This window comes from Rousettus aegyptiacus, unplaced genomic scaffold (assembly GCF_014176215.1).
Source record: "Rousettus aegyptiacus isolate mRouAeg1 unplaced genomic scaffold, mRouAeg1.p scaffold_m13_p_17, whole genome shotgun sequence".
Lineage (NCBI taxonomy): Eukaryota > Metazoa > Chordata > Mammalia > Chiroptera > Pteropodidae > Rousettus > Rousettus aegyptiacus.
The window spans coordinates 1,830,401-1,902,489 of record NW_023416292.1 but is presented as its reverse complement, the minus strand read 5'-3'; the positions used below and the strand labels follow the sequence as shown (position 1 = coordinate 1,902,489).

General features: G+C 36.5%; 4 protein-coding genes and 1 pseudogene across 8 annotated transcripts; 2 read left to right on the top strand and 3 right to left on the bottom strand.

Moving 5' to 3' along the window:
* Positions 1-6,052: 6,052 nt before the first annotated feature.
* Positions 6,053-10,152, bottom strand: SNRPE (small nuclear ribonucleoprotein polypeptide E). The gene is made up of 5 exons (XM_016139845.2): positions 10,017-10,152; positions 9,507-9,533; positions 8,985-9,047; positions 8,087-8,165; positions 6,053-6,278 (listed from the first exon to the last, which is right to left on the bottom strand). Exons 1-5 carry the CDS (start codon positions 10,068-10,070, stop codon positions 6,223-6,225), a joined length of 279 nt encoding a protein of 92 aa, XP_015995331.1. The 5' UTR covers positions 10,071-10,152; the 3' UTR covers positions 6,053-6,222.
* A 6,014-nt stretch (positions 10,153-16,166) lies between these two features.
* Positions 16,167-51,437, bottom strand: ZC3H11A (zinc finger CCCH-type containing 11A). 5 transcript variants are annotated; one of them, XM_016139821.2, is made up of 19 exons: positions 51,274-51,437; positions 45,423-45,476; positions 43,981-44,040; positions 38,905-39,102; positions 37,731-37,850; positions 31,743-31,866; positions 30,459-30,662; positions 30,221-30,337; positions 29,902-29,982; positions 28,965-29,075; positions 28,119-28,181; positions 26,831-26,923; positions 25,857-25,925; positions 21,973-22,476; positions 21,570-21,649; positions 20,431-20,761; positions 19,776-19,942; positions 19,369-19,436; positions 16,167-18,960 (listed from the first exon to the last, which is right to left on the bottom strand). In XM_016139821.2, exons 4-19 carry the CDS (start codon positions 38,956-38,958, stop codon positions 18,702-18,704), a joined length of 2,445 nt encoding a protein of 814 aa, XP_015995307.1. In that variant the 5' UTR covers positions 38,959-39,102; positions 43,981-44,040; positions 45,423-45,476; positions 51,274-51,437; the 3' UTR covers positions 16,167-18,701. The 5 variants fall into 5 exon arrangements, with proteins under 5 accessions (XP_015995307.1, XP_015995316.1, XP_036091213.1 ...); XM_016139830.2 differs by having other exon boundaries at positions 51,293-51,437; XM_036235320.1 differs by lacking the exon at positions 45,423-45,476.
* Positions 46,195-51,123, bottom strand: ZBED6 (zinc finger BED-type containing 6). The gene has a single exon (XM_016139797.2). The coding sequence runs from the start codon at positions 49,549-49,551 to the stop codon at positions 46,609-46,611; it is 2,943 nt and encodes a 980-aa protein (XP_015995283.1). The 5' UTR covers positions 49,552-51,123; the 3' UTR covers positions 46,195-46,608.
* LOC107508914 lies at positions 51,416-60,023 on the top strand (annotated as a pseudogene).
* Positions 60,024-66,969: 6,946 nt separating this feature from the next.
* On the top strand, positions 66,970-67,350 carry LOC107508946 (translationally-controlled tumor protein-like). The gene has a single exon (XM_036235287.1). The coding sequence runs from the start codon at positions 67,042-67,044 to the stop codon at positions 67,348-67,350; it is 309 nt and encodes a 102-aa protein (XP_036091180.1). The 5' UTR covers positions 66,970-67,041.
* Positions 67,351-72,089: the final 4,739 nt, after the last annotated feature.

The window sequence follows — 72,089 nt, the reverse complement described above, 5'->3', positions numbered from 1 at the left end:
TGACAAACTGATTCTAAAATCTACATGGAAAAACAAAGGCTCTAGAATAGACAAACTACTTTGAAAGAAAGAAGCTGGAGGATTCCCACTACCTGATTTCAAAGCTTACTACATAAATTATTGTAATAAAGACAATCTGGTATTGATAAGATAGTCTTATAGAGCAATGGAACAAAATAGTATAGAAAAAATGACCCATATATATGGTCAACTAATTTTCAACAAAGGTGCTAAAGCAAATTAATGGAAAATAAGTTTTTTGAACAAATGGTCCTGAAATAATGGTCATCCATCTACTAAAAATCAAACAAAAACACCCCCCCCCCCCCCGAAAATACCCTCAATCTATACCTTATAAAATTAACTCAAAATGTATCATATGTCTAAATGTAAAACCTAAGAATTCTAAAAGAAAGCATCAGGAAAAAAAAACATGTGACCTCTGGTATATGGAGAAAAGTCTTAGGACACAAACAACATGAACCATAAAAGAAAAATGTTTAATAAATGGAAAACCTGAGAACACAAAAGCTTGTGTTCTCTAAGACACCATAGAGAAATGAAAAGACAAGCCACAGACTGGGAAAAAAATATTCACAAAATCTCTATCTCATAAGGAATTTTTATGCAGAATACATAAAGTCTCCCAACACTACGAGAGGAAAACGGACAACCCAATTATTAAAACAAAAGGTCTAAGGAGACAGTTCACCAAATAACAGAGATGCCAAACAAGCATATGAAGTGATACCAAAATTGTTCAGTATTAGGAAAATCCAAACTAAGACAATATCTATTAGAATGGAGAAAACAATCTGACAGTACCAATTGCTGATGAGGATGCAGAGAAACTGGAGCTCTCATAAACTGATAATAGGAATGAAAAACCACATAGCCACTTCCAAAAACTGAAATTTCAAAACTCAAATGTTTATTAACTATTAATGGATAAACGAATTGTAGTATATCCATACAATGGAATACTACTCAGCTAGATAAAGGAACAAACTATTGATACAAGGAATATGAATCAACCTCAAAAGCGTTATATGAAGGAAGGCAAACACAATAGATTTCATACTGTTTAAGATTCCATTTATATGACATTCTGAAAAAGACAAAACTATATAAGGTCAGAAATCAGATCAAAGTTTGCCAAGAACTAGGGTGAGAGCGGACTGCAAAGCGGCCGGAAGCAACATTTTGGGTCATGGAAATGTTTTGACTGTGATAGTAGTTACATAGATATATGTATTTGACAAATGTCACCAAAGTATACATGCATAAAATGTAAATTTTAGTTACCTATAAATTATGTCTCAATAAACTTGACTAGAAAAACAAAAGATTCCCAAAATTGTAATGTCTTGCCTTATTGTGGAATGAGTTTACCTTCCCTCCTCACATAGTCCTAAACTAATATTTTAAACTACAAATTATCCTTATTTGTAACTAGACAAATTATACTTCTTGACCATTCCTGAGGCCTGATAAGGTACTTTATATGTATCATCTAATTAAATTATTCTACCAACTTTATGAAAATGAGGTGAGAAGTTCAGGTAATTCTAAAATTGGGATTTAAGCCCAGGTATATGTACTCTCAAGGTCATCTTTTCCTCTCTACCTCACTGCTTCCCCCAGTGCCTAAAAACAAGGACTAAACTTTATATTCTTCACTATTTCTAGCATGTAACACCCAATAAAAGCTGACTTTGGTGAAAAACAAGAAACGCCTTCCCAAATTGAGTACCTCATCAGTATAGTATTAAAGTCTGCTTTTCTGGGGAAAATAATCCCTTCCCCACTCTACTCTCACGTCCACCTTATCTCTGGATTAGCAACACTGTCCACAAGGAAAAGGTATTTGTTTATTCCCCCAGTTCCCCTCTGCAATTTCCCAATTTAGCAAAACATCTCTAACTCAGGATGGCCCTGGGGACAAGGTTAATCTGTTAATACTCCAGAGATAGTGGTTTCTATGGACATGGAATGATGATCTAAGATCATCTTTCTCAGGAATTATTTTCTTAACTAGGAAAGGAAGTAAAATTTACTGTTTTAGTGAATAAAATCAGTCACATCATTTCATTTGTATTCCTCTATAAAGTCCAAGATTATTCCTTCAACTGCAAACTTTCTCAACCATGGCATTTAATAATTCACTGAACTAATCCCCTTCCAAGCTTAAGAGGTACTGAAGACAAGCACGCCTGTTCTGACACTGTTCTCAGTTACAATGCTTTAGTTTTAAGTAACAAAAAATCCCTAACAGGAAATGTATTCTCTCGTATAACAAGTTTGGTAGTAGGCATGGTCCAAAGTTGATTAATTTAGTGGTTCAAAAGTCATCAAAGACCAAATATTTTCCATTTTTCTACACTGGCTTCCTTACAATGTTGGTTGTTATTATTTCATAGTAACCTCACAATAAGCCTGTTTCATTACAATTGATACCTGATAGTTGGCTTATATGAGGAAAACAACTTTCTCCTATGTACTTTGGAAGGCAATTCAAAAGTAGCTATAGAATTATTTTTAATGTGCATATCCTTTGATCTAGCAATTCCATTTCTAACAATTCATCTTACACAACATTTAAATGGATAAAAACAGATATGTTACCACAAAACATAACAGCAAAAAAAAAAAAAAAAAAAGCCAGCCTAAAATATCGGGGTTTCTACTTAAGAATAAATCTGAGTTGTTTAGTATGTCCAAGTTTTGCTGATTAAGAGTCAAACTGTAGAGAGTATGTCTACATAAATAAAAATAGCTATGACACCCAAAGCATATGCAACAAAAGTAAAAATATATACTGAATTACATCAAAATTAAAAACTCCTGTGCATTGAAAGACATAATCAACAGAAAAGGTAACCCACGAAATGGGAGAAAGTATCATCTAAGAGGTTTAATATCCAGAATATGTAAAGAACTTCAACTCAACCAAAAAAAAATTTTTTGAAATGTTTAAAAAGACATTTTCCTAAAGGTATACAAATGACCAATAAATATATGAAAAGATCCTCAATATCATTAATTGTTATTGGAAAGCAAATCAAAACTACAATGAGGTAGTACCTCACAACCACTAGGATGGGTGCTATCAAAAATAGAAAATAAGTTTTGCCGAGGATGTGGAGAAACTGGAACCCTTGTGCACTGTTGGTAGAATGTAAAATGTTGTAGCTGCTACATAAAACAGTAAGATAGTTCTTCAAAAACTTCTAGGCATATACTCAAAACAACTGAAAGCAGGGTCTTGAAGAGATATTTGTATATCCATGTTCATAGCAATATTTATTCACAATAGCCAAGAGGTGGAAGCAACCCCAAGTGTCTATCAACAATGTATAAACAAAATGTGATACACATACATACAACAGAATATTATTTAGCCTTAAAAAGAAAGGAAATTGACATTCTACAACATGGATGACCCTTGAGGACATTATGCTAAGTGAAATAAGCCAGACACAAAAAGATTAAGTATTAATCTTTTATGAGGTATCTAGGGCAGTCAAATTCCCAAACAGAAAATAGAATGGTGGTTTCCAGGGACTGAGGAAGGGAGGGATGCGAAGTTATTGTTTAATGGGTACAGTTTCTGTTTTGCAAGATGAAAAAGTCTTAGAGAATAGTTGCACAACAATGTGAATATACTCCCACTGAGCTGTACACTTAAATATAGGTAAGACAGTAACTAGTATGTGTATTCTACTGAAATTATTTTAAAGTAAAAATACCAAAACGAGAAACATGAAATTATACATATTGTGGAGTTTAGAAAGATAAGCATCTAACTTTTACTAGTGGCTATCTATGGAGAATACAATACTGACAGGTAAAGGAGGGACTTTTGTTTTCTAGTGTGTATCTTTCTGAGCTGTTTTGATCATAGCCATGTACTAAGCCAATATTTTTAAATTCAGTTTTTAAAAAGTCCATTAGATATAACTTTATAATTAAAATTAAACTCTAAGTACTAATAGACTTCTTATGCCACTTAAAGTTTTACCTAGCATCTCATCTCCCAAAAAGCACACCGTGAGTAGCTGGTTACGATTAGTTCTAAAAGGAATAATTAATTAAGGAAAAGCTCCTGTGTCACTCACTCAGTTAACATTAGATACTGCCTATTAGGCTTATCCTAGTGCCCATGACACTTCCTGGCCAGTCATGCCTTACCCAAATTAGATATATACTCTCTAATCCTGAAACTGACATATGTGATATAGTTGGTACCTACAAACACAAAATCCTAGGGTTTTCAAACTATTCTTATCTTCATGTCCTATCTACTAGAACATCGAGCCTGCATCAGTACTTTTTTAGAGTCTGATGTTTTCCTCCCCTACACTTTTCAAGAATGTGTAAGAGTGTTAGTGGGTGGTTAGCACAACACCCTCAGAAACCAGTAGCCATTCCATATACCAAGAGCTGCCAATGAGAGCAACTCCCCAGCAGTATGTTTTAATAACCTTAATGAAGCAGAGTGTAATGCCTCCTGTAATACAAATTCTGGTTGATGAAAAAATCTAGATTGTGAAAAAGTACAATTTAAAAGGCAAACACCACAGGCTCTGGTAGAGCACAAAAGCAAGTAAAGATTTCTAAATACAGAACTCAATTGTTAGAGTTCCAACTGTACTTTATTTCTCACTATCATTTGCTCTGTCAAAAATAGAACCTTCCATATCTTGATCCATTCAGAATAAGCCACAGCAGGCAGTTTTGCTTACATAGGGCAGCCAGGTCAGAAAGGCCACACAGGCAAATGGGAGCAGCAGCCAGCAGGTTTTCTCAGGAATTATACTGCTCCAGCTTTTATACTTCTTCCTAGCTATTTTGGAGCCAAGAAAGCTGCAGTCTTTGCTCTGTTCTGAAAAAGCTTTTCACCAAAAAGGCTGAAGCAATCTCAGGGCTGCAACTCCCTCTGCTGCCCACTGTTTTCTTTGCATGCTATAGCAGGTTCAATGAATTTCAAACTCAAATGTTGAGAGCTAAAGCAGCCTTTTATTTCAAAATACTACCAAAAAAAGCACAAGTTCAAATTGGAGTGGAAAAGCTAGAATGCCAAGTTCTAAGTTGAACTGATTTCTACACCACCTACAAATCTCTTTCTCACAAATGGTTTTTTATTCAGTTTAAAGAAGTCTTTTATCTTCCTCATAGGCATTTGGAAAAGCAGGAAATGGACATCTTAGTCCTTCCTCTCCCACACTGAATACTGCCCATTAACATAATTTAAGGTAGGCCTTTCTCATCTTTCAAGATCCAATTTAAATAGCACTTAGCATATGACATTGAAGCTATTTGTATGACAGTCTGTTTCACTGTATTTATTCAACTTTGTGCCTATCTTAACAGTAGATAGATGTTCAGTAACTAAAAGAATTCTAACTAGAACGACCCTGAGATATTGGGGGAGGAGAAATTTGTCCACAAAATTCAATTAGGAAATATAAGCAATTATTGGGGGAGAATGAAAATTCTTAGAGATAAGAATAAAAGATAGGTGTTTCTCCAACTAACATACTATTTTTCCCCTAACTTCCCAGTGAGTGCTACTTGTAGTCTTTTTTTCAGTTTACCAATCTCATAGTCTCCATCTTGTTAACTCTTAACAGAGCTCATTTTTAATGTACATTTAGAGCATTCCATTCTTTGCTATACCTAAATACGTCTCACATTCTGATCTTGGTGATAAAAGAATTCACAAAAACCTCAAGCAGTAACTATGAAAATGCTAAGCAAATACTGAAACTATGTCTCCAACCTACAGTGGTTAGAAACTCTAGTGTTCCAGCATCCAGAATTAGAATTGATGATGAAGACATATATTACTCTAATAGCCTTTATTTCTGTCAACACTACCATTTTCCACCACCCGACATCAGAAGCTTACCTGTCAGACAGAATTCCTGTTCTTTGTCTTAAGAAATCTGTGAAAAGCAAATGCCCAGGGGCCAGCCGCCACCCCTCAGAAAACTTTAAAATACCAACAACTGATGGTGGCACTGTGTAAAAGGCCTCTACCACTGGAAAGAAGGAAACAATGTAAAATTTTTAATAAAAACAATCCCACAGCATTTATTGTTATCTGCTAGTAACATAAGGGAAATCAAAGCAATACGAATAAATGTTCGTGAACAAACCACACCTAAAAAACACAAACTCTATTGCCTTCTCAACAATTTTTCACTTCATCAGTCATTTCTAGTTGGAGACACTTTGGAGCAGAGTAATATTATCTCCTTTTAGCATGATCCGACCTGCAACACAAAATTTTTTTAAAAAGCTATTAATAGCCATTCAGACAACTTTTAAGCCTCAAAATTTCAATCATTCTTGAACAATTTTGAAAATACTTTCTCTTGTATATGAACATTTTCAAATATCCGTATATTTAAAGGCTGTGGATATTAGAGCATATGCACTCTTTTAACAAGAAATTAATGAAGGTTGAGAAGTTATTTTGTGAAAAAGTACAATTTCTGCAGACTAAGTCAACTAAATAGGTCTACCCCATTTCCTGATGCTCTGAGTTTGTAGAAGTTGGGAAATGAGTTGTACATCAAATTTAGGAAATGTAGCATACTAAAACCCCATTCTTAGAACTTAGTATGTTAAAGATTCATCCTTCAATACACAGACCTGTTTAAGTTTTACCCAACATTTCCTAAACTTATTCAAGCAGAGAATACTTTTTGCCTGAAGATATCTATAAATATCTTCAGGAAGACTGGTGTTCAGCAAATAGTTTGAGAAATGATAATCAATCCCAATAGTGATTGCTTATTTTACTTTCCCAGACTTCTACAATAGGCAATATTAATCTTTTCTACAATATCTATAAGACACTACTACAGGAATTCGAAATTTTGCAAATAATTTATATATATGTCAATAAGACTCGTTTGCCCTTTCTGGCAAGACATGTTTATATTTAAAAAATCCAAGCTTTCACAAGAATAGCCTAAGCAGGAAGTTACACAGCAAAACATAATTCTCAGAATATACTTTCCACATCATCTTGTATAGGCTCAAGGCCAAATCATGAAGAATCTTGCAGAATACATTAACGATTTTCTTATCCTATGAGCAGCAGGAAGCCATCGAAGGCTATCAAGCAAAGGGACAAGGTCAGACTTGTGTTTTTAGAAGAGGACTGCAGCCTGCAGAGTAAACTGGAGGGGGATGAGGTACTTGTAGAGAAATCAATTAGTAAACCAAAAGAAATTGGTGCCATTCAGTAAGGGAACACTAAAATAGCTCTAAAAGTGTGAGGGGTGGGAACTGAGTTTGATTTCAGATATGCTAACTTTGCGGAGCAGTGGGACACTCAAGGAGAGATGTTAAACAGGCTTAGAAAAATCTAAAGCTAGACATAAATTTGAGAGTCAATACAGTCATGTACCACTTAACAAGAGGAACATGTTCTGAGATCTGCATCATCAAGCAATTTCATAGTTGTGCAAACACAGTGAGTGCACTTACACAAACCTAGAAGGTATAGCCCACTACACACTTGGCATACCATCATGGTATACACGGTCCATTGTTAAATGAAATGTCGTTATGAGGCACATGACTGTATCTAGATGGTAACTGAAAGTGTGGTCTTGAGTGCCTAAGAAAATAATATTGAGTGACAGGAGGGCCTACAACCAAGCCTTGAGCAATTCAAACACTTAATGTTTGGGTCCCGAAGATTTTATGAAAATCTGAAATGGAATAACTACATATGGAAAATGAAAACCTCGGTATAGTATTACAGAGCCAAGGGAACAAAGTTTTTTAAGGGAGTGGCCAATAGTGCCAAATAATGTTAAGAGTTTAGTAAAATGAGGACTAATACTGACCATTACATTTAATATCATTAGTTTTTGGTGACCTCGGTGGGAACTGTCTGAGTGAAGAGACAAAAGTAGAAATGGAGTAGGGTAAGGAATAAGTGACAGAGGATAATTTCAAAAGTGTACTCCCCCAAAAACAATAACTTCTCAAGTGCAAACTAAACATAAAGTGAGTAAAACTTCCTAAATTTCTAAAATTCTGTTAAGACCATCTATATTCTTACCCAACTGTTTTCTTGACTTTGTTTTAGAATGAATCTCTTCTGCATCATCTAATACGAGGTTCATATACTCATCAAAACCCTAGAAAAACAAGCCATTCACTGTCATCTTCAAGTAAGATCACATTCTAAATATACCTGTCTACAGAAATGCCAATTAACTTCAGAAATTCACCCCTCCACTGATCTTTCTGCTGAAAACACCATCACCCACTCAGACTCTTTTTAAATAACGAAGCAAGCCAGAATGCATTCCAAATTACTTCTGGAATCTTTTGGACTTAAGGTTTCATTAGCTATGCCAAAGAGCCACTCTCCCTATCCTTTATAACCTGCCCAATATAGTGTGTGTTTACATATGAATTAACTTTTTCTGCCACTGTTTTTCCCATGTTCCTCACAAAACACTATCTCTACTAGCCACCATTCATTTTCCTCCAGTAACCAGGGAAGGTGCGATTACTAAGGAAATCGATGATGTCCAAAGGCATACCAAAGTATCCTAACATAATACTTTCAGTCGTATTTCATCTTCCTTGAAAACATTTAGGGTATCCTCCCATCCTGGAAGGCTTACTTAACTAACCCCTCCCAGCTCTTATCAGGTATCACCTGGTCCAAAACTAATAATCCGTTAATCCTCATCCCTCCCTAATTTTATTTTTTGTCCCCTCTTTCAAATACTAACATTGTTGTTTAGTTTTCGAAAACCAATTTTCCTTCTATTTTATGAAATACCCAATCCCTATCAAACAGAACAATGAGACAAAGGACAATGGGCCCTAAAAAACTTTCCTTGGGTTGGGTCTTTTAACTTTTGTACACTGTTCTGGCAGGCCACTTTTTGTGAGATCTTTTTCTAAAGCAAACTGCTCTGAGATCAAATGTCCTGGGTACTCACAATGATACATCCTTCTATCCGCATATTCACTTGTTCATAAAGCCACACCTGAATCCGAGATCTCTGAAATAATCATAAAAATAGATATGTTAAAAAATAGGTACACAAAAGCCACTTTGACAAAACAGCAGAGAAATAAGGCTCCTAAAAAAACTTAAAAAAAAAAAAAGATCCAAGAGTTTTAATCATTTGACTCATACCTTGGAATTGGTAACCAAAAGTAGTACTTGCCAAGAAACATTCTCACTTAATAAATGCTATATTAGGACTAAGTTAATATTCTTGTGATCTTGAGCCTCAATCATATTTCGCCTGAATTCTTTCCTGCCCAGTCAAGGGCCCGCTCCTGTAGGACTTGAGTCCCCACTCGGGCGACAGTCCACCAGGCCGGCATCACTTCCAAAACCTACAATTTCATCTATTTTTAACTCTAGAAACAATGATCAGACAGGATAACGAAAGAGCCAAATAAATTCACCTTTTACTTAAAAATTACGAAAAAACAACAAACAACTTACGTACATTTTGCAAATATCTGAAGATGAGGTTCTGCACCAATGGTTAAGGAAAAAAGTACACGCATAAACTGTGCTCCCTGAAACTAGCCAATCCTACCCACATCGCACCTTCGTTTTCGGAACGCAAGGTCTAGTGCCTACGCTACGAAAAGGGCCCAACTAGGCACCCATTAGGGGTTCCTTAAAAACTCCTGAGGCATCTCTTCTCTGATTCTCTTGGAGTTTTCTCGGCATCGCCATCTTCCTCCCGCCTGACATCCAAACTCCCTGCTTGCATTCAGTACCTAATGAAGGGTGTTCCCTCCCGCTCCCTCCCGCATTTCCTCGGCAGGGGTCTGCTCAAGCCCGCCTCCCCCCTTCCCCGCTTGCTCAATGTCCCGCGCTTTCTCCCGGTCTTTGGCGCCCCGGGGGCTCACGGGACGTAGATCCACACTCCGCTCCCTTGGGCCTGTTTGCGCCTTAGCTCCCCTTTTCTGGCCCGAACCTAGAGGTCCTGACATCTTGCGTAGGATACGATGGGCTGCACCATCACCTTCTGCACTTTTTGGCCCTGGCCACGGTACGCCATTGTGGAAGCTGACAAAGACCACACTATACTGCACGCTACCTCAGAGAGCTACTTCCGGAACAAAACCGGAAGCGGAAGTGAACCGTGCTCGCGAGGCCGCCCGAGCGGCTTCTGGGAAATGCTTCTCTAGCCACGGGTGTAAAATTTTTCTCAGTGCTCTGTAGCCTCCTGGGGAGGTCAAGTTGCGGCGACTGCACTTTGGAACGAGAGTCAGTCCTACAGCGACACCTGGAGGAAGCGTCGGAGAAGCCGGTGCTTTTGCGTCTCCATTTTCTGAGCCGGCTTTAAAGAGCCGAGGCATCCCATTGCGTCCCTTTGTATGTGAAATGCATTGTTTTAGTGCTTTTTCTAAGGCCTATTTCCCTGGAATTTAGACTTAAGGGCACGTTGTGGTGAAGAGGGTAGAGCAGTAAGAAGCCTAGACGGAGGGCTCTCACACCTAACACTGTCAACCACAGATTGTCAGAATGCAAAAACCAGCTGCTGTGGTTTACTTCATTATCAACCGGCCCGATTCAACTCTCTGTGGGAGTTATTGTGAAGTGGGTACAGAGCACTGCTGTTAAGCGTGAAAGCCCCAAAATCTGATTGCTGGGCTCAAATCCAGCTTGCTTGTAGTGTATGACCAAAGATAAGTTCCTAAGACTTGTCACGTCTCTGCTTAATTGTTACCAAAATGCACATAAAAACATTCCTTCCTCATGGGGCTGACGTTTCAGTGAAGTAGTATGTGTGTGTACACACAGTAAGATCTCAGTTATCTAACACAACTGGAAGGGGAAGAGCTGGAATTTGTTAGGTTATGTAATGGGCTTATGGCCTAGCAGAAATTTCATTTAATTGGAATACCCACTTTATATATGAGGAAACTGAAGCTCAGAGTTGTGGCAAGTGACAGAAACATAACTTGCTTAACTGAGGTCTTCTGTTAAGGAGGATATTACTAGAGCGGGCCTCATAAAGGGTTTGAAATTGAAGGATATGAAAGTGATTTTTAAATCATAGAGAGCTGGAAAATCCATGGGATAATTACTTCTTTTAAGAAATTTCCCTGCCTCAAAGCCAACAGAGAGTCGTGCTGTACATAGAGGAAACTAGTTATATTTGCTGAATTCAAAGACAGCATGGATAGAACACACTGTATACCTATCCCATCTCAGATGCAGAGATGCTTAGCTACTTGTTTTTGCATTTTCCTGTTTTAGAAGTCATGATTCCTAAACTTTTGAGGATTGAGCCCTACAACCAATCATGTGACTGAATATACAACTCATCAGAAGTGATTTGCTTTTTTAAAAATGATTTTGCTTTTTAAAATTTAAATATTCGAATGAGATTTAGTCTAAAATTTATTCCCATGTGTCCTAGAACTGATACGGCTTTATAAAATTTCTGGATGGCTGCTTGGCTTTCCATCATCATTACAAAAAAATAACCCATTGTTTCTCATTCAATGTAAAAAGCTACATTTATAAATATACCAAGTGTATGTGTCTATCTATATAGTGTATAGTTTGTTCAATTGATCTTCGTATCTATCTATGGACCAGTATTACTCTTACAAGTATTGTAGCTTTATAATGTTTTGTCATTTGGTAGGACTAGAAGTAAGTAGAATTTTCCTAGTTATTCTTGGTTATTTTTCTTATGAACTTTAGAATTAGCTTATCTAAATGTAAAAATCTGGTATTTTTACTGTGATTACCTTAAAATCTAAGAACAACAGAATTTTAAAAAATCTAAGTACATGATGTCTTTTCATTTGTTCAAATTTTCCTTTTTGTCTTTGAGATGTTTTTGTTTTCTTTAGTTTCTTTTTTCTAATTTATCTAGTTTAATTATGGATATTTCATTTTTTGTTCTTAAAAATTATCTTTTTTTCTCAATTGTATCTTCTAGCTGGTTTTTAGAAGAAAAAGTGATTAATTCAATTACGTAACAATTTTAAAGCCCCATAATAAGTGAAGTCAAATGATGTAGGAAAAATATATTTCCACTATATCAAACAAATGACTAATTCTACTATTATATAAAGAACTCAAAAAAAAATGCCATTCTGGTTCTCTATTGCTATGTAAGAAATATTCCAAAACTTAGTTTACAACAATTGTTTTGTTATAATTGATTATTTCGTGAGTGAGGAATTTGGGCAGATCTCAGCCAGTTAATTTTTTTTCTGCTCCAGATGTAGCTAAGGCCTTGGTGTGTGTATTTGGAAGGCTTCAAGTGGGTTCCTGTCTATGTCTGTGCCTCACCACAGGGTCCTTCTGGCATAGCGGTATGCCTTCTCATGTGGGGGCCCAGAGCTCTAAGAAACCAAGGCTGAAGTTACCCTTAAAGTTCAGGCCTAGAATATATAGTGTTCATACCCCAAGCCAAATTCAAGGGTTCGGAAAAATAGAGCCCACCTCTTAACAGGAGGTACATTAAAGAATTTGCAGCCACTTTTAATCTGACACAAAGACTCCAAATAAAAATTGGCAGTGGATGTGAAAAATGATTATAGCAAAAGAAATACAAATGGTCTTCAAACATGTGAAAAGTTGCCCAAGTTCACTCATTATATGACAATGCGAACTACACTGAGAAAGCCTTTCCCCCCATTTGATTGGCAAAGATCAAAAAGTAGTTCAGTTATTAAACTCCATTTGTAGGTATTTAATTCTACAGATAAACTTACATGTGCAATATAATGTAAACATTGCAGCATTGATAAAAATAGCAAGACAGGAAACAACCTAAATGTCCATCAACAGGGACTTGTTCAATTATTGCATATTCATAGTGTAATACTGTTTGAGTATAACCAAGATTGAAGAAGCTCTTTTATATTCTGATATAAAATGACATTCAATATACAGTAATAATTCAGTATGAGTCAGCAGGGCTGGATCTCAAATGCGACAAGCCTAAGGAGCAAAATTTAAGAAGTCACACTCATGTGTGAGTACGACCCTAAGAATGAGCACCTCCTTAAATTGTGCACACGCACCTTGCTTACCTCACCCTAGTCTAAGCTCTTGGGGCCAGAATAAGAGATAAATGGTAAGGGTATAGATGAAACAGGATTTGTTATGAATTTGTAATTCATAATTTAAAACTATTCATAGTAAACATTCGTAATAAAAAATGTAAGGTGCAGAATGTGCGTTTTATACATGATATTGTATAGAAGTATAATTTGCTTACATAGCAGGTCCTCAGATAACATCATTTTGTTCGTCATTTTGTTATAATGTTGATACCATAGGATCTTAACTCGATTAGCCTATGGTAAAATTGGTTTTGTTATCCATTGTTTTGCTTGAAGTTGCAGAACCTTGTTGACAACATTAAGTAAAGACTGTATATGCCTGAAATATCTCTGGAAGAATACCTGAGAACCTGTAACGTGGTTTTCGGCTAGCTGAGGCAGGAGGAGGGAGGATTTTTACTGACATACCCTTATACATATACTGAACCTTGAAACTTCTGAATATATCACTAATTCAATGAATTCATTGCAAAATTAGCTTGAGAATTGCTGGTCCAAAGAGACCTACCCCAAGAAGAGGCAGCTCCAGGCCTCCCAAATATTGAACATTTATCCCCTCAGCTTGCAGTTTCTTCCATCTCAACCAGCAGCCTCATAACTTGCTGAATGGCTGTGATTAATTAGAAGCATGCTGAAGAGTGGGTTAAGAAAGACAAGGGCAGTCTAGCAAAGATCAACAGCCACAGAAATGGGTCAAGAATTTTTTTGTTCATTTAGCAAATATTTATTGAATGCCTTCTGTTATGGGTGAAGTGTGCCCCTCCTCTAAAAAAAAAAAAAAAAACAACTCATAGGGTAAAGTCCTTAACCCCAGTACCTCTGACCTCTGAATGTTATTGCATTTGAAAATAGGCCCTTAAAGAGGTAATTAAGATTAAATGAGATCACGTAGGTAGGCCCTAATTCAAGGTGACTGGTGTCTGTAAAAAAGATTAAAACATACGTACATGCAGGTGAAAGGCCATGCAAGAATGTAGTAAGAAGGTGGCCATCTGCAAACCAGAAATCGAACTTGCCAACACTTTGATCTTGGACTTCCAGCCTTCCAAACTGTGAAAAAACGTCTGTTATGTAAGCCACCCAGTCTGTGGTGTTTTGTTATAGCAGCCCTATAAAACTAATACACCTTCTATGTGCCAGGTCTGTACTAGGTACTGAGATTACATAGGTTAATAAGAATATGTGCCTCAACAAGTTTATATTCGGCTGAGGAAGATATACACAGGTAATGATTTTAAAACAATGGGGGTAAACAAGAGTATGTGCCTAGTGGATAGGCACCAAACCCGTCTGCAGCACAGGGAAAGCAGGGGTTTGTTTGGGAGAGGTAGCCTGGCAGTCATAGAACATGCAGGAGTTAGCCAAAAGAGACTTTTAGGCAGAAGACAGGCAGCATTAACACAGGCAAAAGGGCTAGAGACATTAGTGTATGAGAATAGTCAATTTTGCTGGAGTATAGAGCATGGTGAGTGGCGGGAGAGGCTGGCAGGACAGGGCCTTACAACCTTTACTAAGAGAATTATATTTAATCTTTACGGGAAGAGGAAACTGGAGGATTTTATGAAGCAGAGTGACTCAGATTTGCATTTTTAGAAAATCAGTGTATATCTTAGCTAAGTATAGTTGACAACTGAGACCAAGAATAACAGACACAAGGCAGATTCAGAGTACCAATGACATGGTCAGAGGTCACTAAAAGCAAGACTTACCTGCTCAATTTGGCCTTGCTTGCAGCTCAAATCATCTCCTTTGCTAAGTTACACAAAACTCCAGCTCTAACACAAAGACTTCCCTGGCCAGTCTCAAACTCATTGATTTTCTTATTCCCTCTATAGCATCATCCACTTAATATTTGCACCTACTTCGTTTGTTATATTTCTCTTTAAGTTTTCCTTCTCTAAGTATTTCAAGGGCAAGGGTTTGCTTTACGCTCATCTATCCCTAGTAGCCAGTAGTGTTTACCAATGGTTAGAATTCATAATGTCCTAATTCAAACTTCTTCAAGAAATAGCAGTCCAAAATATTTGTGGCAGTCATGCCAAGGTTATTTCTTTAACATTTCCTTACAGTAATTTCTCAATTTGATTAGTCTCCTTAAGCTCCTTATACAAATGACTTCATTAACCATACATAGCTATTGGATAAGGGTTCCTTCCATTTTGCTTCTTCCCCTTGAAATTTTTTTTGAGTGTTCTTGATCCACCTAATTTCCTTTTTCACTTTTATTCAACAAATAGGAGTCTTTTGAGCATTTTTCTTTCTCTGTCTTCTTCAGTCTAAATCTTGGCTGTTTACCCTATTCTTAACTCTACAGGTTGTTTATTCCAGAGGACAAATTAGTCTAAAGACCAAAAAACCCGGGGATAAGGAAAACTGTTTTAACACCTTTTTTTTTTTTTGCTCATCACCATAGAATCAGACTTAGTAATAACTCAGCGGTTAAACCCAACTAAATCCAAATACTTTAATAGGCCTACTCGGTAAATCTCATTTTTTAAAAATATCTAGTTAAATTCTGAATTGTTTTTATTTAGGGTCATGACTATTCTCTGTCCATTTTATTTTGTAATGTTAAGAAAAAAGTCAAGTATTTTGTGCTCATGCTCTTGACATCATTTTACAAAATCAAATAAAGCAGAGTTTGAGTAAATTGCTCAGATGTGTGGGTTTTAGAAACTTGCATGAATTTTTTGAGCAGCTTCCAAAGATTTAAGAAAAAAGAGCTCTTGAAGGTTCAATGAATCAAACTCAACTGCACATAGGACTATACCTATACTTTTTCATTGTTAAATCTGAACACACTGACTTTAACACTACAGTGAATATAAAGAGCAGTGATCTTTGATGCAGTGTAAGAGTTAGTGTCAAAATGGTTATGTGAAATGAGTACACACTCTAAGTACTCAGTAAATGTTAGCTTGTTTAAGTGTTACCTATTAAACAACTGGAGACCACACAGTTGTTGCCAAACTGACAAATTCAAAGCAAATATTTTAAAGAACTGCAGAAATATTCTAGCAAGAAGCAGCCACAATTTTAGAAAAAGATCATAAAACTTAGACCAATATACAATGCGCTTTATTTCTGAAGCTCTAATTATTAAACATCAGTCTTATCTCAATGGTGGTTTCAAAGATTGGTCAAGATGAAAATAAACTCTATTCTGGCCATAAGAGAGGACCCACTGAAATTTGAGCTTAAGTCACAATTTTAGGGATCATTTTATCTTGAGACAAATTTAACAGTCATGGACTATCTTGAAATTTCTGGCCATGGCCAACTGCAACATTTGGCCCCTTTTCTTACTGTTAAAATTGAAAACCATCATCACTCAAAATTGAATAAACAATGTTTTTTTTTTTTTTTTGCTTTTGTGATGAGCTGATTCAACTTGTTGGGATTACTATTTTAAAAAAAAAATCTTAAGTTCTTTGGTGGCCAACAATTTATATGTAATCCCATAAAAAGTGGCACACTACTGAAAAAATCCTAATTTTCCTGAATTAAAATTTGTATATTAGTATTCATGCTTGAAATCTAAATTGTTGAATCCATTTAAGATCACTTCTAAAACCTCTCTTTAAAAAAAAAATAATGGCGTTACTTGAGTTACAATGATAATGACTAAGTATCATTGTCAGGAAAAAAAACAACATAATAGTCACTCAACACCTAAAGCATATGTGGCTAAAACTAAGCATACTTGTGGGTAAGTCTGGCAATATGTCCTTGTAAAAAGTTTCTAAAGCCAAATAATATCTGTGAAATTGGAGCACTTACAGAGAAGGCCAACATTCAGACAGGGACCTCTTTTGAGGCTGATCCTAGGCTGGAGTGACATACAACTACTTAACTCACAACGTCAAGACTTTCCTACACCAGTTTTATTTAAAACACAAATAAGTAATTCTTTGTGTAATGGCGAATGGTTGAAATAATATTGAACATTAATCACTGACTAATACAAGAACTTTAAATATGAAACAAAATTATTTTTTAAAAAGCAAAATAATGGTTATATACAAAAGTGATTTGGAATCTATAAGCTGATTCCAAAAATGAAATGAGTAGAAAATCTGTGGTGAAACCAGAACATTCCACCCTGCTTTGGAGAAGGGCTATTATACAACATTCGGTCAGTTGAAGATGGATTGGTAGAGAGGTGTCTATACATAAATTTCAAGTCATTTTTGCTTGTGCAGAATCATCCAGATCTTTCCAAGACTGAATGGGCAGTCCTGTGGCTTTCTTCCTTTTCCATATTCCCAGCAAGGCTACATGAAGTTCAACTCTTGATGAGCCGCTTACAACAGCAGTTCCTTAGGAGCCAACATGACAGGTGGATCAGATTTCCCTATGAGAAACAACACTGGCCACCTAGAGCAAATTATCAAAATGGACAAGTCCTTCTTTCCTCTTCTTTCCAATTATGTACAATGTCTCCTTTCAAGACTATTATCCCCATCATACTTGATCCTTCACAGTTAAAACCTTGAGGTGATATAAAGGAGACCAACATCAAGAAAATTCAATTCAGAAATGAAGAAAACTGGAAGGTATACAATACACCCTCAGAACATCTCAAATAATCTCATTTATAGTACAATTCACTGTACTGCTACAGTCCATAGATAAATATTGGTAGCTTGAATGAATTCATTTTTCCCCCCTTAGGTGGTTAAGACACCAAATAAATATTGGGCAAGAAGAGTTTGCTGGGAGAGTTAGAAATATATATTAACCAATTTTTATCCCTGTGATAATTCAATGCTAGGAGGAGGCAAGTACTAAAGAAGAGGAGGGACAATTTTCATACTAAAAAAAGAGAATTTCTGTAATCATTATGTCACCATCTCTTATTAAGAATCCAGGGAATCCCAGAAATAGAAAATTAGTTTCAGAGAACCCCTGAGGCACTTTAAAGCCTTAAAAAATTACAGTAATAATAAGTTAGCTATTGCTCTTCAGAGACTTACACAGCAGCAGAAACATGAAAATCAGGTCCAAAAGTTATGTCCAAATTACGGGCTTTCTGAGCTGCTCAGCTCTCTCTAAAGCTTAGATGAATCTCCAAATACCTTTAAAAACACATACAATTTAACAGACACTGAGTGGATTTTTTTTTGTTTGTTTCATTTGTTTAGTGGTAGCGTGAAATTTGGTCCTTAATGGTAGCAGCTGTCTTCATCCTTTTCAAACTCAGGTACATTAAGCACAATAAGACAATACATAAAAGAAATAATACAACAAAGGGGGAAAAAGCCAAAAAATGACAAACACCTCAAGGATTCACTAAGTTCTCTTGCACCCTTTCACTTGGATCTCCCTCTCAGTCTTTTTGTGGAGAGAGGAGTAAGCCACGACTTTTTCTTGAAGATGCTAAACAATGTCATGTCATCAAACAGACAAAATGCTTACCAAGGAATTTAAAAATCTGACCCAAGGAATCCAGGACACATAGAGATAATTCAGAGGTATACTTCTGATTTGGGGCGAATTCTATACTAAAGAAATGATCATCTTGGGTAAATGTTATAATAGATAAAAGTCCAGGTTTTGGCAAGTTTTTGTTTGTTTTAAATGTTCTACTACCACCTTCAGCTATCAATCATTTCTGATAGCTCAAGCAGAAGGTCGTCTTCATCCTTTCCAGGATCCAGGTCAATCTCAGCTTCTAATTTGCCTCCTGAAATCTCCCATATTAGTTTCTCAAAATCATCCTCCACAGAGAGCGGGGGCTTTCCTGTTGAAGCAGAGCTGAGTCGGCGAGCTTTTGTGGTCATCTGGGATGAGGAAGGGCCAGATATTTCTGGTGGAGTGGTATCTGAAGGTGACTGGGCTGAAGGCAGCACAAGACTGTAAGGTAAAAAATCCCAAAAGATTATTAGAAAACTGCCTTTTGTCAATGGGTGGTTGGACCACCTAGTCTCAGGAACACAAAGAGTTAGCCATGAGTTGGTTCTGACGACACACAAAAGGAATTGTTTCACGAATTTAGAACAAAGCATTTTTGTCCCTTTAAAGTAGAATTCAGATAGGTGTTTAAAACATTTTAAAAATAACACAGGTAAAACATAAACGAGGGTGCCCAAGGAGAACAGAAACCTTAAGCATCATGTTTTACAATTAATTTGAAGTTTAGCAGATTTATTTAGATGCAGCTAAATTGTAAATGTTTAAAACTATTTAGCAGTGTTATTCTTTAGAGAGTATAAATAATAATAGTGGCCTAAAGTCTGATTTGAAAGAACTGCAAGGTATTACCTGTCTCTAGGTTTCTCTGTCTCAGGCACAGTGACTGATCTATCCTCAGAGACGAGTGGGACGACAGCCTACAAAAGAGTAATTTAATTTAGTAGGAGAGTTAGGTTTTTTAATTTGAGCATATTAACTTTCTTTTGCCACCTATTTAAAATCATAACTATCATTCATGAAGCCTAGAACCCGAGTATAAATAATCCAAAGGTTGAGTATACAAATAAGCAAAAATATTCTAACCACCCAAACATTAGCTTTTAAACATCCCATCCTGCCACTCCACAAATGTCTACAGTAACAAAATGGCAGGAAGCATCACACATGAACACAGGCAGAGAGTTAACAGAGAGTTAATCTTCCCTGCTTTTCTACCACACAGACTAAAGCATCATTGAATTGGGTCTGCTTCTCACCACAGCTGCTTTTTTGGCTGGGCTTTCCTGCAGGACACTGCTGGAGCTGAGTGGCTTCACAGCTGCAATGACAGCAGGGTGAACCTCCACTGCCTTGCGTTTGGGGGCCAATTTGGGTGACGAGACAACTTTAACCACAGATGGCTTCACATTCACTTTGGGTTTAGCTATAAGGGACAGAAAATATTTGATTAATAGCTAGAAAAATCCCTTTTACATGGAGAATAATTCAGAGTATAAAAATTCTTTCACAGTACTAGATATACTACAAATAATTAAAAACAACAAAAAAATCCAGACTGAAAATGATCCACAAGCAATTTGTGCTACACATAGCCATAATGTATATATACTTGATTCCTTCCAGCAGCTTTTGAGTTTGCTGCTATTCTGTTCCTTGTTTTTCTTCTTCAAAAACACAGGAAAAATGCACAATAGAAAATTTTAGATAAAGATTTTTAAACAGCAATTTTAAATTCTGATAAATAAATTCTTCTAATTTTGTCTTTTAAATAGAATAGTTAAGAACTGTTACTATTCACCTGTGTGACCAGGATACACAGCAAATGAAATATGACCCAATTGTTGCCAGGGAATTACCGAAACTTGGTAACTTTGAGATCCTAAAGTAAAACACACTAGAAAAAACACTGACCTTTACCCTTTTTTTCCAAGGTCTGTGCCGCACATTTCACATTCAATATTGAGTCCCCAATCCCTGAGGTTTCTACCTCTGCCTTCTGGGATGACTTTGTAGGAAGTCGCTTTGTCAGGTGTCGTGTGAGGCCTGGCACAGTAGTGAGCACTGGCTTCTCTGCTATCGTGGTACTGTACGAGTCTACATCTCCCCAGAGGGGTGTCAAAACTGATGTTTCCTTCTGTGAGGTTCCCCTCTCTGGCTGTTTCTGTATGTGCTTTTCTCTCATGGTCTCACATCTCTTGACTTGAACTTTAGTGATGCCAACTCCTGTTGTCTCAGCTGAAGCCTATGGATAAATTTAAATGACAGAATTAAAATCTAGTATCTCTAACAACCTACATAATTATAATTTATAGGTTACAAGGCTAACAGCTAAGTCAAACAGTGTCACATGATCTAGAACACAAGGGCTTTTGCTCTTTGATATTAAATAAAAAACAAGCTTATGAAAGATTTAAGATGTGTGGAACCTGATTCCATAGGCTAGAAGATTTTTATACCAAGATGTTCATTATCTTATTGTGTAAAACAAAACCTAAATGTCCAGATGACACTTATGTAATGTTATGAATATTAACTGATAAACTTAAAGTAGGCTGCAAAATGATACATTGTAAAGTTCTCAATTATGTACTAAACATGAGTCAAATCATTAAACTAGTTCACATACATATGGATATAAACAAAAGATTTGAAGGAAATCCATGAAAATGTCTAATGTTCGTTACATGTAGGTTGTGAAATTACAGAGTTTCTCATTCTTTTAAATAATAAACCCCCAAAATTTGTAGAATGAATTGTTATTACTCTCAAAGGCTGGGAAAAAAAACTTAGTTTAAAACATACTAACAGCCAATTAAACACTTTAAAAGGGCTGAGAACTCTAATGACATATATAGAGGTATACAGAACACCCTCACCCCCACAATCTTTTCCCAACAGAAAATTATAAGCATAGTGAAAAGCTATGTACCTAATATGTCAGTGAAATGTTAAATACAAATTTATTATAAGCTAAAACTAAAAGCACATTTTAGCATTCGTCCAGCCTTCACTTGTATGGACGACTATATAATGATTTTAAATAAACTCACCTCTTTATCTTCTGTTCCAGTAACACTGCTCTGAGAAGCAACTTCACTGCCTTCTTGAAGTTTCTTCTCTTCTTTTATACCTATATTCACATTGAACGCATATTTCATTTATGCTGCAACTTCATGACAGAGTTAAACAAAACTTTTCTTAATGAAAGTAATGCTAAGACAGGACAAATAAAATTATAAAGCCTATCAGTAATCCAAGTTTCAAAGTGCATATTAAAATATCAAAGGTCTACACAGTACAGAAACAGCTTAACTTCATTTAATCCAGTGATTTTTCAAAGGTTATCTGAGTAAAGAAAAATTCTCACAGAATTCCTACAATAATCCTGTGGAACACCTGCCTTTTGAAATATTATTTGGGGAAGTGGTACTACAGAGGGAGCTCTTTTGTTACCTGATTTTTTGGTGATTCGGAGAAGCCGTCTTGCCCCTGGAGTAGCCTCAGGCTGAGGCTGGGAGCTGCTGCTGCTCTCAGAGCTCTGCTGCACCCTCAGTGCCTTCTCCAGTTTAATTTCCTCCAGCGTCTTGATATGCACCTCCTGCATAGACTTTGTTCTACCTGCAGGCTCCTCTGATTGTCCTTTGCTGACAACTATGGGTGGCAAAACCACTGTTTTTTTCATTTCATTATCAGTCTTTAACTTGATGCAGGTTATATCTTTTTTGCTTTTTTGTCTCTCTGCTTCCTGCTGTCGATGTTTCTTTTCAGCCAGGACCTCAGAGAAGGTTTTGATTCGGATTGTGGAGGAGCTTCTGGTTCCTAAAGTAGAATCATCAACTTTTGAAGGTCCTTCTGCCTTGAGTTTGGTTTGTAATTCTCCACGTTTTTGACTGGCTCTTTCAAGAAGAATTTCTTCTAAAGTCTTCACGTGGATCTCACCAACTTTAGTAACTCTCTCTGTTTTCATGGGGGAAAAATATGTCACTGTACTTAGAGTTCATCGTTCAATAACTTATGGTCTGGTCTCTCTATTCTTGAATCAGGACAGAGTACAATAGACTGGGTATCATTTAGGTAGGCAATTAAAATGATCAAAAAAGTACATTAGTTTCTACCTCAATTTTAGAATACTCCATGTTTCAGGTAGTGGCCCTCAAGGAAAACTCTTAGGGAGAAAAAATTACTGATTTGGATTTCTATTCAAAAGTTTATCTAAGGAACTTGAAAGCCATTTGCTAGCTAAAGAAACCTGTCATTATAAATCTTACCAATAAAAATAGCAACAAGTTAATTTTTCCATTCATTCGTAGGTATATAACGTGCACTGACACTGTGCTAGAAATGTAATAGTAATAAGTAAAATACAATTTCAGTCCACATGTAGTTTATAATAGTCTAACAGACAAATAATTAAAGAACAACAAAGTATGGTAATAACAGCTTTGATAAAGGTGCATGTAGTAAGAACACTAATCTTTGTTTAGGAATTGGTTAAGAGAAACTTTTTGAGGAAGTAATATTTACGTGATATTTAAAGGATGAAAAGTAGGTAAAGCAGGTACTAAGACAGAAGAAAAATGGGAAAAGCCCAGAGACTGGCATGCCACTAAGAGCTATATTTAATGATACATTAATCATTTTACATCTGTTTCAATTAAAGGACAAATTTCACATGTGACAGAGATGCATGTCCTCATTACTAAAGGGCAAATGAAATGATGTGGAAAAAAATAAGAATTTGGAGATGATACATATTTAATCACTACATAATAGCTTTTAATGAAAGATCAAAAGCGATATCATTTTACAACCTTAAACACATGTTCTGTCTCACTTTCTAAACCCTTGAATATGTTGTTTCTATATGGGGTGGTCCTTACTTGTCTCATTTCTCTTGCTTCCTAGTTAGTTTTAACACAGTTCATCTTAGAATCTGACACTTTCCAAATCTAGTTTGCTTCTCTGATCACAGCACTGATCATATAGCACCATAGTTGACTGTATTTCCAAACACATTAGAAACTTCATGAGAACAGTGACTATACATTTAGTAATATTTTAGTACGGTACCTGTTAGATAAGAAGCACTCACTTATTGATTTCCTTAAGCTTTTAAATTAAAAAACTTTTCATTTCAAGATGCTAGAATGCTCTCAAAATTACTCTCATGAATGGTGACATGGAGACCCTGTTTCCCTACCCTACCAAAATTTCATCAAAATGATAAAGACATTAAAAGTAGAATAAATCCACAACAGCAATGGAAAACAAAGATGTCACTGGCAGAGCATAAATCCTGAGCAATTTCTGAGACAGAAAGCAGATATCTGAATTAACAGAAAAACAGAAAAGGAATAAACTGTAGGAGATGAAATGTTCTTCTCAACAGAGTCAAATAAAACTGCCAAACTACTATAAAAAGCAATAGTGGGTAAAAATTTAAGGAAGACCTAAAGACTCCTACAGATCAGTTGGGACAGTCATGACCTCCCAAGAATGGCTCCATAAAAAGAGAATCTGCTGGGGAAGGGAGCACGTTGTGAGGATGCTGGGGCTAGAGAGAAGTAGAGCATGAAGTATTTCAGACTTTCATAAAAGCCAAGCAGAAAGAGGAGGAGGGGGTAGAAAGTAAAAAGCAAAGTTAAAAAAAGAAAGAACTTAGCTGTACTTTGAAAGTAAATAAAGTAATTTCGGGCCCCCAGCCTTCCAGCCTGCAACCCGCACGGCTGGCTTTTAGTGTACTCTCTCCATTTATGTAAACAATTTAAGTCAGGTCTGCCAGCTAGGACAGAGGACTACTTAGAATCACAGAAGAAACCTAGGCCAGGTATTTAGAATTATGGAAGAGCAACAACATTAAAAATGAACCAAAATAAACAAAGAGAAGTGATGAAAGACATAAAACGATACATACACATATTTAAAAAAATATATTCAAATTCAAAAGCCCAGAGCAGCCTGAAATTAGGCTGTGAAAAAGAACTCAAAGAACCCTCCTCAAAGAAAATTCTTGGAAATGAAAAACACAGGTGCCCAAATAAATCCAACTGAAAGACTAAATAGTAAACAAAAGAGAAAGCTGGTCGAAAATCAGTCATCTAGAACAATGGCAAACTAAAGTCCATAGACCAAATCTGGCCATGGTCTAAATTTTATAATTAGAGCTTTACTGAAATACATCCACTCATTCATTTACATGTTACATATGGCCGCTTTCACACTATAATGGCAGGGTTGAGTAGATGTGACAGAAACTGTGGACTGCAAAGCCTAAAATATTTACTATTTGACCCTTTGCAGAAAAAGTTGGTTAATTCCTAATCTAGAAAATCAAGCAAGCAAAGATCCTAGACAATGAGGCAAAAAATCCAAAGAGATGGAGAGTATAAAGGCAAGGTTAAAAGACACGTGGAACATATGTCCCAAAGTCCAACATCTAATAAAAATTCCATAAGGAGAAAACAAAATAGTTATTTATGAAAGAGTAAGAATATTTGATGTCAGATTCCCCTTTTATGATGCTGTTAAAATCTTAATAACCAAATCAGAAAAGGATAAAATGAAAAAGGAAAAGCATAAGCTAACACCATTCGCAAACACAGATAAAAAATTTAAAAAGCATTAAACTAAATCCTGCGAATGTATAAAAAAGCTAAACGGTTAGGTACATGAATGTTCATTTTATTATTCGTTAAATTGTATACATAGGTACTTATGTAGTTTACCTAGTAATTTAAAAAGTTTAAAAATTAGAGTACAGAAAGAATATGAAGAAGAAAATTTTAATTACTTAAAACCTCAATACCAAGACAAAACCAATGTTAATATTTTGGAATATTTCTTTGCAGTATTTTTTCTAAGGATATATTTTTATCTTTATAAAATAGGAATCATTTGATTAAGACTTCTTCCTGAGAATTAAGTTTCTATTATAAAAAAATAAATTTCATCCAAAAAATCTTCTTATTTTACCCTAAGGCAAAAAGGTCAAAAGTGGTTTCTTTTGCAGCCTTCCTTCATTATTGTTCAGAACATGACTTTTCATGACAGGAATTATTTTAGTTCATAACTACCTTAATTTAACCTAATTCCTTTTTGTTGGATATTTAGGTTGTTTCTATGAACACTCATTATACCACATCTAAGTACAAAAAGAGAATCCATATCAGTAACTAATTACTTAAAAAAAACACACACACAAAAAAAACAAACAACAACAACAAAACAAAACAAAACAAACCATGTAAGCCCTAACCTAACTCAACAGGTAAACAGTATAAAAAGTAAAGATTCTACAGCAAGGGGAAAAACAGAAGCTGGTTTTAGGGTTTACCTACCTGCTGCTTCCTCATTGTTTGGACCAGCTGACAGGCCTAATCGTTCTTTCAGAGACTTGGAAACCTGAGCTGTAAAAAACAAACAAACAAACAAACAAACAAACAAAAAACCCCAAAAGTTGAACTGAGACATTTTATAGGTCAAAACTCGTTTACAAAGGTCACAAATTAGGCTTATACTTGTTTTTAAATGCAAATGCTTTTTAAAAATGTCCTCAGGTCTTAAATTTTTCTTTCTACAGTACAGATCTATGTGAATTATGGATTCCCTAGAGCATTCTTAGGGGTCCCCAAACCCCCGGATGCAGACTAGCATTAGTATGAGAACAGTGGTGAGCAAAGCTTCATCTGTATTTGCAGCTGCTCCCCAGCGCTAGCATCATTGCCTCAGCTCCATCTCAGATCATGAGGCACTAGATTCTCATAGCAGTCCTAGTCCCTTGTGCTAAAAAGGTTGGGGACTGCTGCCTTAAAGCACTCATGAGAGCCTTCAAAAAAGATAATTTTTTATATCTGAAAAGCAAAAACTACTAAATTTAGTAAAATAATTTTGTTACCATACAACCTTCTTCTAAAATCCTACTGACATCAAAAGGTTTTTTTTCCCTAAGTCTATTAAGAATATGCACTTTAGTTATTAGGCTTCGATATAATTGACAGGCAAGGAGAAAGGGAAATTGGCTTCAAATTCTGTGATCTCATCACACTGTGTACTTTCCCTGTCATATAATTTATTACAATACAGACAAGTATTCCTACCTGCCATTATATTATAAGCTCCTGAGGACTGTGATGTTTATTTTATCCGATGGTGTTCTACCTAGAATCTAGCACAGTAAGCACGCAAATGTTTACTGAATAATGAAATGAATACCAGAAATGATCTGATTTACCGAAAACAGAACAATAACAAACCATACATGTTACAAGAGACAGTGTCAGGACTACATACATGTATATTATAACAGAGGTACCTTTCTTTGGTGTTTTATCAGTTTCTGAAGCATCAACTTTCTTTCCTAGCCTCTGTGCAAGGCTACGCTTTAACGGAGGATCGCCTTCACCACCTACAGAAGGAACTCAGTTTAAGAGTTCAAGTCAACCTTCCGCAAGGTCAAGAAATACAAGCAAAAACAGACAATGTAGTAATACTTATGATGTAAGTTTTCTGCATTTATATGGTGTGTACATTCACTGGCTTCCTTATAACTCAATTTTAGAGCAGGAATAAAAATGTCGTTAAAAAAAAGAGAAGTAAAGAAAGGGACAAAAAATTAGAATGCACAAATTAACACTTACCAAATAACTGACCAAAACTTCAAATTATAAGTCCTGGCTAAGGCTAAAATTCATAATTAGGAATATATGGAGGAAAAAAACTTCATGTACAGAAAGATCTTAACTGGCTAACTGCTGAATTCTAGATAAATTTGTGATTTGATGTACCAAGAATGTTTGGGAAGACAGCAAAAGAATCACAAAATTAAGAATTTTTCTGTGACACAAAGACTGTGAAGGCCAAATAGCTCCTCTCTTCAATTCTAAATAAAAAATATCAAGTTATGAAATATTCTGTATCTTAGCCAAGTAACCAATTAACGATGGAGCCAAGACTTGAACCAAGTTTCCTGACTCCTGGTTTATAACATTACACTGTTCAATGCAAGCTGTTTAAATGTCACAAATTGTTAAAAACTGTGTTTTTGGATTATCTGACTAAAAATATAAACTTTCCAGGGTCCCATTAAAAACTCAAAAGATGCTACAGAGTATGTTTTCTCTCTGTTCTCACTTATAATTTAAAAAAGAAACCAAAAATCACAAAAGTTTACATGTATTGCTGATATAAAAATAGTTTCTTTCTGTATTTTTTTTTTTTACCTAAAATTTCTGACAGTGGGAATGGTGTTAAAGAAAATACAAAATGGGTAAGATTTGCAAACACATTTTAAAGAGTATAAAGGAACTGCTGGGGTCAGAAATTTTCAAAATAATTCTTCTGAAACAAACAGCAATTCAGTAATATGGTAAAATACTTCTCTAAATATAAACTAGCACTAATAAATTCAGAGACTGAATTTATATTAACTGGACACTTACTTTACTCTAAAAACTCAAATTTCAATTTGTCCATACAGATATTTTTTACTGTTTTTTAAACTTAGTACCTTCTAAAGAGTTGGCCATAATCAAATTAAATTGTAACACTATACATTTTTATGACTTTAATAAAAGGTATAATAGGATATGTACAAAACTTACCTACTGAAAATTTTCGTTTCCCCAGTCTCTCGGTTAGACTCAATCTTACCAAGGGTTCTTCTCCTAAAATGGCAAAAATACAATTTCTCTACCATTAGCTGATTTTTCTGTATTCAGTAATTACTTATGGGTACAAAGTATGCGCTGATATTAACATGAGTCCACACAGTCTCTTGACAATCAGATCTCGGTCTTAAGGAAAACTATCACATTAAAAAAGAAGAAAAAAAAAGATTTAACCTCTTAAAGAGCCAAATGTTCAGCCCAAAGGGAAGCAATAGCACGGTCCTAATTATTAACAGTAACCATGTATACAGAGACAAATTGCATTCTAATCAATTGGTTAGAAACTTAACCTATACTTTTGCTGTGCACTTCAATATATTAAATAAAATTATAAAAAATAAAAAAAGTTATACTCCATTGCTAGCTAACTCTCCTATATAACCTTCGCTGATCATTCCAGAAGAAGTGAGCTCTTCCCTCTGACTCTCTGCTGACTGAAGGGCACAAATATTTAAAAGTATCTGCATATTATATTCTTTATTTGATTTAAAGCTATTAAGGGAAATACTTCTATAACTTAAAAGGTTTATTATAGTTTTGAGTGGATACAAATAAACAGTAAATGTGAAAGTTAAAGATACACTAATGTGAATACCGGATGAGTATGAAATTCAACTTTTTAAATAGCAGAGTGAAATATACTAACTTTTCATCCTTCTATCTGATCAACATACTGAACTCTTTCTGCATATCCATTAAAGGTAAAACACACACTAGGATTTTGCTCTCCCAGTTTCTTAAAAGTAGCTTGACAACTCTGAAGACCTACCTATACCTCACCTTGTTTGTTGGACAGAGTCACTGTCCTCACCACAGTCCGAACATTCTCTTTTTCAAGACCTGGAATGGGCTGAGGTTGGAGTAGAAGACTGGAAACTCCTGAAGAACCTTCTAAATAAAGCAAATCAAAAAAGAGCAAATAATTACGGAAAATAAAGCTATCATGAGTCAAGAAATTTTGACTTGTGACCATATAAGTCCAACACAGACCACAAGATGATTACAAGCCAATGAGACGCTCTATTCCTGTTTGCCTACAGTGACATGGGATAGTGGTGGGAGGAGTGATAATTCTTATCTCTTATCTTCCTTGGGCAAGGTGTGTAAATAAAACATAAAACTGTTTTGAGTAAAAGGCACTCAATCCACTTTTATTTATCAAGGCTAGCATTCTAAAGTTAACCCCAGAAGGACAACAGCTATAAGTCTGTCAATTCAACCTTTTTCATCTATATTCAATTATCTGCAAAAAGCACAACTCCACGGTTCCTATAGACCAAGAGGGTACTGAGAACCAACCACTTGATTCTCTCTAAATACTACCTTTCAAACTATAATTTTTAGGGTTGGAAATATATAAAATAACCAGGTTAAGGCAAGCTCGAAGAAATCCTGGCAGCTCTTGAGAAAAATTCACCTACTACGAAATAAAAGTTTTCCTCTTTTAATATGGTTTATAGGTTGTTCTTTACAGTTACATTTTGTAAGATAAACATGTTTTTCCGGGTTTTTTATTGCAATGCGTGGCTTCAAACAGGGACTGAAACATAGCTGCAATGAATTAAAAAAGCAACCATGATTTAAGTAAGTCTGTGTTTTTTCTTCAAATCAGCCACAGAAGTCAGTCATTTTGGTTGTTGCCAAGGGTCCTTATTATGAGAAATGTCCTAATTATTCTCTAGGAACATTTAACAACGTGTCAAAACTAATGACTTACCTCCTTGCTTCTTGGATTTTTCCTTCATTTTTTTTGACTTAATTTCCTCAAGGGTTTTTATTCCAAAATTCAAACATTCACCTGAGAAATGCAAATAGAAATAAAATTAGGAACTCTGTTTTATCTGTAAATACCAGGCATTCAGATATTTTCTAAATGAGTAAGAGAAGGTGTGTGCACATGTGTAATGGGGGCAGGGAAGAGGGAGGTGGTGGTGATTGTGAACTATATTTCAAAGGTATTTAATATAGTTTGAACATACTTGACACTGCTATAAAATTTATAAGTGGGGACCAGCATCAACATAGAATCTTCTTACCTTGTTTTAAACTGACCCCAGCTTTCCGGGCAGAAGCTCCTCGTAATCCATTATGAACTTCAGGAGTTGGTTGCAGAGTAGGTGTTTTGGTTTCATCACCTTCCTCAGAAAACTGATCTATATTATCAACATTTAAAGGCAAGTTTATGATTAAAAACAAGCCTAGAGCCTTTAATCCTGATTCTGTCTAATTAACTAAGTGACTTGATCATATATTTGCCTTAAAGAGCTAAATTACCATCATCGTCTTCATCATCATCTGCAGCATTGATTACAACTGGTGGATGTGTGGGGCTGGGAACATTTTCTGAACTTTCTACTTTCATCACACTTCGCAGCTGAGGGGAGGGATTGGACTGGACAGATAATTTGCTCTGCTGAACTGTGAGCTGGCAAGCCTTCACTTCCTCTTCTGGTGACTCAGGAACAGTGGGCAGCACAGCTAGACATACGAAATTAGTCATAAATTAAAAATAGAATATATCATCCTAATTCATCAAAAATCCCCAACCACCTATGATGAGTTTGGTGCATTTTCCTTGTCACCATTTATGTCTCTTTATATAATTTCCCATTTTCCCAATTAGATTCTATTGAAGTAGTTCAAGGGAAAATGTGGGTTTAGTTAATAATTCTTCACTGTAGGCAAATACACTCAAAATGGGCACTCAAAACATAAACAGGAAGCTAGATGCATAGTGTCTGTAAATTCTAGAGATGTAATTTTAATATTGGAATTCTAGGCTTCTTGCTCAGCAAGATATAGCTTTTAAGAGATAGCAGGTAATACTTTTGAGCCAAAGCAGAAAGGAGTGAACTTAATTTTTCCCCCCTTAAATGAAGGTGAAAATATGCAGCCATCAGATTTTAATCATAGAGCAGATGTGGCTTTTAAAAAACTTATCATTCCATCTGGAAATTACTTTAAAAGGGACTTTGGAAATAAATACTAGCTTTTTGGTAGAGTGTAAGTTTTATTTCAGATTATAGTCTAGAGCAGGGTTAGCAAACTTTTTCTGTAAAAAGCTGGATAGTAAATACAGGCTTTGTAGATCTGTCTCAAGTACTCAATTCTGCAGCAGTAGCACAAAATTTGGCAATAGAAAATATGAAAACAAATGAGCATGGCTTCATTCTAATAAAACTTTGTTTAACAGGACAGGTAAGAGAACAGATTTGCCAACCCCTGACTCAGAGAATCAAGTTTCTATCAAAACCCTCTATGGGTTTGATATGAAAATGGGAATGAAGTAAGCTACAGTAATCTAAACTGTCATACTAAGAAAACACTTGTGAGGCAGCATGGCTTTCGGTAAGTTTTGATTGTGACTCTGCTACTTACCAGTTTATGACTATATACAAGTCATTTAACTTTAATAAAGTTCAGTTCTTTCATCTATAAAGTGGAATACTGTTCCCTCACAAGAGTAAAAGAAGACAACATATATAAAGTACTTTGTACAATGTGCACAGGTGTTCATTACATAGTAATTATTCCTTTAAAATTAAAAACAGATCTCACTTTTGCTTGGAGGGAGGAAAAGGCCATCAACATAACGTCCTCTGTTGTGATGGAAAGCGCAGTTTAGTTTTTGACATCCCATTGGTTGATTTTCCCAGTAACAAGGAATCTCACTGCGTTTTTTCTGTAAGAGGGAATAATACATCATTTTCAAATAAAAAATGATTTTTTTCCCCCACAGAGTTCATATATGGGATTCAAAAATCTGAAACATGAGAAGATTTTAAGCAGGAGGAAGAGGGCTGCTGAAAGTCATATACCCTAAGCATGATGCAGAGATGAGGGGAGCAGGGAAGTGGTTTATCTACTATTTTTTCCTCTTTGCCCTCATCCTGGAACTCTGAATATCTACACTTAATTTAGAGATGTGGGATACTATAGTAGTTAAGATTATAGAATCAAAGATAAGAGGGTTTGAATCTCTACTATGCTTCTTATGGGCCAGGTAATGCTGGACAAATGATTTAACACCTCTATGTCTCACTTTCCTCAGCTATAAAATCGGAATAGTGGCTATTGCTGTATTATAAGGATTAAATAAAAATAATGTACATGAAGCACTTAGCACATAAAAAGGATTTAAAAAACTACAATTATTATCTGAAGCTGAGAGTTCAAGGCTTTGAGAAAACATTTTCCCATTTGTGACTTCCCAAGGTAAGGTACATGTAACACATTAAGGATAGTATTTTTCCTTCCCCAGCTACTTCACTTTTATGAAGGGGAATGAAAAAAATACTTGCATATCTAGAATAAATTGCCAAATCAAGGATGTATGTCCAACAATTATATATAAATTAGTTTTAATATATACATTAGATGTGTATAAAGAATGTTCAAAGCAATACTATTTGTAATAGCTCCAAAACGTAAACCACCCAAACGTATGTACATCAACACTAGAATGTATAAATACATTGTAACAACTTCATACAATAGAATATGATTCTGGACTTAAACACAGATGCAGAGTGAAAGAACCCAGACACAAAAGAGCACATATTGTGTGATTTCTATTTACATAAAGATCAAAACAGGTAAAACCTCTATAGTAGTTGGAATCAGGATGGTGATTAGTTCTGGGGGTTTCGTTAGTAACAATGAAGGGATGGAGGAGGAAAAGTTCTATTTCTTGATCTAGGTGCTGGTCAAGTGTATTATTCATTTTTGTGAAAACTGTTCAAGCTGTAAGATTATGATTTGTGCACATTTCTACATATACTTTAACAAGTAGTTCGATGGAAAAAAAAAAGGACTTGATAAGCACTTCTGAAAAGTAACTAACCTTGGATTAATAACCTGCATTATGTTGGCTCTCTCATCCTAATAAGCAGCCTAAAGTGTAAAATTCCAGGAAAGAACAGCAGCATTATTTCAGAAAATTTAATGTGGAGGGGAGAAACAGAGAAACAATGACCATTACAAAGAGATTCTTAAATGTAAAAAGTGGGACAAAGATCAGTCTACTATACTGCGACTGATAATTTGATAATACATTGTGTTGGTAGGGATGTAGGAGGATCATGCATACTGATAATGGAAACGTAAAGTAGTTCAGCTTTGAAAGGCAATTTGGCAAAAACTATTTTAAAAATCTATGTCTTGAGTTTATTGCTAAATGTATGATTACTTTTTTTAAAAAAAGTACAGCAAATACTTTTACCTTTCAAATAACTGTATGGAATTTATTAGTTCCCTGTCACACCCAAAAGGTAGGTATAATAGCTACCATTGTTTTTTAGATTGGAATAACAATTACTCAATTCCTCCTTTCTCAACTTAGAACCTTAATGCCAATCCTCTTTGCTTCTAAGTCAGTCTTTGGTTGGTTAAGTTTTCACTCCTTTCCAGGAAGCAATTTTCAAATTACTGGATAACTTCTAAAATAATATCCTCCACATACAAGTCACATGACATTTACTTGATCTGTTTAATGCAGTTAGTGGATTTTGTTTCTAAATGAAAACTAATATGCATGCAAGAAGACTACTTGGGAAACAAATGCCTAGGATGCTATTATCAAGAGAAAATCACTTTTTTTGGTAAAGAATTCTTTTACTTGAAAAGCTGTAAATGTATAGATGTAAACTTAAAAGGTATTCCATATAATTCTGTACATTTTTCATTTAGCAACACATGATTATTTCTTTACGTTTCTAATAGGTAATATACAGCACATGGTCGAAAGGTATACAGAGTTAGGTTCCTGGGAGTTTCTGGTCACATCATTTTTATCAATTGATCAATACATAACCTTGTTTTATGTATGTTAGTAATTAAAGACACCTTATATAATACATATCATTGATTTATTAATATTAAACTCATGCCTGAATGAAGCTTTTTATCAATTACATGTATTTTCTTTCTTATGCTTAGGAACAGTACACTACACTGCAGCACCACCCTAGAGGGCCATTTCAAACAGAAAAATCAACAATAAAAAAAGCACGAAAATACAAAAAAAAAAAAAATGGGGGGGGGCACCGAACAGGCCACGGAAAGAACACTTTTTACAGTATGAGAGTTGAAACAAGAAGGCAGAATATTGCCTTGTCTGATTTCAGCTGTAAGTGTATGTATCAGGTGATTCAGGAGACTCGTATTTCTTGATACTCTGCATGTCTGTGAACAACCATGAAAATGAGTATTGATGTTGGGGTTATAAATTTTAACAAGTAGGCAAATTTGAAAATATGGAACCCACGAATAATGAAAATTAACTGCATACAGAAGGGACTTACAGTAAATAGGCTCTTTCCTATTTCTGTCCCCACCTCCATAGTTACTATTGTTAAGTTTCTTTTATACTTCCAGAGATTTTTAAAATGCAAATGCAAGTAAAAAATAAATCTCTTCTCTCTTACACAAATGGTGGCATATTATATCTTATTCTGCGCCCCTTACTTTTTCACTATGCCCTGATCTTTCCATAACGATTTAAGTAGTTTCCCTTTAAAAACTTTTTGTTAACAACTGCCCACCATGCCATTGCATGAATGTAATAAAACTTATTTAAAATGAAGGGTTAGGTTGTTTCATACATTTTATTACTACAAATTATGCTACAAAGAGTAATTCTGTATACATCTCATTTTGCATGAGCATAGTTGAGACACAAGTAAGACAGTAGTTTCGTATGATGCAGCCAAATAAGCCTCTGTGCAGAAAAGAATAGAGCAGCCATAAAACTGCTATCCTTAGGCTCTTTGAAAGGTTGGCCCTTGGCTGGGATGTGGGAACTTAGCACTCAGAACGTGCCTAGAGTGTTTATACAAACAATATGGCTTATATTGAATACCTGCCAGGCTTGTGAGAGTCTGGAGTTTGCTTACATATTAGGTAGATAATACCTATGTGACCTATTCCAATAAAAACCTTGGATGCTCAGTCTCTCATGGGCTTTCCTGGGCAGAAACATCACACACGTTGCTGCATTTTCATGGCAGGGAAGTGTTTGCTCTGTGTGACCTCTCATGCAAGAGATCATAAAGAAACTCACATATGGATTCCTCCAGATTCTGCCTGTGTCCTTTGAGACATCCTTATATCACTGTAATAAATCTTAGCCAGGAATACAACCATGTGTTGAGTCCCATGAGTTCTTCTAGAGAATATTCAAATGTAGATGTTCTTAGAGACCTTAGTTCTTAGAGATCCTAGGTGTTGTTCCGATTTATACTCTGCAAGCAGTGTTATGACATTTTTCAAAAGTTAGAGTATTGCTTTTGCTGAATTTTAGTGGATTCCCTACTAGTTGGAAGACATGCAGCATAGAATATAGTTAAAAGACTACAAATCTGGAACCAAACTGGAGTAGCTCTATGACCCAAGGCACACAAACTGTACATTTAGTCTCTTTCTTCCTTCCCCAGCCCCTCAAACAATTCAGTCCAAAGTCTTAGTGATGCTGAGAGGCAGGCCTTCAAGCTGCGAGAGGGAAGGGTATGTAACCCAAGAGCAGAGTTTTAGAGCCTGACTGAGATGAGAAAGATGTTCACTTGACAAGGTGGGACTAGCATAGGGTGTCAGAACCCATGAGAGATTAGTATGACATTTGCATAGGAAGATGGCCTGGCACAGTGATGGAACCTGAGCAAGGTGAGCAAGGCGAGCAAGACTTCTGTGCAGAAGGGATCCCAATGTAGGGTGAGGAGGGTGTACTCATGGAGGGTCTGCCCAGAACGAGCATCCAAGACCAAGTAGGGTGAGGAAGGCAGGGTCTTCCTGAGTGGGGACCTGGTACAGAGACAAAGAATGAACAGGGTGAGGAGAGTAAGCACCTTGCATGCAAGGGGTGCCCAACAGAGTGGCAGAGCCTAACAGTGTGAAAAGGGTATCCAAGTGGGGGAGAGGGATCCAGGGAGGATGCTGGGGTTCAAGCAGAGGGAAGGAGGAGTCCTCACCGTGGAGCCAGGGGGAAGGCCTGGTATGGGCTTTAGGCATCAAAACAAGGTGAGAAAATTATCCCTGTGGAGGAGCAGCTTCACGTGTGATATCATATCCTGAGACGGGGGAAGGGGCTAAGATACAATATTGGTTTACATAACTAGAGGACTGAACGAATAAGTAATACTGAGGACAATGGGAACTAAGTTTTTCACTTTTGGAAAAGAGAATTACAGTATGGAAAAGGAAAAGCCTAGACTAAACCCTACAGTGTTGTGAACTGGAAACATCTATTTAAACTCATAATTTTCAATACATAAACATAAATAAATTCCTTTGTTCTTTCCACTGCAGCCCTGGAAGCAGTAACACTCCAAGAGCAACTCAAATCTTATTTCTATATACCATTTTTCACTGAAAGAACCCAGAGTTCCTTAGAGAAATGGCTGATCCAAGGCTAGAAGAGGTAAGTACATTATGAACCTAGAAAATCTTGTTAAGCCAGAAAGCAAAGAGGTGTTCAAAGAATGAAAACATCAAAAGGACACAAAAACTACTTTGAAGGGCTCTTACTGGCCAAATCTGGGTCTATCTGAGAATTAAAAAATGATAGTAAGAGTACAACACATGGAATAATAGGGAACTGTAAGTTTGCACACATACAAATAAATCACTAAAACTAAATTTTTATGAGAAATGGGATAATTATAGGGTCTCAAAGTATCTCTCCATGAAATCCTTATTATGAAAAGAAAAACTTTATAGTGAGGCAATCTGGTAGATACCACCTTAATGAAGCAATCACAATTAACATCACCAGTAATGAGGTAATTAAAATTGAATGCCAACTAATAGTACGAAATGAGAATATCACCTTTGCGCTATTTCTGCCAAAGATACAAAATCTGAATTTAGTAATGAGGAAATTTCAGACTAACCCCAACTGAGGGATATTCTACAAAATAATAACTACCTATAACTACCAAAAGTGTCAATGCTAATGAAAGCCAAGGAAAGACTGAGTAACTGTTCTAGACTGAAGGTGACTAAAGAGTCACGTAACGTATATGCAACACTTGGTTCTGGATTCACTCCTTTTGCAATGAAGGACATTGCTGGTACAATGGTAAAACGTGAATGGGCTCTGAGGACTAAATGAAGGTAATATATCAATGCTAATTTTCTATTTGTGAAGGTTGTTATCTAGTTATGTAGGAGAACGTCCTTGTTTGCAGGAAATACTCATGAAAATACTTGGAGGTGATATGGAATGTCAGTAATTTACACCCAAATGGCTTAGAAAATGTTTTATATCGTAACTGCAACTTTTCTCTAAGATTAAGACTGTTTGAAAATAAACACAGAAATGCAAATATTCCCCAAATTTACATTTACCATTTTTACCAAACTGCCTTCCAGAAAAATAATACCAATTCATACTCCATAATATCTAGATATTAAGCGAGCATAATAATGACTGAAATTTCAATGGACCATTTTAAAAAATTTAACTCACGTGTTATATAAAATACCATTTCTCCCTGTATTTTTTATTGGCCCATCATGACACCAGACTAGTTCTTATAATACAAAACTTACATCGATCTCCATGTGCCGAAACCGGCATACTTGTCGAAAACAGCGCCCTTCTTGCCATAATGTGCAAACAGTTTCATTTCCTAGTGCAGCTTCACAGTGACGGAATGGACAGCTGTCACCCTATAAACCAAGAGAATAATACAGAAAAGAACTGTGGTATTGAAATAGATTCCAAGTAAAATGTTCATTATAATAGTTTCCTGTTATCTACACAAACATAGTATAAAAAGACAGGCAAGGTAGAAGACAACTGAGGTGGGATAACAAGAACTATCAGAGGTCAATAAATTTATAATTTCCTACTTTCTATTTCCCGAGAGTACCCTTCATCTGGTCTGACAAACATGAATGACAAGGTGAGAGATGGGGTCGAAAAAGACAAGTGGAAGTATTCGATCTCTTTAAAAATATATTTTACAGTTCATCTTCAACATTGTTTAATAAATCCTAACTTGTGTGATTTAGCCGCTAACAAAAAATAGAAAGGAAGTTACTAGATTAGGATTTAAGTATAATTCCATACTTCGCTCTATATTTTATACACTGGTACCTGAAACAAAATAACAACTGTTGCCCAAATTGCTATTTAAGATCAGAGCCCTACTCAAAACCGATAATTTTAAACATAGCAGCAAGATGATTTAAGATGTTTTTCAACAACATGTACATTTATTTATAGAATGTCATAAAGGAACAGAAAACAGCAGATAAATGTAAATGGAGTGCAGTAGAATAAAGCAGAAAACCTGTTAGTTTTCACAAAGAGAAAGTAAAAAAGTTACAAAAGCACATTTAGAAGATGACTTTAGTATTCAGCAGTTAATCTGAAGAAGTCAAATTCAACCCATGACAGTTTCTTAAGTATACTACAACCCACCCATTCATTTAGCACAAAAGAAATAAAATCGAAGTTGGCAAGCCACGGGCCAAAGTGCTCCTAATTCCAAAGGTACCCTGAATAGATTAATTCTCTGTAATTCAGAGAGAGACCAATGAATGATGACTAAATGCTATGGACCTTTTCAGTTTTGTAGAACACAAAGAACATAAAAGGAAGAGGAAAAAAAGTAATAAACGGTTCAGAAAAACAAAACATAAGAACAACTTAATAAAACCTTATCCAATTTTATTAGGAAATTATTAAAAGAATTGATTTAGAGAATCCAATTCTTACTTTGGTACATGTAGAATAGAAAAAAAAATAGCAGTCTTCTCCTTGATTAGGCATGCTGGGTAGATCCTTAGATCAGAAGTGGCTTCTTGAAAACAAGCCACTGCTTCCTCAAGACGAGGACCAGCTTCAAGTTCTCTTGAAATAGATTAATCTTTCAAAAGACAACTCAACCACAGAAATTGTCTTTAAAATGTAATCCTAGAATGAAGAGATAATGAATTAAAGTATTTCAGGTAAATTCTTTCAACTTTCTTCTCCAAACTACCTAATGAAATCATATTGTTAGAACCAAATTTTAATAGTATTAACAAGTATTTGCCTATTAGATTTTATTCTTATGTGATATTGTACAGTCCCATCTACAATGTATAATTTTTGTTAAGGATAGCCATGCCCTTCTTTCTTTTGTATTCTCTGTGGTGCTTATTACGCTGCTTCAACATAACATTAAATATGCATTGCTAACTCAACAAATGATCTACGTTAGATTGTTAACAGAACTTAGATTATTTTACATGAGATACTTGCTAAATCTACATTTTTGGCATACTGTTTTTTCATCTAACAAAAGTTTCAACATTTTCATAAGCACTTTATTTCAAAAGTATATAATTGTAAGTAGATGGGTAAAATGGTTTCTCAAGAATAACTGGTGAAATGATTACCCCTGAAAATATTTGTAGAACTAGCTTATATAGTGAAGATGGCTAAAGAGTTGCATGCCAATTACAAACGATAAGCAAAAGAAGCCCTTTGGGTTCTTCCCTTAAAATACAGCTGACTCCTGAAGGACACAGGTTTGAACTGTTCAGGTCCACTTATACATGGATATTTTCAATTGACCCACACAGTTCAAATCTGACTTGTGGAAAGGGCAATTCCAAGGCTGGGAATCTGTGTTATGCAGAGGGCCAACTGCAGTTATATGCCGATTTCAATTTCAATGGAGAAAGGATAGTCTTTTCAATAAATGATCCTGGAACAACCAGACATCTGCATGGAAAAAATATATCTACACAAAGACCTTATACTTGTCACAAAAATTAAATTGCATCATAGACCTAAATTTAAAACATTAAACTACAAAACTCCTAGATGGTAACACAGGAGAAAATCCAGGTGATCTTGGATTTAGCAATAACTTTTTAGATACAATACCAAATGCATAATCCATGAAAGAAAACACTGGTAAGCTGAACTTCATAAAAATCAAAAACTTCCACTCTGCGAAAGCACTTTTAAGAGAAAATCTTTGCAAAAACACATAACTGATAAAGGGCTGGTATCCAAAATATACAAAGAACACTCAAAAAACTCAACAAAATTGTTAATTAACAATTAAAGAATGGCCAAAAGCTCTAAACAGACACCTCACTGAGGAAGATATATAGATGGTAAATAAGCATATGAAGAGATATTAATAGCAAATTCCTTTTAGAATGGCTAAAATCCAAAACACTGACACTAGCAAATGATAAGAATGTGAAGCAACAGAAATAAATCTGAAAGAACACACACAAAACAGTAGTTACTGCCAGAGTGGTAGGATTATAGGTAGCTATTTATTATTTTGTTTGATGCTCAGAATAACACTAAATGTTCTAACATAATGGCAACACACATGTAAAAAAATAATTTAAGTCTGCCCTAACTGTCCTCTACAGAATGGGACAAGGGTTGGACCTCTATTATAGCATTTCACTGATCTATCAGCAGGATTTCCCTGGCCCCAAAATCCAGGGAGTACATTCCGCATTCCTATGTATACCAAAGGTAATTTAAAAAACTGTCTCTAATAGGATCAAGTCTCTAAGGGATATTCAAATAATTACAATGACTCGTGCAAAAAAAAAAAAAAAAAGTACCAATTAGATGAGAACGAAAAAGTTTTACAATAGAAAATTTTTTAAGAAAGGAAAGAAAGGTTTAGAGGTCAATTTCATTCCTGAAATCAACATCCCAAAGATTATGAATTAATGCTAGAAAAAATAGAAATTCTTTTAAAATCTTCACGCTCTCAGCAAGTTTTAAAGGCTACAGATTGATAGAAATGAACACATCTCCATGAAAAAAAAAAAGAGTAGGAACAAGAGAAAGCTTAAAAACTAAGAAAACTCAAATTTCAAGCCTCTTCTTCCAAGAAAAGATTTTGAAATCTTTTCGATTTTCAAATCTAGAAGGCTAAGCACTGATGCAAAACACAATAAGTTATAAAACACCAATATCAGGACATCTCCCAGAATGCAAAAAGAAGTCACTACCAGACAAAAGGTATATAAGATGGAAATAAGATTCAATTTCTATACAATGGAAATTCTAAAAGGAAGGAATGGAATTCACAGAGATAATAACAATACAAGAAAACTTCCCAGACATGGTTCCATAGTGCAGTGGTTAGCACATCTGCTTTACACGCGGAAGGTCCTGGGTTCGCGCTCCAGTGGAACCACGGTCCACAGTCATGCCACCCTGAACAAGGCTGATGTCTGATCCTGGAAGCTAAGCAGGGTTGGGCCTGGTTAGTACTTGGATGGGAAACCACCTAGGAAGACTAGGTAGGTGCTGTAGGTATAAATAATTTTTAAAAAAAGACAAAGAAAACTTCCTTAAACTGGATGAACTTGACACCTTTTTAAAAGGGATACATCAAATGCCAAGCAGAAAGTTTCTTTAAAGACATCTCTGCCACAGAAATGGTGAAACTTTTGAATTCTAGTGGTAAAGACAGAAACATTCAGACTTCTAGGAAAAAAGAAGACTGATGACAGGAGAAAAAATCAGACACAACATTTGACTTCTTATCTGAATCTCTAAATGCCAAAAGACAAAATGCTAAGCATCCAGAGTTTAAAGGAGAGATTATAACCTTAGATTTAGCTTTTCAAACTGCATTTCAAGAAGATCTCAGGACTTGGAAGAAGTTTTTAAACATGAAAAGTCTCAAAAATTATAAGATCTATCTACTCCATATATTCTTGAATAAATTAATTTAAGAAAGTATTTTAACCTGAGAAAAAGAATTTAGAAAGAACTCAATAAAATAATAAGAACAAAACCATGTCACAGGCACTATTTCACTTCTTTCTGAAGAAGCTTTAAAACAACTGCTTTGGATATCTGATTTATGATACAACTGATAAGTCCTAATTAAAGCAAATTAAACCACAGTATATTAAAAGAGTAACATCACATGATCAAAAAAAGGTTTGTTCCAGGACTAAGAATGCCTTTACATTAGGAAATTCATTATACTAATAAAGGAAGGTAAAAACAAAAACTGTGGTATCTTTAAGATTTTAAAAAGAAAAAATGGTGAAATAAGGATTTAAAATGATATTAAAAAAAATAGCTTTAGGAGAAAGTTAAAATGCAGCACCTTTTAAAAGGAACCACCTTGGCATAAATGTACTTAATTATCAGAAACCCATCAGCACATGCAACATGATAAAAACACTAGACGTAAGCTCACTCAAGGCACAGAAAAAAGGAACACTCGCTGCCTCCACTATCACTCAACACTGTTCCAAAGATTCTAGCATATATAATAAAAAAGGTATAAAGACTGAAAAAATAAGGCAAAATAATTTATTATTTGTACATTATATACTTGCAAACTAGAAAATCTAGCACAACTGAAAAACTCAGATAATAACAGAGTCCCATTCACCATAAAACTATAAAGTACACAATAAAATGAAGCGGTATACAAGACCTACATTAAATTAAAAACAAAACCCAAACACTATGAAATTACATACAGAAGACTTTGATAATGAAGAGATAATGGCTTAAAGTTTAGTTTCCCCCCAAATAATGTATATATCCAATGCAACTTAAGTCAAAATCCCAATGAGAGTTTATTATTAGAATTTGACAAACTGCTAAATCATCTAGAATAACTGAGAAAAATAAAGAAAATTTAATAAAAAAAATTTTAAAAAATAAATAAGGGCCTTGCTCTTCCTGATATTATAGTAGATGTGAATTATAACAATTGTAATGTTTGCAAATAAATGAGTACAAGATCAACAGAATTCAAGTGAATCTATGAATAAATGTGATACATGAGGCATTTGAAATTAAAAATTGGCCATTCAAAAAAAAATTGTTACATACAAAAACATTCCAGGGGAATAAAAGAAAAAATGGCAGAGGCTTTAGCTCACTAATTAAAGCACTATACTAAGATTGTGAATTCAAAACTACTCAGCAAAAAACCAAGTAATATTTGACAATGTCTACTATGTTTGTGTGGAAGAGAGGCAATATCACATAACCATAATCCTAGATTACATTTTTAATGTAAAAAATATAGCCATTTGAGCACTGGGAAAAAAACGCATGGTATTTTTTGAAAAGCTCAGGGTGAGAAAAACCTTTCCTAGGATGACACTAATTAAGAACCTTAACAAAAAATTGGCAGATTTGACCTCATAAAATGAAAAACTGTATGGTAAAAGATCTATTAGCAACATGGCCAAAGGTATCTTTATTAAAAGAGGTGTGTCAAGAACTTTTACAAATCAAACTGACCTCATTAGTTAGTAAATTGGTACAACCTCTTTACAATGATTAACAATTCTACAAATTCACATCTGAGAACTGGTTCTAAGGTACAGTTCACACGGATGTGGGTATAGGGCTATTATTGGATATGGAGCTATTTTTGCTTTTAATGGCAAAACCCAAATGTCTATCAATGGTGGATATGTTCAATTGTAGCATATCTATATAAAGGCACACTGAGTAGTCATTAAGATGAGGCAGGACTGTGTATCGATGTGGAACTATGTCTTGATAAACTATTAAAGGTGTTTATCTCTGAAGAGATGAAATTATAGGGAGATTTCACCTTGGCTATATTGTTTTTACCTTTTTTATAATGTGCATGATCATCAAAAAAAAGGGGGTGCAGAGGGGAGAGTGTCTCTATCCCCAAACCAAAAGCTTGTAAACAATTACAAAAAAAAAAATGTCTTGACAACAGCTAATTTCTTACTGATCCAGGGAAATTATGTCTTAAATAACAAAAATGTTTATTCCTTTAAAGAGGGAAAAAACCATTTTCACACTTACATTAGCTGGTTGCTCTCAACAGGAACGTCTGTGTCTTCACTGAGTTCCAATCTATCACGCCTGTAGGTCGAACCAACACTCAATCCATGAATTAATAATAATGAGGCAGAAAGAATTTTCCTCCTCACATTGCCAAGGAAACCTCTCAGCCACAATTCAAACACAGGACGTGTTTTTAAAACATCTCCCAACTACTGGGAGATTAAGTCCATTCGAATAACCTTTGTCAGACCGGAGACAGCTAGGGCTAGTTATCTCCTCAAAAACAAAAACAAAAAACAAACAAAAAAAAGTTCATTTAAAGATGAACTTGAGATTCAAAGAATTATTAAAAAAAAAAAAAATCCATCTTCCATAGCCGAATAGAATTTAAAAAGAAAAAAAGAAAAAAATAATAAAAAGAACACCAAAATTCAATAAGATCCAATTTCTGGTCTTCAAGATTTCTTCACCTATTAAGAAAAAAACAGAAACCTTCCCCCATCTTTATTATCTGTATAATAAAAGCATACTTGTATGTAAAAATATAAGTGTTTTATGTATATAATATACATATATACTAACTGACTTATACACACACACACATATACACGAATGTGTAGAAATAAAACATTTGGGTAAGTTTTCCCTTTTAAAATACACTACAAAAGCCTTTATATTTGAGTTCATTATAAAAGTAGTGAACTTACTCCTATACCAAAAGTATGAAGTATATTAATACATTACACAAAAGTTTGCCCAGCCCACAAAATAAAGATGAAGGGACGTCCTTAAACATAATATCAATGTGTATAATATGAATGTATGTATATCATTATCATCTTTATCATCTTCAGGGAGTGTTTAACCAAAAAAGATAGAAACGTATAGAGTAACTACAGAGTGATGCAACAAGCTGTAGAAGGCAGAGCAACATTATAGCCATACTGAACTGGCACTGTTAAAATACAGAAAGTTTCTATCTAAGGGAAGATTTTTTTTTTCTTTTATAGCAACACCAGTGTCAACTGGCATGAAATTCAATATTGGCCCTGCAAAGGCTTGCTTATGCAGCCTAGTTTAAAATTCTTTACTAGTGATGACTACAACTAAAGATGTAAATATCCATTTACTCCAGTTAGTAAAAGGGTAAACTTTTGAAGTTGAAATTTCATTCCACAATGGTACATTTACCATTTAAGAATTTAAAAAAACAAAAACAAAAACAAAAAAAAACACAAAAAAAACCAAAATCCAAAAACCAAAAAAACCCCCCAAAAAACCCCAAAAACGATTTTGATACATAGAAATGAATTCTAAATTTTGAAACCAGCCAAGTAATAAAGCAATTTTGATTCTCATGTAATAAATACTACATTATTTCTAGGCTAAATCTTGCCAAATACTATCCAAGACAAAACTAAAATCAAACTTAAAAAAAAAAGTGGACACCTTTTACTCACACTTAATACTAGTCAATTTTCCAGGAAATTTTTGGGCAGGGAATATCCCCAAATCTAAAATGAAAAAAAGGAAAAATTGGGATCTTACATTAGTTATTCAGTCTGAAACTTTGAATAGACTTTTACTAAAAGTCATCAATTTCTGGCCTCCCACTCAATCACAGAAACATACTTTCAGAGTGGAAAAGGACCTTAAAGATCAGAGATCAATTCTCTCATTTTACCAATGAGGAAATGATTCCTAACACATAAAAATATCACTTATTTTTAGTTAAGAATAGAGGCCAAAACAATCTCACAGTTAAGAATATCATATTATGGATCATTCACTATATTTTTAAAAGACATTTAAGATCACTCAATATTAGAAAAACATTCTTTAGAAAAATAGATACTAGGTTTGTCAAAGTATGTTTATGGATGGGGCTTTCATTTTAATTACCAATCTTTTCTAATTTTGTAAACTTATGCCATTTACCCATAATTCGGCAAAAGTACTTAAACAATATTTTTATACTATTTTATAAAGGTTAAGAAAATGCAATTCAAAGGTTAAAAGTAATTTTTCCTAAATGTTTTGTTTTCCTTTTCTATAGATACAATTCTAAATATAAAGGGTAACTATCACTAAGTTGAAATTATAAAGCTGACCAGTATGAGGAGGCAATTAGAAATTTCCAAATATAAAACAATTTCATGAGTTTTGTTTTTTCCCAAGCTGTATCTTGCTCCGCAACAGGAACAGGACTCTCAGATCTCCTATTTTCTATTTAAAGAAATAGAAAAATGGGGGGGGGGGGGGAAGGAATACCAGCTTAGTACATCTTTTTCTATCATTGCTTTCAGAGTAATCAAACTTTACATGGTGGGAGAAACTTTTACTTAAAACCAATTGCTAGTTTAGTCTACCAGTCAGAAATTGCCTAAGGCCTTTCAATGCTACATTATATTTTTTTAAATGAAAAAAAAAAATCTTTTAACTGGTAAAAATAGTTACTGTGAAATCATTAATCTTCACTTTGTCAACACTGTATTACCTCTGAGGAATTTTCAGCTTTTTTCTGTGTTTTCAGGTTTCCCCAGATTTGTGTATAAAGAATTAATATAACTATATTTAACAACTATAGCAACTAAGATACAGTTACATAGCAATGTTGCCCATTTTAAATGAAAAAAGAAAAAAAAATTAAGATAATATTTCCTTTTCATTGCTTTGAACAACCTCATTCTCAGGATCCCAGCTCAGTACCAATGTAGAATAATCATAGTTAACATTTTTCAAGTTCATTTTCAGAAACATCAGCTGTTCTACATTGTCAAAGTCCAGACTCATGATTTGTTTTGGATGAAAGTGGCTATTTGCAGTAAAGATGCATTCTGATTGCCAACTACACATGGGGCAGCTTAGATACTGAATGGCAACTTGGGTCAAAGCTGGCCATATGCTCACCTTTCTCTGCCAGTAAATCAAAGGGTCATCACCTCCTGAGATCTCTGAATACTTCTCTTTGAAGTATTCATCTACTGCTGCTACAGCAGAAGGAAACATGAAGCTTTTGCCTCCAATGGCAACATTATCTGCAGCTGAGCTATCAACAGACCCTGAACTGGAGGCGCCTTCTCTTATAGATGAGGTAAATGAATCGGCTTCTACTATAGCTGAAGGACCAGAAGCTTCTGAAGTTGCAACATGGTAAACCTCTGGTGAAGATTCCATATAACTACAAACTTCTTCTGCCAGGATCTGCTTATAAGTTTCTAAATCAGCACCTTTAGGGAAAAAGTCTTCCAAACTGTTTTTGAAGCAAGGATCTAACAAAGCAGCCAAAATACAGGGCTTGGATTTGAGCATGGCACTTAGTAGGGTGTCAGTTTCAAGTTTTAGAGATAAACTATCCACCAGATTGAGGGCCTGTGTGATACCTCTAACTTGAAATTCTTCTCTGAGTTTCTGCAGGGAAAGTAGTAGATGATGGATTAGAGGTAGCACCTGATTCAGTCCTGTGGTCTTCACACTCACTTTTTGGGTGGCCTCCTCAAATGGTTTAAGAATATCACAAACATAAGTCATTAGAGTCCACTGAAGGGAGGTGAGTACAACTCCACTGGCCCTACCAAGACTATGGTGAACTGAGTAACAATGTTCCAAGAGCCATTTTAACATATAAAAAGTAGAAATCCAATGGCCAGTTTCATCTTGCTTCAAATTCTTCCATGGAAGTTGGCGATCATTTTGGAACTCCTGCAGTATCTGACGGGCCTTGACTGAATGGCTGAAATGATGACAAGTTTTCCTAGCAGCCACTAGCATATTCTCAATGCTTTTGTGCTCACAGAAAAAATCCTGAATGACTATATTTAAACAATGTAGGAAGCATGGCACATGGGTAAAACCACCATCTTTGATTGCATGTACCACATTAGAGGAATTGTCAGAAACAATGAAGCTAGGAATGAGGAAATTAGGAGAAAGCCACAGACCAATCTGGTCATTTAATTCTTGTAAAATGTTGGTTACCAAACAGTCTTTGGCAAAACCTGTTACACAAAGCACTGCCCATTTTCTAAAGTTGGGGATCCTGCCATTATTGGAAGAAAGTGCAGTTTCCAAGGAGACCCAGTGCACAGTCACAATAAAATAGTCAGTGGATGGATCATGGGTCCATATGTCTACAGTCAAGTGGATCTTTTGGCTTTGAACATTCTCCAAAGTTAAGAAAATTTTTTCTCTGACCCAATCATACAACTGAGGTACAGCTTTAGTGAAGAAGTATGTCTCAGATGGTAACCTATAGTCTGGGGCTACAATCTGCATGAACCTCTTAAAAGCTGGGGTTGAGAAGTAGTTGTAAGGATGCATATCCTCCACAATCATCTGAATAATTGCCTGACTTATTCGACTTGAGACTGAATTTTCACAGTATGTTGTTTCTCTCTCCTGGGCACACATCAGGGTATCTTGCTCTGCAATAAGAACAGGACTCTCAGATCTATTTTCGACCTCTAACACAGGAGGTTCTTCTGAATCAGAGTCACTAAGGTCCTCAGTTGTTAAATCTTGGCTCCCTGTAGACTTCTCTCCATGCAAAGTATCGCTCAAGAAATCATCTCTCTCTGTCTCAGCCTCATCTAATCCATTTCCAACTGCACCACTGTCTTTGTTGGCAACAGCCCAATGGATGGGATGTGTGGCTTGCAGGTGTCGTTGAAGTGTTGAAGTTCCTAAGTGAGAACCTGGCCTACCACGACTCACACTTCTTTTACATATGTTACACACAGCTCTTGAGATGTGCTGAGGATCAGTATAAAAAAAATTCCAAACTGCAGATGTCTTGGCTCTTGTTCCAGGAATTAAGGCATGCTTAACAATGTTACTTTTGATGAGAAATCTCCCCCTTTCCGCCCTTAGGGCATCAGATTCTGATTTATCACGTTTCTTACCCATTCTATTACCATCTAATGGATCAGTAGAAATATATTCAAAGCTTCCATTGCTGCCAGCAGAAGAGGGAGATAAAGGTACATCCAAAGTAAAATCCTCCTCCCCACCAGTGACTCCAAATTTGTTGGCCCTGGTCCAGTGAGGTGAATGCCTTGCCTGCAGATGTCGCTGAAGGGTAGATGTCCCGAGATGGCTGCCTGGTTTACCCCTGCTAACACTTTTTTCACAGAGGTTACAAATAGCCCGCCAGGTGTACTGGGGGTCAACATGAAAGAAGTGCCACACAATGGAGGTCTTGGCTCTGGTACTAGGTAGATAAATCTGTTTTTCTATATTGCTTTCAAAAAGACGTTCTTCATCCTGCTCTGGGGCGCTGGAGGCTAACAAAGCAGGGGCATCTGCAACAGGCCTCCCAGATCCCAAATCCTTACTAAATTTTTTCACAAGGATTAGTTTCTTTCGTCGCCTTTTCCCCTTAATTCGCAAACCCTTCTTTCTTTTCTTTTTAGCAGGCAATTTTGCCTCTTTATCCATTCCTTCTGCCACCATTCTCCTCTCTACAACATCTTCTTTATCTGTATTAGAATTAATGGGAACACATCCCAGAATCCCAGCACCATTACAAGTGCTGCATCTTTTGCCAGGAGAGAGTGATGAAACTGGTACACTTAAGGTATATACACTCATTCTCTTTATGTCTCCAAAATTTGTACCAGAATTTGACAGTGGGTTTATTACTCATGCAGAAATACAGCTGTTCCTCTCTATTTGCATTTCCTTTTCTCCAATTTCTACGGAGAGTCAAATTCCCTTTGGATCCATGACTCCCAAGCCAGGTTATTTTTGGAGGAAAAGTGAGAGCAATGGAGAACATTCCCAAACTCTTTCTCAGAGGGCTTTAAGATCCCTTCCAATTTTGAGTTCTGAATTCAAATTGTCCAATCTCATGTTATAGAAAAAAGAACTGAGGCCCACTTTCCCAGAGTCATAGAGATGGTCAAAGCAGTTAGAAGCCAGGTTTTCTAAATCTCAGGTCCTTGTTCTTTCTGCTTCATCGGAAGAACTGTATCTACTTGAAATGCCTTTAGCTTTTAAAATATGTATTTTTATGATGCCTCATGATAGCCACATCAATTTCCCTTAATTCTGAAACTAATTATTTTCAGGAAATTTCATTTAAACAAAAACATACTGCATTATTCAACACTGATCACTTAGGACTGTGATTTGCCAATACAACCCCAAAAGTAAATTCTGAAAAGGTAAATTAGACTCCACATACTGGTCATTAACAAATGCTAACTGACCCCTTTCAGCTCTAAAAGTAATATAATTTTTAAAAAATGTGGGTGGCTAAAAAAAATGCTTATAGAGTAAAATTAAAAAACAAGGTTACAAGATGCATATCCAATTTAGTTTGGACTGAGAACTAATCCAAATTTTCTAACATTTTTAGACTGGAGAAGCTTTTAGGCCTTTAAATAAGTAACTCATTATCTGGACTCTATATGAGCAGCAAAAAACAAAATGTGAGCTTTAAACCACTTCCATTCCTTCTCGGTTGATCCCTCCCCTTCCGTCAATACCTACATACATTTACCCTAAAAAGCATCGCTATCACTAGTTCCACAGCCTCCTTCTCAAGGTCCAGAAACAAGGCCTGGAAGATGTCAACAATATGGGCCTTCCCCATCGAAATCCGCACCGATTATGGGATTTTAAGGGGTGTTCTTCATTACGGTTTCATCAATCCTATAAGGAGAACGTAAGTGTCCCTGTTGCTCTTGACTCCGATGCTGAGGGCTGGGGGTGGGACTGTAATTAAGGGAGGAAAGGGGTGTAGGATACCGGAATAAGGTCGGTGGCTTTCTGTATGTGGATTTGAGAAAATCTCCAAAGTAGTGGGACCCTGGAGAGGAATCAGAGTAGGTAAATTCAGTTCCTGGCACTATGGTTAATTTAGGCGTGGGAGATCCGCTAAACTAGGGAAACCATGGCCCCGAAGAAAGCAATTTTGTGTCAATTCTGACTCCAGGAATCCAGGAACAAGTAGGCTTTGGGGCCTACACAGGGCTCCTAGTTTCGCCAACACCGGATGTGGGGGCGGGGAGGACGATTGGCTGGGAAGAGAGCAGGCGCCGTGGGCGGGTGAGGTGAGGTGGGCTGGGGTGGGGGTGGGGGTGGGGTGGACGGGAATCGTGAACGGGAATCCGGGACTCCCGGCCCGCCCCGGCGAGGGCAGCGGCGAAGGAGGGGAGCTGTTGTTACGGCGGGGCCGAAGGACCCGCTGGCTTCCCGGGGTAGGCCGCGACCCAGGGGCGAGGGGGGAGGCCGCGGCCACTCCCCTCGCCCTCTCCCCTACTTCCCCGGCCCCAAGCCACCTGGGAATCAAAAAACGGGTCTAGTTACCAGAGAACAGAAACTTTACCGAACCGACGACACTATCTCCGATTCCTGCTTGCTGCCACGTCTTTCTTCTTTCTTAGTCGCTGCCGTCCGCCGTCCTCCCAGCAGCACCACCAGCAGAAATCCAATACTGCCAGCGTCAAAGATGGCGCCCGGCTACAGGCTCAGCTCTAAGACCGGAGCGGTAAAAGTGCCAGCACGACGCAAGCGCAAGGATTCTGGGAGATGTAGTTTCCTCTATGAGGCGATGCGTAAGATGGCGGCCCCGGTCACAGGGTCACGTGAAAGGGGAGGTGCTAAACCACTGGGGCCCACCCTTTCCGAGGAACGCATTTTAGAAAGTTATGGGTTTCTTGAAAGCATCTTTGATTTTTTAAAGTTTTATTTAATTTTTATTATTTTGGTTTTTTTAAAAAAGTTTTTTCATCAAATAAAGTAATAAACGAGAAAGTCACGAGAGCTGTGTCTACCGAACAAGAGGCGTTCAGTTTATTCTTATCAGAAGGGTTTGCTTAATGAATAAATAATCCCAACCGTGTAGATATCAAATTTAGAAATAAACTACTTTTTGTATACAATATTTAAGGATTCGCGCATTTGTTTTTATTTGAAGAAGTGAAATTAGCTTCGAGGGAGTTACATTTCTTAAATTTTTGTATTGGAAAAAATTCGAGCTTGCTAAAAAGTTCATGAGGTTTGGGGCATGAGAAGGAAAAACATTAGCGGCGGCCTCCTGACTTAATTATTAACATTAACTTGTATTTTCCCATTTGCATGATTTACCTTTTTTCTCCACTTATAAAAATAATACATATATATTTTTTTTAAATGTAAATAATACAGATATATATAGAGTAGAAAGTTTAAGCCTTCATTAATCTCATTCTTGAGAAATACTCTCTCATTAATTAGCATATATTCTTTCTAACTTTTTTCGTGTGCAAATATACTTAAATATTACTGTGATAAATTAAGAGCCTAAACTCCCCCTGGCTTAGAGGGTCAACAGAACCTGCTTAGGTGGCAATGTTTTACTGAGCTTTAAAGGATACAGTTCTGTTACTAAGAAAGGGTACTCTTGATGGTAAAGCAGATGGGATTCCAGGCACCTTTTATTTCCTCTTGGGCTTTGTGAAGAAGTCCAGCTAGCCCAAGACTCTGTCCTGAGTTTCCTTACACCTGGGCTTTTATCTTCTTTCAAAGTGAGGAGTCACAACATTAGAATACTAGATCCAGTCCCCGCATTATGTGACAACTCTGTGATTGCTATATCAACTAGACCTGACAAGCAGATTCCTGGTAACTAATCTCTGTCTGCTACAACACCTTAAGTTTTTTAATTTAACACAGGGCTTTCCAAACAGCTGATAGGCTTTCCAGTTTAGGGCTTTCCAAGCTGCAGTCCTGGTCTGACTGGTATGCTATGTATAGTCATATTTCATCAAATCTAAGGTATCATTATAAGATGCATCTTTATTTCACAGACTTCTGAAAGAAAAAAACCCCTGACCAATAAAACTCTTAGTGGCTATTGATCAGAGATGGTAAATTTGGAAAGAATACACATCTTAAAATTAATGAAATACACTATTTTGTTTTGCAATTTGCTTTTTTTCATTTTCCAGTGTATTTCGAATATCTTTTAATGGTCATCAGTGCTTAGAGACTTGCCATATTATTTTTAACCCATATCACAATAAAGCTGTTTTACAATAAGTTTCACCAGTTCCTCTTTGATGGAAATAATCATGTTTCAGTTTTCATTAGTCTCTCCTAAGGGGGAAAAATAAAACTAATAGGGTAATAGGGACATTGAAGAGGGCAGAAGTTAAAAGCCTGAGGCTATTAAAAGGAGGGAGAACTAGTCAGGATATCTTCCAAAGGCCAGGGATCCCCCACAATGTACTCAAACAGAATTCTCAGGGGTGGTTGCAGGCTTCCATGGTATAAGGCCAGAAAGTATTTAGAGCAAGGGCACGATGCCAGATTCCTCCTACTCAAACCCTACCTTGAATCTAAATGAATTTCAAACAAGCTCTAGACCTTTTCGGTAAAAAAATTGACAACATTTTATGATAGCTAATGTGAGAGCGAAGGTTTAATAGAGTCCACTAGAAAAAGAATACAAAATTATTGAGACAAAATTGCTTCAAAAATGAATATTCATTTATAAGAAAAATTACAACAAATTACATATTAAAAAAAACTTCATATCATATAAATTCAAAAAGTCACATTTTTACTAATAAATCTATAAGCCTCCATAATACATTTTTACATATTTAGCTGCATACTCTTTGCCTCTTCATATGACAACAATTTTGTAATATTTTCTATAAGCAATAAATTACTCCTGATATATTTAATAAAAATAATTTTATCAATGCTAGTTTAGAAAATTTTCAACTCCACAACTTATTGATAATGTCATGAAAATTCTATCAAATTTCTTATATATATAAGCACTAGGACTTTGTTGAATTATTATTGAATTATTGAATATATTCCTGACTAGGCAAGAACTGCCATTTTTACTAGATGTCTAGTTATCTATTGCTACACAATAAATTATCCCAAAATTTAGTGACTTTAAACAATAAACATTTTTTATCTCACAGATTTTGTGGGTCAGGAATTTGGGAGCAGGGTAGCTGGGTGGTTCTGGCTCAGGGTCTCTTATGAGGTCGTAATCAAGTTGTTGGCCGGGTTCACAAGTCATCCAAAGGCTTGACTGGGGCTAGAGAACTAGTTTCCAAGCTTACTCATTATAGCTGTTAACAAGAGACTTCAATTTTTCCCCAGGTTGGCCTCTGCATGGGGCTGCTCAGGATATGGGCAACTGGGGTGGGGGGGGGGGAGGAAGGAGAGAGAGAGAGAGAGAGAGAGAGAGAGAGAGAGAGAGAGAGAGAGAGACCAGTCCAGAAGCTGTAAATGCAACGGTTTTTTATGATCTAGCCTTAGAAGTGACATATACTATCACTTCATCCAAATTCTACTATCACACAGAGTACCCCTGACATAATGTGGGAAGGGACTGAATAAAGGCATGAATAACAGGAGGCAGAGATCATTGAGGTCTGTCTTGGCTGCTTGTTTATGATAACTGAATCCTCCACTTAAAATTTTACATGTATGATGATTGGAAGAACTTTTCACAGACCAGCTTCTGGCTTCAAACATTTCTAATCTTGTTTCTCTTCCATGTATATCAAGATATGCCACTTATATCAAGATATGACCTCTGGCCCTACAACTTTGGGTCATAATGCCAGAGGAATCTATCCAGTAGGAAATAGGTGTATTCTTGAAAGCCATTTCTAATTCCGCATATCTAGCAATAATTTAATGAAAGTGACAGTAAACCACATAAATATAACCCAAAATAATTGCATCCCATCTCAACTTCTTCTTAGCCAGATCCCAAAAATGCCCAACAAGGGAAAGGTATTAGAGAGAGTCTGAGTCAAAAACAAAAACAAAAACAAAAAAACCCCAAACCCAAAATATGGCTCTTAGACATTTGCTATTAAAATATCTTACTTTTGCAAATTTTGTAATGACCACATGAACATGCTACTAAGGCTCTGCTCAGAGCCTTGAAGACTTGTGCAAGGGACCCTGAAAGTTAAGCTTCATTAGCTTCATAGGAAATGCATCTCTCTTCATGTAGTGGTAGGGTGTGTTGACTATGGAGTAATATGATCTGGATTCACTACATTCCAGCCACACTGGCCTCCTATCTATTCCTCAAGCACACTGAGACCCCTTTCTGCTTTGGGGCTTTGTGTGTCCTTCTGGAATGCTCTTCCTGGACAGCTCTTTTTCATCCTTCAGGCCTTAGCTCACAGTTCACCCACTCAGAGAGGCCTTTTCTCACTACTCGATCTAAAGTGGCTTCCCTAGTTACCCCATCTCATGATCTCTCATTTCCTTTGTAGCACTATAGTACTTGTTGCAATTTGTAATTACTTTGTTTGTCTGTTAGTTATTTGTCTCCCAACTAGATTGTATGCTCATTATGGGCACAGTGATTATCTGTCTTATTCACAGTTTTGTCCCCAGAGCCTAGGAAAGTATCTAGTACAAAGTACGCACTATGTAAGTATTTGCTGAATGAATGAAAGTTTAAATAACTTTCATACCCCTGTTCTATATCACACTTGTTGTGAAGACTTCAGCCATGTGGGAGAAAGAAGGGAGTTCTGGGCATCTGTAATTGAAGGTTTTATTTTGAGTGTTAAGGTGGGACTTTAGTCAGTTTGGGTTGCTTTAACAGAATACCAATAGACTGGTTGGCTGACTTATAAACAATAAACATTTGTTCCTCACAGTTCTGGAGGCTGGGAAGTCCAAAATCAAGGCACTGGAAGATTCAGTGTCTGGTAAGGGCCTTCTTGGTCTGTCCTCAGGTGGTAGAAGGGGTGAGGGAGTTGTTTCTGAAGGGCGCTAATCCCATCAAGAGGACATCACCCTCATAGCCCAATCACTTCCCAAAGGCCAAATATCATCAAAGTGGGGTTTAGGTTTTACCATGTGAGTTTTAAGGAAACAGAGATGTTCAGTCCACAGCAGGACATATGATGACAATATGGTATAGATATAGAAATCCTCTTTATCAGACTTTGCATTTTTGGTCTTCCCTGATAGAGCAGGCATATAAGGATGTTAGAAAGGCTGTTGAGAATATGGACTCTGCCAAAGGCAGAGGTTTATTGGAGAACCATGAGCTTAAAGTAGAGCCTTTTCCCAAAATTAAGAGATTCAAGCATCTTTAATGATAAGGACGGTAAAATAAAATCAAATAAAGTAATCCCAGACCACTACACATGTTGACTATCAACTTTCATTTTAGACCAAGCAGATTTTTCAACTATGACGTAGCCCAGGGTCATCCAGGGCCCCAAATTGGCACCCAGACAAGTCTTTTTCCATGAATTGAGATAACATGAAAATGCCTGCCTTAGTGCTTGGGGAAGTGTGATATGAAGAGTGCATAAGGGCGCTTCAGACTGCTCAGCCACACCCCAAGGCTGCCGGAGGGATCTATCATGAGCTGTCTATCTAAACACTCAGACCCACTGACGTGTTGCCAAAGTATCATATGGGAGAGTGAGTATTAGATGACTTATCCAGTGTTGGTAGGGTCTGCTGATTGAATATGATTGACTGACTGATACATGGAGAGTCCTCTCTCCCTTCATCATCTGCCTTTCTTTTTTGCATCTGAGCAGTTAAAGAATCCAGACCTGAACATAGGCTAAGAGAAACTGTGCAAAGGCATAAAACAGGCTCTCTTCCTTACACAGGCTTCTGGGAGTCAATTAAAGATAGATTGATTAATTAATTAATTAATTAATTAATTGTTTTCAGAACCGTTTGGTATTCCCAGGCACACAAACAATGCAACCTAATGGGTCTTAAGATACAGAAAACAGGGGAAACAGAATTTTTAAATTCTCTAATTAATTAAGAGGCTAATTCCACTAATAATAGCATTAAAAAAAAATCAACACTGGGCCAAACCCCGGTGGCATAACCAGCTGAATGTATTTCTGGTGACCTTTGCCTAACGGAGTGGCCAGAACTAACTGAAGATGAACTACAGTTTGTCAGATTCATAGAGCTCAGCCTTTCTATGTGACATCCCAACCATCACATTTCAAATAATCTTATCTAACTTGCTTTAATCCTAGGAAAAATTATATCTGACAGAAGATAAAAGAGATTCCAAAATGGGCTCTACATCAGGCTGAATAAACTAAAACATTCTTCTTTTTAATCAAATAATTTAAACATAAAGAATAATAAAAATGAGGCTTCTGGTTCTGTCCAAAATGGAATAAGTCCTCTACAGGCTCTGTTTCCTATGGATTACAAGTAAAAACTCTGGACACAACATAAAAAACAACAACCTGAAGATCCTGAAAGTAAACAAAAGAAGATCAATTGTAGATCTTCCTCAATTGTAGAGGTGAGTTTTCCCCCTCCTTTTCTCTCATAGTTTTGACCTGAGTGTGTGTATCAGTTGTAAAATTGTATAGTGGGGGAACAGAGGCTAAACTTATGATAGAGACTCCATCTTTCTGGGAAGAAGAATCAGGAAGAGAGGACTGAAATGTGCGTGTGTGTGGGGGGGGGGGTGTGTGCGTGTGTGTGTGTGTGTGTGTGTGTGTGTGTGTGTGTGTGTAATCCTCATTTTTTTCCTCTTTCAGCTTTGGTTTGAGGGTGGGCCCTAGTTGTGGAGTTGCACATTAATGGCAGTGTAGGCAACTAAAATTCTAACTGAAATTCCATCTTTCCAGCCAGAGGAACCAAAAAGGGGACCACGGGAGCCTGAGAGTGTGGGAGGACTCATGAGGAGAAGAGAATTGAAGAAGAGGGTCAGCTAATTCTGTGTGTGAGCCCATACACATCATGGGCTCACACTTGAGCTGTGAATGCATGGGACAAGCCCAAATGCAGCACAGCAAAGACTTCAAGAACAGGACTGCAAGAGAAGCTACTGCCCACAGAAGGCGAAGCAGAACTAGCAGTCTGAACCTTACTGGGGTTATTGCCTGACAAAACAAAACAAAACACAACACAACAAAACACAACATTCTTCAGAGGACTTTAATTGGACCCAGATCTTATACAAAATAATATTGAAAATTTCCAGGATGCAATCTAATATTACTTGGCATAAAAAAAAAAGGAAAAATATCAAATCATTATTGTACACACCTGAAACTAACATAATATGTATGCCAACTATCTCTAAATAAAAGGAAAATTAACAACACACATGGACAAGAAAGTGCAACCAATTCTTGAGGGACAATTAACAATGCCGACTTCAAGATGACCCTAGTGTTGGAATTATCAGACTTGAAAGCGGCTGTGGTAACTATGCTTCATGAGCTAATGGTAAACATACTTGAAATAAATGAAAAGATAGAAATTCTTGGCAGAGAAATAGAAACTATAAAAAGAACCAAAAAATAAAATATATGAAATTAAAAATTAGACGCGTTCTGCCCCTTCCCAGCCTTGGGAAGGTGGGGATGCACGGACTGCTTGCATCCCAGAGTCCGGGAGCCGGATCCCGCAGTGGAGCCAGAGGTCCAGTGTTCCGGAGGTGCGTGCTCTAGGGGTCTCATTCATCCCGCGCACCCACGAGGAGGCATGGTCGGTGCTCAGTGTGGTGGCCGGGGACGCCGGGGACGCCGACGGGGGCCCATGGGTTGCTCCGCGCCTCTGCCGCCTGGTCAGCCGGAGGAGCCAGCGTCAGCGCAGAGGGCTGCAGCCAGGCCCTGCGGGGTTGCAGGGGGAGTAGGGGGAGAGGAGGGTTCACGGGGACCCCCCTAACGGCTCCAAGTAGCTCTTGGCCGCTGGAGAAGAGGAGAAGGCACCTGCGGAACCCATGGCTCAAGTGCTGGACGCCAGTGGATGCACAAGCGAGGACGAAATACTGAGATCTACGGATCACAGTTCCCAGCATGAGGAAAATGAGCAAGGAGTGGTTGTCAGTCCAGAAGGAAAAACCACTACAGCGGAAGAATGAAGATGAAAATAAAATAGCAGATAAACCTGAGTGGGAGACAGAAAGGACCATTGAATCTAGAAATGAGAGACATCTAAATGGGATCTACACATCTTTCTTGAAGACTTATTTCAGTTGCTTTCATTACAGCCTGAAAATTCACTAGAGAGAACATCCCAGGAAGTATCAACGATGGCATGAATTCTTCAGCACATGATAACGTAAATTTTAGCCAGGCTATAAGTCATGAGGTGAATTTCCATGAGCCATGTTGCTGTGTCCTGACAATACACTTAGAAGAGACCAGTAGCAAGGACTTCACAACCACAGGAACCATTTCTACCGTTTAATTCTGGTATCACCAATCCTGAATGGACCCTTCCTGAAACAAATCTGACAGGCTTTCTTCTAGTTGTTGACCATCAGATGAAGACTCTAACAAGCCAAAACCTTCTGTATGGCCTTGATATAAACATATTTGATAAGATAAATTTAATGTCTTTGGCTACTGAAGAAGCTTTTGATCCAATGGAACTTTCTCACCTTTTTTGAAGGACCAGATTCTGATTCTAGGCTTTCCTTAAATTCAAGCCAGAATAGCACCTCTGTCACTAAGTCTAATTCCTCTATGTGCGAAGAAGGTGCTATAGGTTCTGGTACTGACCTTGAATCTCTTTCCCACCATGCCTGAGAAGGGGCTATCGGAGGGTACTACCCAGAGCTCAGTAAGCTTTGTCATGTGGATCACAGGAGTGACGCTGGTTTTCCTGAGAATCTTGCATTTCAACACATGCTCCCTAACCACACTTACCACTTACAGCCAAGTACACTAAAATCCATTTCTGAATCTTTTTCATGGCCTAGGAAGTCACAGAAAATAAAGAATAGGTACCTCAATGACACAGACAGAAACTTAAGGTGGGATGAACACTGTGCTAAAGCTCTGCACATCCCTATTTCTGTAGGTGAAATTGTCCCCATACCTGTTGCTTCTTTCAATGGTATGCAAAACAAGTACTACCTCACAGACTTCCAAGTGTCACTAGTCAGTGCAATTAGACGAAGAGGGAAATATAAAGTTGTCGCTTAGAACTGTCACAAGCACAAACTGAACATAATCTTAAACTTAGAAGATGATGTATGTAACTTACAAGCACAGAAGGAAACCCTCAAGGGAGAGTGAGCCCAGGGTAACAAAGCTATGAACATAAGGAAACTGCTTCAACGTTAGCTCAAACATTATATAAGTATCTTTAAGTATTGCTACTTGAAACACTCAGTTAAGGATACACACACACACACATATATGTGTATATATATATTTTAAATTTATTTATTTTAATTAGTTTCAAGTATTCAAGTATACAGTTTATTGGTTAGACATCTATATAGTTTGTAAAATGATTCCTTGATTTCTCCCTCCCTCTCCTGACCTTCCACCTAGCCAATGTATTCATGCTAATTGCATTCCCTATGCCATGCTCCCCATCCCTATGACCATCTATCAGTTACTAATTTGTACTTCTTTAACCCTTCACCCCATTCTCTCAGCCTCCCAAATGCTCCTCCTCTCTGACCATCACCAAATTGTCCACTATATTTTTGAGTCTGTTTTTTATTAGTTTGTTCTTTTTATTCCTTAGATTACTCATATAAGTGAAATCATATCATGTTTATCTTTCTCTAACTTAAATACAAAGCAATATCTTTTTCCATCCCCTTCCTTTTAGACTGTGTGTGTTTGAAGTGAGTCTCTTATAGATAACATGTAGAGGTCTTGTTTCCTTTCCATTCACCCACTCTTTTAGTTGGAGCACTTAATTCTTTTCCATTTAAGGTACTTATTGATAGGAAGGTAGTTGTTACCATTCCTGTTTTTGATACATGTTTTTTCTTCTAAAAGAAGTCCCTCCAACATTTCCTGTAATACTGGCTTGGCGGTGATAAATTCCTTTAGCTTACTTTTCTCTGGGAAGTTCTTTTTTCTGTCCTTCAACTCTAAATGATAGCTTTGCTGGGTAAATTATTCTTGGTTGCAGATCCTGGGTCTTCATCCTATCAGATATATTTTTTGCCAAGCCCTTCTGTCTTGCCTAGTTTCTTTTGAGAAATTATTTGCCAGTCTTATGAGTTTTCCCTTATAAGTAACTGTTTTTCTCTTGCTGTTTTTAATATTCTTCCTTTGTATTTAACCTTTGGCATTTTAATTATGATGTGTCTTGGTGTGAGCCTCTTTGGATCTCTGATTTTTGGAATTCTTTAAACTTCCTGGGGTTTTATGTCCATTTCCTTCACCAGGTTAGGGAAATTTTCTATCATTATTTCTTCAAATAGCTGTTCAACATCTTGATTTTCTTCAGTTATGCCTATCAGGCAGCTATTTGGACCCTTAATCGTGTCCCATATGCTCTTTAAATTATTTTTGTAGTCTTGGCATCTTATCTCTTGCCATTCTGATTGAGTGTCCTTGGCTTTCCTGTCCTCTAGACAGGACATTTGGACCTTTAATCATGTCCCATATGCTCTTTATTCACTCTGTTTATTCCTTTGTTTATTCCATTTAATATACTTTCATCTCAGATGTGTTATTTGGGACTGGTTCCCTTTTATAATTTTCATTTTTATTTTTATGTTTTTTATCTGTTTGTTGAAGTCCTCACTGAATTTAACCAAAAGTTCATTGAGCATCTTTATAACCAGTGTTTTAAACTCTGGATATGTTAGATTACTTGACTCCATTCTATCTGGATCTCTGTTCTGTTCTCTCATATGGTTTCTGCTTCTATGTCTTCCCATTTTTCTGTATCTGTTTCTATGTGCTAATCAAAGGTTTTAAGTCTCTTGGTCTTATTAGTGTGGATTTGTGAAGTAGGCACCGTCCAGAGAGGGGTTCAATTGCAGGCCAAATTTAGCCCAAGCCTCTGCCCCTCTGGGGCCATCTGTGAAGATTCAGCAAGCAATCCACAGATGCTGTGCTTATAGTTGTCTCAAAAGGCCCACCAGAAACCGAGGCCAGCTGCCTCCAGTGTGAGTCTAGGCGCTGCTCAGCAAGGAGCACCTGACTCGCTGAGGACACACCTGGATGTGGCTTGGGGGGGGTTGTGAGTTGGGGGAAGTGAGGTTTCAGGGAATCCTTTAGGCGGAGCGACCTCTGTTACCCAGTGTGATGTAAGGGCTATGGCAGTGCTGTGCCCAGAGGATGGGTAAAGGGGAGGACACAGCAGGGAACAATGGATACCACCAGCACTTCTGTACCATCTAGCTTCAGCCCTCACTCTGACAATGTCTCCCTATAAGTCACTGGTGCCTCAGGCACACAGCCAAATCAGCACTTGTGCTCAGAACGAGCAGGTCTATCACCACAAAAATCTGCTGGCAGAAGCGGCCCCTTTAAGAGGTGTCTGCCGCTGCTACAGCCTCCGTCCCACTCAGCAGCTGGAGATCCAGCAGGCAGGAGTCCTCGCCCAACCCTACCTTCTGCCAACGCAGGGTGATTTCTTAGATTTCTCCCCAGTTGTATGGTTTGTTCATCTAGATCCCAGGTGATTTTTCCTTGCTGCTGCTCCTTGTTTCTGTCACAACTTTGATTTGGTTGTCAGAGGGATGAACAGAGCCTCTATCATCTACGCCATTTTGGTTGCCTCTCCAGTTAAGGCTATATTTTGAAGCTTATATGGACAGACATTTTAGACTTCAAGATTAGACTTGTGGGAAATCTGGGCAAAACCACAACTTTTCATTAAGTCCTGCATTATATGAACAAGTCATAAAGAATTGCTTGATATGAAAACTTGGTTTAACTATCCACTTCGGTAGTCATTTTTTTTTTTTTTTGGTATGATGGTTACTTCAAAGATCAAACAATTGATGTAATTATTTGAAAATGTATTTCAGTGCAAAGCAGACTTCATATTCTCATTTAGTTTGTTAGCACTGAAGTATAGTGAGCTTTTTAAAAAGATATTTTAGTTTAATTTTTATGAATACTTAAGTTATAGCTCTGTGAAAATAAATTTTATAGTTGAACCTATAAAAAATAGCTTTTACAAAAATTCTAAGCTAATCTACCTTGGATATTTTTTCTCTAAAATACCCAAATTCAGGAATACAGGTGATGGTAGCAGCATAATGATAGACTCAAGCCAAATTGGCGTAAACACAGTATGCCAACCTGATGAGGAAACCCACTCCTTTGGATTCAACAGTATAGTTATGAAATAAACTAAGTGGCCGAGCTATAAACCAAGGTGTCAAAAAAAAAATGAAACTTTAAAATATTAGAGTGTATTAGGCTTAAATGGCTGAGGACAAAGACCTACAATCACAGAAGGTTTTAGAGAGAGAACAGAGCTACCTGTGTATAGGGAAATAATACTCCCTGGCTAAGTAAAGTCAGTCTGTAGGGATACCTTCACATCTATAATACTGATGTCTCACCAAAAACTTCACATGGCTTAACATGAAAACATTACAAGTCGTACAAGAAAAGCCAACAGTAATTTCAATAGAGAAGCATACACTGTATTACCAAAGGACTGGAAATACTGAAACCATATGAAACAGGAGAGTAAGAAACAAATGGATCTGAAAATGAACTAAAGACTATCCTAGAAATAATGGCATTGAAATGAAAATAAGTTATTAACATGAATACTTTCAGCCTAATGTTTAATTTCAAAAATAGGAGTGTTATTTCTACTCTAAGAATCATTTGCCAAACAATGTAGAAATCACAAGTCAAAGTATCATCTTGGGTTACAGAAATGCAGTGTTTTATAGAGTGGATTTTTATAATAAACTTTTTCTCCATTAAAAAAATTAATTTAATGGGCTAACATCAGAATAGAGATGAAAAATAGAATCAACGAGCCTGAAAATAGATTAGTAGAATGTATTCAATCTGAAGAACAGAGAGAGAACAATTGGAAAAAATGGACAGAATCCCAAGGATCTGTGGAACAACATCAAAAATTCTGGCATTTATGCCAATGGAGTTCTGCAGAATAGGAGAGACAGATTGGTGCATAAAAATGTTAGAAGAAACAATAGCTAAAAGCTTCCCAAATTTAATAAAAGATATACATTTACAGATTCAAGAAATTCTAGGAACCCCAAATAAAATAGACTCAAGGAAAACCATATGATAACACATCATAATTAAACTGCTGAAAACAAAAGAAAAAGAAAAATTCTTAAAAGCAGCTGGAGAAAAATGAAATATAAGGGACACATAGATGAACAATAATTTGAATGACAGCAAACTTCTTGTCAGAAATGAGGGAGGCCAGAGAACAGTGAAACAAAATCTGTCAACCCAGAATTCTATATTCAGCAAAATGTTCTTCAGGAATAAAGGCTAAATAAAGGCATTCTCAAATCAAAGAAAACTAAGAGAATTTGTCATTAGCAGATCTGTTCTAACAGAATTGCTAAAAGAAGTTCTTCAGGCTGAAGAAATATAATACGAGAGAGAAACTGGGAATTTTAGTAATAAAGAAATAGTAACAAAAACGGTAAGTATCTAGGCAAATATACAGATCTATTTTTCTTCTCTCATGTTTCTTTAAATGCAGATGACTAAATGAAAGCAAAAATTATATCATTGTTGGAGTTTTCAAACGTACACATGATATATATGACAGCTATAATATAAAGGAAGAAGGGTAAAAAGGCCTCTAAGGTTAATAGCTTCTACATATTACTCAAGGTAGTAAAATATTAACTCTGAGTAAACTGTGAAAAGTTAGTTATATATACTGTATTTCCTAGAGCAACCTCTATAATGATAATCGAAAGAGAGATAGCCAAAAAGTTAATGGATAAGATAAAACAGAATAAAAAAAAATATTTAAATAATAAAGCAAAGCAGGAAAAGTAGAGCAACAATAGCAACAACAACAAAAACAGAAAGCAGTAAACCCATATTTATATGGGCAAATAATTTTTGACAAAAAAGCAAAAAACATACAATGGAGAAAGGAAAGCCTCTTCAATAAGTAGTGCTGGGAAAACTGGAAAGCCACATGTAAAAGAATGAAACTAGACTATTGTCTATCACCACACACCAAAGGAACTCAAAATGGATCAAGGACCTGAATATAAGACCTGAAACAATAAAATGCATAGAAGAAAACATAGGACCTTGGACTTGAAAAGGATTTTATGAATTTAACCTCAAAGGCAAGGGAAGTAAAATCTAAAATAAATGAATGGGCCTACATCAAACTAAAAAGCTTCTGCTCAGCAAAAGAAAGTGTTGACAATGTAAAGAGACAACCATTCAAATGGGAAAATATATTTGCAAGCAATGCCTCCGATAAGGGCCTAATATCCAAAATATACAAAGAGCTCATACGACTCAATAGAAACACAAAAACAAATGATCCAATCAAAAAATAGGCAGAGGATCTAAACAGACATTTCTCCCCAGAGGACGTACAAATGGCCAACAATCATATGAAAAGATGCTCAACATTGCTAGCTATTAGAAAAATGCAAATCAAAACCACAATGAGATATCATCTCGCACCTGTTGGAATAGCTATAATCAACAGGAAAAGTAATAACAAATGCTGGAGAGAATGTGGAGAAAAAGGAACCTTCCTGCACTGCTGGTGGGACTGCAAATTAGTGCAGCCACTATGGAAAACAGTATGGAAGTTCCTCAAAAAACTGAGAATTGATCTACCATATGATCCAGCAATCCCTCTACTGGGTATTTACCCCAAAGACTTAAAAGATCGTATTCATAAAGATATTTGCATACCAGTGTTCACAGCAGCATTATTCATGGTGGCCAAGACATGAAAGAAACCAAAGTGTCCTACAATAGATGATTGGCTAAAGAAGCTGTGGTACATATATACAATGGAATATTACTCAGCCATAAGAAGAGATGAAATACTGCCATTGCGACAACATGGATGGACCTCAAGATAATCATGCTAAGCGAAATAAGCCAGAAAATCACATGATGTCACTTATAGGTGGAATATAAATCTAAAAGAAACAAAGGAACAGGACAAACAAACAGAGACTCATGGACATGGACTATAGACTAGTGGTTATTAGAGGATAGGGGGTGGGGAATGAGAGGGGAGGTAGATGCGGTAAAGGGGGTCAAATATAGGAGGGTAGGGGAGGGCGACGTGGGTAAAGGGGATCAAATATATGTTAGCTGAAACAAACTGGACTTTGAGTGGTAAACATACAATAGAATATACAAATGTTAAACTATAATGTACATCTGAAAATTATATAATTGTATTAACCAATATTACTCCAATAAAACAGAAAAGAAAAGCAGAAAACAGATAATAATATGGTGGTCATAAAACCAATCATATTAATGATTATAGATTATATTACATGTATATGGCCTAAATGTAGTAATTAAAAAGCAGGGATTGTCAGATTGGATTTTAATAGACCAGTCATGGTTGCATAATATTTTAATTGTATTAAATACTACTGAATTGTTCGCTTTAAAAGAGTTAATTTTATGTTATCTGAATTTCATGTCAACAAGTAATTTTTTAAAATACCACAACATAGGTTATATACAAGAAACTCACTTTAAATACAAAGACATAAATAGGTTAACAGTAAATGGATGGAAAAGGATATACCATGCAAACACTAATCAGAAAGAAAGCTGGCGAGAAAGAAAGGACAGTTCTTCTTTACAGGTAAATTACAGTTAATAAATGGAGGGGTAATGAAAGAAACAGAAAATCATTATTATGCCACCAATGTAATAATTGTTATAGGCAAGATTCACCAGTGGATGCTAAAATTAATAGGATAAAAATTGAAAAGAAGCTGGTTATTTGAATAGTCTCAAAGTATCTTCCCCCAGATATTTATTTATTACAAAAAAGAGAAATAGTCACTTTACAGTAGAGAAAACTTGCAGACACCAAGAGATCAAGTTAAACATCACAAGCAATAACACATATTGATATCACATACCTGCTAATATAATTCACGGAGAAAGGCAAATTATGCAGTTTTCTTGCCAAAAATGCATAACCTCAATCTAATCATGATAGAGAAAAAAAAACACACCAGAAAAAAACAAACTGAGGAATACTTTACAAAATGACTGCTAGTACTGTTTTTCCACGGAGCACCACTCTGGCTGCATTGTGCTAGCTCCCACCTCCAGGTTCCTGCCAAGTCAGCGCCACAGTCATCTCCTTGCAGCTGCCATCATGATCATCTAGCGGGACCTCATCAACTATGATGAGATGTTCTTGGACATCTTCAAGATCCAGGAGATCATGGAAAGACTCTGCCTGGAGGTGGAGGGGAAGACGGTTAGTAGGACAGAGGGTAACATTGATGACTCGTTCATTTGTGGAAATGCATTTGCTAAAGGCATTGAGGGCAAAGGTGCACAAAGGACAGTAACCACTGATGTCGATATTGTCATGAACTATCATTTGCAGGAAACAAGCTTCTCAAAAAAAGCCTATAAGAAATACATCAAAGATTACATGAAATCAGTCAAAGGGAAACTTGAAGAACACAGACCAGAAAGAGTAAAACTTTTATGACAGGGACAACAGAACACATCAAGCACATCCTTGCTAATATCAAAAAACTACTAGTTCTTTATTAGTGAAAATTTGAATCCAGCTCTGCTGGACTACCATGAGAATGGTGTGACTCTGTATATGATTTTCTTTAAGGATGGTTTAGAAATGAGGAAAGATAAACAAATTTGGCAATTTGGTTCTATTTTCTGTTGTCATAACAAACTGTTGCTTTTCATCCACACACTACGACTAAGACAAATAGGAATAAATGTTATCTTGAGCACTTTATTTATTTTGACTTTGATTTATTTGGAGAGGAGGCATTGCTTTCAAGAAAAACATGTCATGTAGGTTGCCTTTTAAAAAATTCATTTAAACTAAAAAAATAAAGCTGACTAGTACTATTCAAAAGTGTAATGATCATAAAAGGACTTGCAAGAAAAGGCAAGAACGAGGAACTGCCACAGATGGGAGGAGAATAAGAAGTCGTAAACAACTGTTATGTGGAAACCTGTAATGGATCCTGAAACAGAAAAAGGACATTGGTGAATACCTGGTAAAATCCAAATAAAGTCTGTAGGTTAGTTAATACTATTGTACCTATTATACTATTATACATTAATTTCTCAACTTTCATCATTAAATCATAATTATAGAAAATGCTAACATCAGGGGATATTTGGTGAAATATAAGTGGGGAATCTCTGTTATTGTAACTTTTCTGTAAGTCTAAAAGTATTTCAAAATAAAACATTTTTTTAAGTGAAGGGAAAAAGTAAGGAAGGCAGGAAAGGGTATTGGCTATGTTAATGTCGGATAAAGCAGACTTTGGAACAAGGAATATTACTAGTGATAGAGACATTAAATAACACCGAAGAGTCAATTCACCAAGGAGACATGACGGTCCTAAATGTGCATGCAGCTAACAATAGAGCTTCAAAATACTTGAAGACGAAATGGGTAGAACCCAAAGAATAAAGAGGCAAATCCAAAATTACGTTTGAAGACTTCAGTACTTTTTTCTGAGTAACTGATAGAACAAGTAAAAGGAAAATCAGTAAAGGTGAAGATGACCCCCCAAAATACTATCAACTGTTGGGAAAATCTCCCAGGGCCTGAGAGACCAAAGAGGCTGACAACTGTAGCATTACATCAAAAGTTTATTAAGGGAACTTACGCACAAAGTGTGTCTTGGGTGGCTGCCAGATGACGTGGATATCCTTTGTGCTACATGGCAGGCACTAAAGAATTATATAGAACAGGGCAGGATGAATGGGGGTACTGGTGACCTACCATGGATAAAGAGAAGAATGCCTTACATGCTTTCTCAGGACAATGCAACTACCTGTTCCAAGAAACCAGCATAGAAGTCGATCAGATAGTCTCTGAGGGTGTGTACATGAAGCAATATCTGTTCTGGTCTGGATCTAGCTTGCGGGTCCAGCTGCGGTCACATGATGAAACAGTCTCTCCTTCACAGCAACCAACTTGACCTGACATTTTTGGAGCATTCCACTCAACAGCAGCTGAGTATTTTTTTTCATCTAAGATTCTGCAAAATTAGAACACACTTGGAGAATTATGTCTTGATTTGAGATTGTCAAGAATGGGTTTTCTTCTCTTCTAGAAAACGTTCTCCAGGACACCTGGACATATCTTTTTACTCCTCTGAATCTTATAACAGGGCTTGAGATAGTATCAGATTCGTCTATTGTCAGACATATTAATCTGTTACGTAGTTGTGGCAGAGAAAATAAGGCCCTGCTCTCCCCCAACATGGTCATGTCTTAATACCAGAACCTGTGAATATGCCTCCTTATATAGAAATGTAATTAAAACAAAGATTTTGAGTTGGGGAGATTATCCTGGATTATCTGGGTGGGCTCAATGTCATCCAAAGGGTCATTATAAGAGAAATTCATGAGGGTGAGAGTCAGAAAAGTAGGTGTAACAACAGAAGCAGAGCTGGAGTGTATGCTCTGAAAATGCAAGATAGGCCAGGTGGTCTCTAGAAACTGGAAAAGGCAAGGAAATGAATTTTTCCCTGGAAACTCCTGAAGGAATTACAGTTTTGCTGACACCTTGGTTTCAGTCTTGTGAGACCCATTTCAGACTTCTGCCTTCTAGAGCTATAAGATAATAAGATTGTGTTGTTTTAGCCACTAAGTTTGTGGCAACAGAGAACTAATACAGAAGTCAAATTTATCAATCTTTCTTTTCATAGCTTTCTAGGTTTGGGCTCATGTTTAGAAAGACTTTCGCTACTCTAAGATTATATAACTTCTCCCCTTGTTTCTTTTTGAAACTTCCATGATTTTAGATTTTATTACTTTCATAAATTGACTGCTTGAATGGACCAGTCAGAGGTCCATTGCTTGATGTGAAAGAATAGAAAAATGGAAGCTTAGATGGAAGAATCCTTGTCTGTTTGACCTTTGTCCTAGGACCTGTCTTTCCTTACAGGAGTCTGTTAGCATAAGTGGGGATGACCATTTGCTATCTAGCCAGCTGACACTCAAAATAGCAAAACTGAGAGTTGGGCGTAATGTGCTGGGAGAGAGAGAAGACTGATGGAGCCAGAGTTCTTGTGACAAGGGATATGTTGTAGTTGGAGGGGAGATGGAATGTCCCATATTCCTGTGAAGAGATTTAGGTAAGCACATAAACCCAACAGCAGGGAAGGAATGAATGCCCAGGGGAACAAGGTCAGCTACATAATTTGTGGAGCCCCGTGCAAAATGAAAACGTAGGACCCCTTGTTCAAAAAATGAAAACAAAGTGCTGTTAGAGGTGCTAAAATATTAAGTTTTTTCCTTCTAGTCTCACTCTTGACTTGTCACGGTGTTTCTTACTTTCTATTTAATGCCATTGTAAGAAACATTAGAATTTTAAGTTGTTAACACGAATTTTACCACTCATCTTCATATCGTGCAATGCCAGTTTAAATACAAATCACTAAAATTACACAATTTTTATTTTGTAACTTGTACATATATACAGTCGATCCTTATGATTTGTAGATTCTGTTTGTGAATTTCCCTACTTGCTAAAATTTATTTGTAACTTCAAAACCAATACTCTTGTCACTGTTAGTCATTCATAGACATGAGCATGTGCAGAGTGGGAAAAATTTCAATCTTCCAACATGCAGGTCCTATCTGAGGTTAAACAAGGCAAACTTCTGCTTTCTTGTTTCAGCTTTCAAACTGTAAACAAGAGTCTTTTTTGTGGTTTAATTAGTGCCATATTTTTTGCAGTTTTGTACTTTTTGTTGATTTCACTGTTTCAAATGAATCCCAAGGGTAGTGCTGAAGTACTGTTTAGTGTTCGAAAGGCAAAAAGGCTGTGATGTATCTTATGGAGAAAATACGTGTGCCAGATAAGCCTCATTCAGGCATGAGTTATAGTGCAGTTGGCAGTGAGTTCCAATGTTAATGAATCAACAGTATATGGTAAATAAGGTGTCATTAAATAAAAACACACTTAAAACAAGGTTATGTATTGAACAGCTGATGAAAATGTTGTAATCAGAAGTTCCCAAGAACCTAACTCTATATTTCCCTTAGGAACAGTGTGGTTCTGTATTCACTAATTCAGTGTTTATGGTTACTTTCTAGACTATAACTACTATGAATAAAATAATTGTGTTTCATCTTACCAGAACAATGGTAACACCGCGCAAAAAAAAACTCAATGGTTTTTACTCCTGTGATTGTGATTTATAATAAGACACATATAGTTGGTTTTCATCCTGTTTCTGATACAGAACTTCTAAAACCCTTGGAATTTCCTGAGTGGTGAGAGTGACAAAGGTACCATCTGTTATGTTAATGGTGAATTTTGGGGTTGCATCTAAGTACAAGGGCCAAGAGAACCAACCATGTGATTAGAGGGTTGCAACTTTCAGTCCCACCACTACCCACACCTCCATCTCGCCACCGACCTCCAGGGAGGGAAGAGGGGCTGGAAGGTCAACATATTGCCAATAGCCAGTGATTTAATCAATCGTGTTTATGTAATGAAGTCCCCATAAAACCCAAAAGGACAAGGTTCAAAGAGCTTCCAGATTGGTAAAACAGAGTGCTTTCATCACAAGGATAGAAGCTCCTTTGTTTGTGATTCATTCTGTATATCTCTTCATATGGCTGTTGATTTGTATCCTTTAATATCCTTTGCAGTAAATTGGTAATCTAGTGAACAAGTGGGTTTCCTGAGTTCTATGAGCTTCTGTGGCAAATTAATTGAACCCAATGACAGGGTCCTGGGAACCTCCGATTTATAGACAGTCAGTCAGAAGGACAAGTGACAACATTGACTTGCAACTGGGACTGAGCTTGTAACCCGTGGAATCTGATGCTATCTCTGGGGAGATAGTGTCAGTACTGAGTTGAATTATAGAATACCCAGCTGGAGAATTTCTTGGTGGTAAGGGAGCGCCCCACATATCATACTTGGTGAGCAGAATTGTTGCCTCCACTTTTTGATTTGCGGACATTCTACTGACACTCTTCTGCTTATTGAGTGTAAGGGAAGACTGAAAGGAAAAGAAAGTATGGTTTACCCTGTTTTCCCTTTTCTTGCTATGTCATTGTTTTCAGCATGAGTGGTTGGGTTAACTAATATACGGAAGTAACACAAGTAAGAAAGGATATGATAGGTTTCCTTGGTTGTTCATGTCTTCTAGGAACACTGTTGCCTTCTTCCTGTGACAGTGACTTATTGGTTGGTTTAAGACTCAGAGTTTCTAGAAGTATTTG

Coding starts and splice junctions, on each gene's coding strand:
- LOC107508946 (XM_036235287.1), top strand. CDS start 67,042: ATGTTCTTGGACATCTTCAAGATCCAGGAGATCATGGAAAGACTCTGC.
- ZC3H11A (XM_016139821.2), bottom strand. CDS start 38,958: ATGCCTAATCAAGGAGAAGACTGCTATTTTTTTTTCTATTCTACATGT. Junction 29,983..30,220: donor TGGGGTCAGTTTAAAACAAG/GTAAGAAGATTC, acceptor TGCATTTCTCAG/GTGAATGTTTGAATTTTGGA. Junction 20,762..21,569: donor CTGGAACAGAAGATAAAGAG/GTGAGTTTATTT, acceptor ATTTATCCATAG/GCTTCAGCTGAGACAACAGG.
- ZBED6 (XM_016139797.2), bottom strand. CDS start 49,551: ATGAGTGTATATACCTTAAGTGTACCAGTTTCATCACTCTCTCCTGGC.
- SNRPE (XM_016139845.2), bottom strand. CDS start 10,070: ATGGCGTACCGTGGCCAGGGCCAAAAAGTGCAGAAGGTGATGGTGCAG. Junction 9,048..9,506: donor TCTTCAGATATTTGCAAAAT/GTACGTAAGTTG, acceptor TGATTATTTCAG/AGATCTCGGATTCAGGTGTG. Junction 8,166..8,984: donor GGATAGAAGGATGTATCATT/GTGAGTACCCAG, acceptor TTGTTTTTCTAG/GGTTTTGATGAGTATATGAA.